Consider the following 66,449-nt stretch of genomic DNA (forward strand, 5'->3'; position numbering starts at 1 on the left):
ACAAATAATTATCCAGTAGACCCCAGGGTTATGACATATTAATTTACTCCGAGGTAGGGGGTGTTAATTGAAATGGCGGGGGTGTAGAAACCTATTGCCAACCAGCTAATGCGTTCCAAACTCCTGGTAGCCCAGATAAAAACATGAAAATACTGTTTACATTACATGTATGATGCCCTTACTGCCTGCTCATTTCTTTCATCAGCTATTTTTATATTCCACAATACACCCACCACTCCAGAAAATCCCTCGAATTCCAATTAAGCTCTTGTTGGAATGTTTACTTTATAGACTTGAGTTTGAATACATTTGGTAGTGTTTGCATAAATGTGTGTATTTTCGTTCCAAATAATAATGCATTGTCAAATCAATGAAATGGGAAGAAGTAATTGTGTAGCTCCTTCAAAATGATGAGACTTATCGTTATTTTATACCGTGGACATTTGGCGTCCTCTTCTGGTAATCTGAGACAAATTCAATCGGAACCCTATAATTTTATAACTATTTCTTTCCAAACACTTGATAAAAACGCTAAAGCATATAAGAAAATATATATGTCAATGAAATATTTACCTGTGATGCGACTAGAGCTGGTACAGTGGAGTTTGTGGGTGGATGCAGAGGGGGGAGGAGACGGTGGGTTGATAGGGAGATTTTAAAATTCCACTCGCAAAGCTTGATAAGACTGTTGCTTTAATCACTTCCTTATCCTTAACAATTGCCTAGATTGTTGATTGGTTATGAGCATATTACATACCAATGATAAAAATTTGTGTGCGTTCTTTCTATTCCTGTTATCTTAAGCTTCATTTCAATCGTTACCATTTTTCTTCTCCATTTAGCATCACTGTCAAGAATATTTTATTATTGCAGTCCAAATTATTAAAATAAGATTGAGTAAAAAAATTTCACTGAACAGCTGCTATTTAAGGTCAACAAAAACATAGTGCCAGAAAACATCCACTAGTTATTCATTCGGAAAGAGGGAAATTTTAACTTAAAGGGCTGTAGTAAATTCATAATCCCAAAGGTGAGAACCACCAGGAAAAGTATGCGTGTGTCTGTGTGTGGAGTCAAGCTCTGGAACGGTTTGCAAGACTATGTCCAACTATTCACTTGTTCAAATCTAAATACAAAAAAACATTCCTGTTGGAATACAGAGATGAAGAAAATGGGGTATGAGTGATACGAGAGATTGGGAATAGTGAGTGCTAGAGCTATGGTTAACCTTGTGTTATGGTTGCTATTGTTATATCATAACTGTTATTATTAATATTACAATTGTTATATCATTGGTGTATTCAATAGGGAAGATGAAAGGGTAGGGAATATAAGCATATTGCTTCTTACTACCCCTTTTCAAACATATTAACATTATCTTGTAAGTGAGTAATTTTTTTTGTTCCATTCTTTTTTTTAATGTTTGAATAAAGTTTTCATTCATTCCTTCATTCACTGTTAGCCCAGAGACTCATAACAAATAGGTACAGTACAAAAAAATCAAATTACGATTCAAAGTCTTTGAGAAGCACACCAGATTATAAAAAAAATTAAGTGAAAGAAAAGCAGGGAAGAAGTTAGCCCAATAGCATATCAGCATTTTCTTGATGCCATCACCCAAACAATAGCAAATAAGCATCTATATGACGAGTAGCAGATATATGAGATATGAGGTGAAAATAAAGTAACCAAGGGCCCAAAAAACTGAAGTAACTCTGTATGGGTTACTGTAATAAATATGATGAAATAAAATGTAAATACCACATCAAAATGATTTTGGGGAAAAAAACAAATGTCACCAGTAAACAAATCCTCTGTGACTTGATCTCAAAATAAAAAGCTATTTATTTATCACTTTCAACACAAACATCATTTACAATGAAAAGTGAAAAATGCATTTTAACGGATGTACATGTCAAACTGATACTCTTTTTGTTCGTTTGTATAGAAATCATCCCTACATGTTCCTATGACATTTATTTTAAATCCTTTATGCCCAATTTAGCAATAGGCAATTCATATTCCTATCTTTCCTTAGAAGGACTGCATTGTCAAAGTTATTTTCGTGGAGACAATTCTTACTTTTGTATTTAAGATGTTTGACGTCTAATGACGTCTCTAGAATTATTCTTTCTATGGGGCTCCATTTGATAAATGCTATCTGCATCACTATATTGCAAGCATGGCCAAAAAAAAAAAAAAACAGTGAAGGCTCCCCACAGTTGTAGAAACCGAGCAGTTTTCCCAGGATGCGAAGGGGTGCTGGCGTGAGGACAAGAATGTAACGGAATATTTGCATATTGTTTTAGCAGTTGTCAATAAAAATAATACAAAAAAAACAACAGAACTGTAAAAAAGTCTGGAAAAATATATATTTTCTAGCTAGGAATATAAAGCTATTATCACCTTAAACTCCCATCGACAGCGTCTGTCGTACCTGCCACTGAAAATATGCACATATTTATAAGATATCATTAATATATTGTTTTTCAATGTTTTTATCCTTTTGTATTTTAAACTTTTTAACTAGTTTTACTCAGTCCTCAAATTTTATTATACTTGCATAATGGTTCATACTGTTCATAATCAGTTCAAACTGAGAATTGATATTCCTTTAAATATGACCATGGCAAGATTGACTTGGAAAACGCAGCAGCAAATCCTTGGTATCCTGGTGTTGAATAAAAAAAATTCCGGTGGTCAAGTCACCAAAAAACAAAAATTACAATTAACCTCTGAAAATGATTGCCTTTGAATTAGTGTAAACCAAAATTAATAATGATTTAAAAAAACGTACCAGCTGTGTAAATAGCATGACACCTAAGAGTGAAAAGATTGAAATAATGTGGCCATTGAAATATATCCATAATCAGTTTCCCAAGTGAAAGGAACACGTAGTAGTTGTCGAAAAATAAATAGCAAAGACATTGCGGTCTGACGAGTCCTATTCTTCATGGTGACTGACGGTGATCCGGACCCGGTGCCAGGCGTTGCTCAGCACCCCTCTCAAGTTCCAGATGGGTGCCACCGAATCAGGTTGCATGTTATAACTGCTGTCCACAGCTTTGCAGACCACCTCCAGCTGCTGAGCCCCAGGCGGGATCGGGGCCGTGATTTCCCAAAGCTTCCAGGCCCAAGCCCTCCCCGGCGGGGACGGCGCTTCCCCCTCCTCTCTGCCCCTCAACCGGGCCACTCGCCACGTCTTCCCCCCGTCCAGGGACACGTCCACTCGCACCACTTCCCGTCCTCCGCCGCTCCACGCGTAACCCTTCAACGTCACCTCACCGACATCCATCGGGACGACGGCGCCCTCGGGTGGCCAGGTGATCGCCGACTGGACGGGCAGTTCTTGGATAGCCGGCGCCGATTTGAAATCCACTGTGTCCCAGTCGGTGGCGGGCGAGAAGCCTTTGTAGTCGTTTTGCTGCCAGTGACTGCCGCTTTCCTCGCCGCTCACCGTGATCTTAGACAACCACTTGACGTTACGGGCGCCAACCGTGCCGGGTACCACCACCCTCACCGGGTAGCCGTGATCCGCCGGGAGAGGTTCGCCGTTCATCTCGTACGCGAGTAGCACGTCGCCTTCCTCGCTCGTGGCTTTGTTCACGGGGATAGACGCACCGTACGTCGTCCCCGTCGCGTCTCTGTCCAGCCCTTCGAACTGTACGTGGCGTGCCCACTGCGCCGCTTCCGGACCGTAACCCGCCGCTAGCAGCACATCTCGAAGGCGGGCGCCGGCCCAGGTGGCGTTGCTGATGGCGGCGATGCCCCAGTTCAAGCCCTTCACCTGCAATCAGAGGTAAGATCTCAGACCATGGTTAACGAAAGAAAATGCAAAGAAAAATCTCGTCATTTAATTAGACTAAAAATAACTATTGTTGTTCCGACGCCTGCTATTTTAAGTTATCGTTTTGGTGAGTAAAAAGCCCAAATCAATGATACGAGTTTTAAATGTAATACTCATATTGGGAATTTGGCAAATGACAGTACAGTATTAAATATCAGTACCGTTGCTATCGTGATTGCTGCAATGACAGGACGCAGTTTCTTCCTTGGCTTACAGTAGAGGAGGGCGATACTGGGAGTTTTGGCATTGATCTGATCGAAGTAAATACATGGTATTTCGACAATTGTAATACCAGTCGAAACTTAAACAAACTGTCAAGATCATTGACATAATTGAACCCTTCCTCTTGAGTTCATGATAATATTTAAATAATTGGTGTTCAAAAAGTGGCAGATCACATTTACCATACAAATTTCCCCCGCGATTGTCATTTTCTGTATTTGAAAAGCTTCCCGTTTGCCTGTCCTTTTTAGCTTCTGGTAGGGGTGGGCACATAGATTTGGCCCTCTTTTCTGCCTGGAAGGCAGGATGCAGCAGCAGGGCAGGAAGGATTTTTAAAAGTAAGCCTGTCAGACATAGATTCAGGCACAAACCTAGAGAGTTGCCAACGGCACTGGTCGAGAGAGAGAAGGGGCCTGTGTACACCAAAGCGTTTTTTAGATTGCTGGCCACGTTTTTGCACTATGTTACAAACACCAGCAGGGCAGGACAAAGACTAGGAACCTTCCCGTATGTCCTGCGAGGGGCTCTCTCCCGGGGAACCTTACGAATCCAACTCAATCCACTCAGACTTGCTCTCTCTTTCTTTCTTGGTCCTCTCTCTTTCCTTGTCTCTCATTTTCTCCCTCTCTTTCCTACTCTCTCCCCACCTCTCTCACTCTCTTTCCCCCCTTTTGCGTTTTACTCTGTCTGTCTTTCTCTCTTTCTATCTGTCCCTCCCTTTCTCTTTCTTCTACTCTCCTCCCTCTGTTCTTCTTAGGGCGGGCGACTTCGAGAGCAACCCTGGCCCCCAGTCCAAATGCCAGTGGTGCTTTCGAGCCATTCGCTGCGACCACACCCCAATCACCTGTACTACCTGCACACGGGGCTTCCATAAATCATGCACCGGCCTGTCCGAATGTACTAAGGACTTCAGAGGCTTCGTCTGTTTGGTTTGCTTGGGTCACACCCAGTCAGGCATGGCGGCACAGGACAGTCACAGTCCCCTCTCCTTCGGAGAACTACGGAGCATCCCACGAGCGAGTCTAGCTAGCGCCACTAAGGATTACCTTAGATGCTTGAGTGACTCAACGACGACGAGTCACTACCACACTTAACCCAGCCGACAAACACCCGAGTATGTGCTCCAGCAAGGGGCGAGGGGTTGACTGACTGATATGTAGCACAAATACACACGGTGGCATTTGCGATCACAAAGTTATTTTTGATTAACTTCGAATTTATATATATTTAAAAATATTAAATTTGTCTGAATCTGGTTGGACCAATTGAACCCTGGCGGCCTTCCAAAATCTGACCTGCTTGACGGCATTCATCTCAGAGCGCCGGTTGCCGGCGCACTGCAGCGTGGCGGTGACCGTGTGCTTGGGAAAGCGAGTCTTCAGATCCTCCAAGGACAGTTTGAGACCCCCACCTGGCAGGCCATCCACCTGCAGCTCGTACGACGCCGGGTCCACCTGAGGCACGGGCAGATGGTTTCTTTTGAAGAAGATGGCGGAGGGCGTGATGTAGCTGTCTGAGAGGAGTTCAGGAAGGGGCTCGGCGTTGAAGGGCTTCTGGCTGTTGACCCGCAGGACAGGATGGCGCTCGGGGTCTGATGAGTATGGGTCTGATGCCGCCGCGCTCTGCTGCTTTTTCTGATCCTCTGCTCGCAACTCGCCAACCTGGTAAACAATCAAATTGGAGTTACATCTTCATCAAGGTTTAGCCACAGACGGCTCAGAATTATATTTTGTGGGCCCAGGCGACCAACAAAATACAGTAATTGCTTGCTATAGCACGGTTTACTTCTTGCTGTTTCGGTACCTTGTAGAATTCGATCCTGCATTGTGTTCTGCATTCTGATTGGCTAGTCAGTTACTCCAGTTTCATTGAATTTCTTCACTGACATTCAGAGCACTGGGCAGAAATCCCATCAGCAAGAATGTCGACTTTGTGCGCTCCAAAAAGGTTGCCCCAGCCTGTGCAAAGCTGGTGCCATGCGTAACTATTTAATTAAAACAAAGCATTGCGAGGGCCCCTGGCGGTTGATGACACAATGGAATTTCTGCCCTGAGCTCTGAATATTAAAGTGAAAAAAATGTGCGCAAGTAAACGAAGGGAGTAACCATGCACAGAAAATAATGATACATTGTGCTGCAAGTAAGACACTCATTTGCAGAAGTCAATCTTAATTTAATTAGCATTAACAAATACAACGGAGTGCAAAGAAAGCATTCTCAAAACAAAACTCGATGAACTGTACTGACTAAAATTAGAAAGCCTATACAATCACAACAGCTTTTACACATGCTGAACCGTGTGACTGATCTTAAACTTGCCCATCCCTGGCGTACATGACTAAGTGGTAGAGAGGAGCCCTACCTTATATTCCGAGAGGATATCCAGCACATGCTCCTGGTTGTGCACGGCGTAGAGAGCCCAGAAGGGTTCAAGGGCCCCACCCGCTGCCAGGAGGATTTTGTCCCCGCCCGGGTGCATTTTGACAAACTCGGTGATATCATAAACAATTCCTTTGTACGTGACCCAAACGCCGTCGCTCAGAGTTCGGTGCTTGGCAACTTCTTCCTGGCTGAAAATTGGAAGTGGGGAGGCCGGCCCTCGGACCTGAATGCTAACCATGTCCGTCTGTTCCGCCTGCAGAAACATGCAATCAACAGATGTAATTTTTATTAAGAGAGTCGGTAAAGGAATGCAGATTTTTAAAGTACATGACGTTGACTTTTGTGCTGAATCCTTTGTCATCAGTTTAGGAGTCAACCACACAGTAAAATGTTGGATTTTTTTCTATCTGACAGGGATGCTGAGTTCAGAATGTGAAAGCTGAGTCACTGAAAGTCAAAGAACAAATGTGCAGAGTCGGGTTTCTGACTCACTGTTTGAAAAAGCAGCACAAGGGTGTGGGGGCTAAGGGTCCAAATTTCAACTCAGCGTTTATGCCAACAAAAGGAATAGTAGAGCTAAATATAATATAGCAACGGCATAATATAGATAATTTTACATTTTAGAAAATATACAAGTCATGCTCATACCATTTATATATATATATATATATATATATATATATATATATATATATATATATAATTTATTTTTTTGTTGTAAAACAGGGGTCATCCAAAGTTTTTGAAGCTGAGAGATACTTTTAATACTGATTGGCATGAAGGGCTAATATTTCTAAAAATGTATTTCTAAAATGACAATTTATGTTATTACTATGTTATTACTGTCAAAATTATTAAAAGTTGACCTAAAATAGGCTCGTTCAACCACTATAAAATCATGACAGTTGGAAATCACAAGGACCCATCACTGGTGAGCTATTTTTAGAACCTGTTCGTGGTCTTCTCAGGGTCTTTGGGGGCTACCCGGTGCCCACAGGAATCATAATGGAGACCCCGGCTAAAAAAGTATTCTGAAATATATATATATTTTTCAGCAAGAACATTTATTGTAAAAACATATGAAATACGCTTAAAAATGTAAACATTAATATCTCAGGAAACTATACTGACAAAGGTACTTAAAACTTCAACTTGAAAATTTTGAACTTTTCTTCTACACTTTTGAGTCAAGTAACAAAAAAGAGAGGGAAAAAAATCTAATTAAATCAGAGAAATAATCATCTTATAAAACACAAATTTCTTGATATTATTCTTATACTTCTTTGTTGATTATCTTAAAATGAGCACCAGTAAAACACGACCTTGTTTTTTAACCTTAAAAATGCATTGTCATTAAATTGATTCTTCAAGATAATATCTAATTATTCACCTTAAATATTAATGATGTAATCCAAAAATTATAATTAAAATGAAAATGTTTTCTGGAAAAAATGTAAAAAAGAAAACATCATTACTGAACTCTTGGCAAATTACGATTTAAATGTTGAATAATACTAAGTTCAGATATAAGACTTAAAAGTACATACTGTAAAACACATTATAAAATAAAATTAATATGAATTAGAATTAATCAATTATGTGAAATTACATGTCTTATATGTTTTGCCAGCATCGACAGGGGCCTGGTGGTGAGTCAGCCCACCAATACGTTGCTGACCTCTGGGGCTTAGCTACCCTCTGCAGGTTCAGAGATTTGGAGGCCGAGATGATTAGAGACCAGCTAGCTGAGCACACGGCGGACATTAAACTGCGGGACAATCTGTTTTTAATTGCCGGACGAAAAGTCACTATTCAAAAAAACAACGAAGAAAAACAGAGCGAGAGAGAACCCTGGCCCGAGTTAATGATTGGCATTTAAGGCACACCCCCTACCCCAATTTCAGGTCATGTTCGGGCCTCTACTTAAATCTAACAGTCAAATATACACACCGTCCCCTAGAGGAGTTAATAAGGCAACTGTTTTTGTGTTTTCAGTGTCATGTGAAAAAAAAAGAGGAATAAAGAGGACACAAAGCTGGGCATCAGACATACCTTGTGCTGGTGAAGGCCATAAGCCAGAACAGCGCCAGTCCCAGCAAGGACACCCATAAAAACCTGTCTCATTTTCAGACCGTGTCCACTGCGCTCCCATTTCTGGTCTTCGTTGTTGCTAACACTCACGGGACGAGCTGCACACCAAGCTACTACAGCAGACGCTTGAGGTCTATTATCAAAAGATGTTTTAAATAATATCTGTAAATGAAGTAAAAGGCTGAATAATAATAGCATACCTTAGAGGAGTGAGGAGCCCAAATCGAGTTAGATGTCGACAGTGACCAAGAGGCAGCATTGCATTGATGTTCTGGAGCGCACAAAGCAGACTTTCCCGATGATTTGATTTCTGCACAGTGCTCTGAATGTCAGTGAAGAAATTCAATGAAAAAGCGAAGAAGGAAGAATGATGCCATCAGGGCCCATTTTCATTTTCATAGTAATTAATTACAATGTATTAGTACATTGAATGTACATTGATCCCTGACAGTTCGTACAGATATTTTTAGATAAATTTTTCAACGAGCACTAACCACACTCACTTCTTTTCATTCTGCCAAGGGAGAGTTTTCGAATATTTAAAATTCTTTTTCAGAATAGATACAAATAATTTTCAGATTTGGAAATGTTTTCCTGGTAACATCGAAGAGCAACATTTATAGGTCAAAAGATGTTTTGGACAGTTTTATCTCTTAACAGTGACGTACAATTAGGGGAGGCAGGTGAAGCTGTGCCTCACCTAACATCATGGAAATAAAAAATGAAAAATATATTAAAGGACTGCACTTATTCAATGTTAGGCTGAGTCCCATTCTTCGCACTTTCACTCGCTATGTGCCCTAGTCACTCGGTTTGCGCGTTCACGTGAAAATGGGGTGTGTCCCGATACTCTCAAGACCGAGGCAGAAGTGCCCTCAAACCATGTCGTAACCACTTCAAGACCGAGGGGGCTCCCTACCTCACTTGGCGGCGAAGTGACTACCCAGAAGTCTTTGCGAATTCTCAATATCAACAAACATGCCCGGAAAGGAACCGCACAAATGTAAGTAGTTTTCCACAACCACGCATGTATTTGCAACAAAATGTATTGAGATATCTTAGTTAGACGTAAATGCAATAGAAAATCGTATTTTCGCGTTAAAACATGAACATTGCAAAATCGCTACTTTACGAAGTGCACAAATCTACCAAGGGAGCTGCCAAAAAATAATCTTCACGCTACAAACTGTAAAGTAGGATAACTGTGCAGAAAATCACGGTTCAGCCCATCCCTGTTTGTATCTTAAACGAGTCGTGCTTTTACATTATTATCTACATGGCCAGTCGCTAAAGGAGCATAGTCAGAATAACGTTCTGGACATACGCGCTTGTTTACTGCACACAATTTCGGGTGTCGTGTTTTATTTACAATATGATTATTTCATGTGAGATCAGAATGCATTAGTTTTCATCATGCATTATGAGTAATGTTTCCGAATTTCACGTGGAAATACAGTTGAAACAAACTACTATCACATAGTCCACTGCCTTCTCTGTAAACACATATTAAGTAAACTAATTACCTTCTCAAAATGTTGTCCAAATGTGGAGTCAATTCTAAAGCATATGTGATGCTGGCCAATAGAAGGCTCTTACAGCCATAAGAATAACATGTCAATTTTGTGTATCTATTCACTATCAAATAATTATCCAGAACACATCCTATAATTTCTCACATCAACTTGTTGAGCATCCTATACACAGTTGTTTTTGTGCAATACACAAGCATTAAGTAATTCTTGTTTTTTCCACCCAACCTAAAGGCCAATGTAGAACGTCCCGTGGAAGAGCTGGCCACCATCACAGCTACCACGCCATCCACACCGACGGGCACGTCGTTGGCATCTTCTAATCCGGCGCCAAACCCCAAATCACCCAGAAAAAAAAGGAAGCACGATACACTCCTTGACTTTTTGAAAGCGGAGTCTGCCGGAGTGAGGAAAATGCTCGAGGAAACTGTGGCCAAAACTGAGCGGTTCCCGTCCTTTTTGGGAAGCTCGTGGACAAATTTCCAGAACAGTGACATCCCTGCAATGTTTCCCTTTGTTTTATAAAAGGAAAATATTTTATTTTATTAAGAACTCAATGAAGTTCCAGTTTGTGTTTTCCAGCTTTATGGAAGTATTGGTATATTTTTGTTACAATTTGTGACATATTATTTATTTACTATTATGTATTTCGGCCCAATGTGATTTTGTTTTTCTGAAAGTAAACTATTATTTAAACTGGAGTGATTTGTAGTTGTTTTCTGTCCAACAGTCACATAGTTCACACACAGTATCTCACATCATTACGAAATAAACCACCAAGGTGTTACTCAAAATAAAGATGTTTATTGAATAGTAATGCAGAAAAGCACGGAATGCAAATGTGGGTCTGACTTCCAAAGCCTAACACATGGCTTTTGGGCAATTTATTCCATATTAACTGTGGACAATTCTGTGTATTGTGGACCTGGGAACCCTGAAGACCCGTGACACCACACGGTAGGACAGACCGTGGGCCAGCCAGTATAGGCCCTCCAGCCATGGCCCTGTTCCCTCTTTAGCAGCTCCTGCAGGGCCCACATGACCTTCTTGCTCAACCTTAAGTCCTGAATGAGTTTTGACTTCACATCGAACCATAAGCACAGGATGGGAACATTCCTGTCCAACCTGTCCACGCTTATGGGACAGCCACTCTGGAACACAATAGATAACAAACAATTTAGACATAAATGTGGGCATAGATGATGTAAGCATCATGAAAAAATGTTGAAATGAGCTTTTTTATATCCAATGACAACTCTTTTGAATTAAATTCCTTATGAACTAAGGTTTTTGGGTCGTACAGGGAAGTTTGGTGACGATATTATGTCAGCTTAAGGGTCAGGTGGACTGTTCTTGTTTGTTTACTTTTCATCATGTCACACACTAAAGACCCCTACTATATCATAAAATGGCATTAAGATACTAAGTAGATTGCCATTTATGTCTACACAAACATAAGGTATTATGTGAACGTGCATTGTATGCTAACTTTTACTGTATTTGACCGAACGGGTCATTTTTTTTAATGAGTGTACGTACCTTGTAAAGATGAATCAGCACTACATAGCGCCGAAGCTGTCTTCAGTATAGCACATTTCTCCTCCGTTGATTGGAGACACGGAAAAGATGATGAGCTTTCAGGCAATCGGTAATAACACAGCTGTAGCGGGCATTTTTAACGTTGCACGAACTCTCCAACTGACACACCACAGGTTGAGACTCGAGTTGTTTACATGTGACGTAGACCAATACGTCACTGAGGTCTACAGCCAATTAATATTACCGCCATCTCCTGGACAGGGGTGGAACCTTGCAAGTCTTGTCCAAACCATCTCCACTTTGCACTCCACCGGCGGAGGGCACTCCTCTATCGAGGGACCTCACTGGAGGGTCCTCAGGGCCGAGTGAGAGAAATGGGATTGGGCCTTAATGTCTTACTCATTTAACCTCACTGAAATTGCTGAAATGTCACGTTATATTGTAATTTATATGAATACAAGAAGTATGTCAGGTATTACTGTGCTAAGCATCTGAAGTGAGGGCATGCAAGGATTCGGCACACATCTCAATCCCAAACATTTCAATTAGCACACTAATAGCAAGTCAAGCCATCCGGTTATTTATTTTTTCATTGCGTGGACTTTTTTCATAATGGAAATAATGGATCCTTTATTTTATCAAAAGGAACAGCCAATTTACTTCATTTATAAGTTAAGGCCATATAATAAATCATTCTTTTCCATGCTAAATTTTCTATTTTGCTTTCTTACTCTGCCAATCAAATGATAAAAAAGATATAGGTTGATTCATTTGCAAATCCGAGTGTGCCTAACCAGAACCTCACCGCACATCACTGATTAATAACCTTATCGTAAAAATTGGGTATGCATATAACCGTTTAATATTTGGAACAATCAACATATTTATTGCAAAAATAAACATTACTCGATTTTTCAGAATTGTTCGTAGTTAATCTAGAAAATACATATTTCAGGGTTTGTACACCTTTTTTCATGGCTTATTTTAAGCATTTTTAATGACTGTCAAAGCCAATTGTCCAACTTCTCCAGTAACATGAAAAAAAATCCTGATGTGAACCATGTATTTTGCAGAACCACAAATATATTTGTGATTTACATATCTCATCTCATCTCATCTCATCTCATTAGCTGCACCGCTTATCCTCAGTAGGGTCGCAGGGGTGCTGGAGCCCATCCCAGCAATCATCGGGCAGTGGGCAGGGGACACCCTGAACTGGTTGCCAGCCAATCGCAGGGCACACAGGGACAGACAACATGTGATTTTTAATCTTTATCAAGACATGTAATTTTTAGATCTTCAGCAAATCGCAAATATACTGTACTTGTTGTTAAGACAAATCTCTTCACATATAGGTGTTGGATAGATATGACTTGAATTTTCAGGTGCAGGAAGTTCTTCCCATTACAATTTGCCACTGGGAAAAGCTACGTTATTTTTTTCCTTGGCCCACAATAAATGTCCAAGTGTCCATAATTGGAACGTAATCCTTGTACTAATACATATTTTATAGTGCCCTGTTTAGGTGTAGCATGCACCTGTCCTCTTGAGTGCGAGCTTTAGGGGGCGATGATGCTTCATAGGTCAATGCCATACAAACTAATGCCAGTTGCAGTTAATCAGGAGGGAAGAATAAATGCAAAAGCAAACCGACGCCACCAGAGAGTGTCTGCGTCATTTTTGAGCAGACGTGTTGAGAAACATGGCAAGAATTTCAAGCATTTACAAGCACTTCACCCGAGATCCAAGCACGTTTTAATCCTTGAAATCACAACATTAAAATTCAAGCATTTTTAAGGATTCCAAGCCTCCGTATGAGACTTTGTATTTAGTAATTTGCTGAAAACTGACGTAATTAACTGCCAAAGATTCTTAGTATTTAGTATTAGTATTAAGTATTGCTGAAATAAATGCACTGCTGTACTTTTCTTTGCCTAGGAATGTGACTTCATACCGCCTTTAGTGTCACCATCGGTCGGTTTATGAGTAACAACAAAAACATAGATACACGAAACCTCAGTCCAAGGTTTAAGGCCTATACATCCTTGTCAAAAAGCCAAAGTGACCCTTTGAACACTTCACCTCCTACAGAACCGGCCAATCGGCAGAGACCTTAAAACAAGACCCTACTTACACAAAATGTACTTTTATTTCAGTTACCTATCAAAAAAATAGTATCAATTGATATATTGACTCAGGCAAGTCCATTTGTTACAGCAGAAAAATATTGCATTGAATATGATATTATATTTGGAACCGACTTGACATAAACTCAATTGTTTTGGTGAACGGCTGAGTAAAAAAAAAAAAAACTGTTGTTTACTTTTGGATAGTACTTATCATTCCAAGCATGTATCGCAGCATCAAGTTGTCCATAATTAGAACGTTAATCATTATCATTTAAAGGTTTTTATGTTACCTGTAATGTTTTCAGTCTTAACTGTACCGGTAGGAAATTCTAAGTTGGTGTTATCATTGCTCGGAGTCACGCCAGGACACGATCAAATGCATTCTTTGGAATATTTTCACCTCGAGTTCTTGTATTTAGGGTAGGGTCATTTCTAAAAGAGTACCCCAGTTTGTCAACAACTGACACCAAAATGGCCTGCAGCAGGCGTGTCAAACATACTGTAAAAGCCCACGGTCCGGATCAGTCTCGCCAGAAATTTCTAATTATGTCAAAATAAAAGAGAATGAAGCGATTCTCTAGGTTATTTCTATCAAAAGTTGATTTTTTTAAATGAATGCGAGCCAAATGTTCTCTCCAGCCACTAGAGGGCAGTGTTAGGTTTGTATAGTGTGGCAAGTTGGTTCAGGTGTAAAAACTGCATTCATTTAACTGTTAAAATAAACCAGTTAAAATATTCAAAACCAAAAATTAAAAAACGTTTCCCCCATTGTTTGTGAATAAATTTCTCGTCGATTATAACATGTACGGTAAATACTAATGTAGGTTGAATGTTAAAGCATAAAACTGGAAAGACCAAGACAAAGTTTGGAGTTGACATTATTTTACTGATCCAACCTGCCTATGAACAGAAAGGGTCCCTAAAGTCACCTTTCCCAAGGCACATGCCATCTAGTAGAGAACTGGGTTATTACAACCAAAACTACATAAATGTGACAGAGGGAAAAAAATTGCATATGAAAATCTTAGTAAACATTTTGAAATTCAGATGATGGGAAATAACTTGGGTTTTTTTCTTTCAGGATCATACTTTAGAAACAATAGTCCGCTTTGTTTCATTTTACGAATATAATAAAAAAAAACTGCTACAATACTGTTTTCTATTACATCAAAATACATCATTATCAAACAAATGAACATAGCATTCATATTTTAGATTAAATGCATGGGAACAGTATTGTACGGGAAAACGGATGCAAGATAAGATCAAAATACTCGAATGATTACAAAACGTTATCTTCTTTACAAAACGTTATCTTCTTTTGTCAATATAAACCACATGATGTCTTTAAGGGGATGAGTAACAATTCACTCAATTCCCGAGCACTGCATTTTAAAAATATTGTAGAGGGCACCAAGTTATGGCAAACAGTCAAAATAATGGATGGATGCATTTATAACTATTTTATTGCAGTGAGAATTGACTGATAGATCTAGGCCATAAACATATGGATTGCTTTCCAGTTGTCAGCGTTTATCTTTAATCACTTCAGCTCCTTATCACTTTTTCAGTAGCCTGTGAGATTACTACTAGGGTTGCAGTATTTCTCAGTTTCTTGACTCTATTCACCAACATGCCATGTACAGTAAGGAAAAAAAATACCCCTCCTAAAAGACTGGACTGATTAAAGACAGCAGGTACACACACACCTTGTGAGTTATATATATTTTTTTATTGTTGCTGCTGAAGATGATTGCACTTCCTTTTATTGCACTATTGTAACAATGCACTATTCTTTTTCATTGTATTATAAGGTCAGGCCAGTTTTTCTAGGCACTACGTTGTAATTGTTTTTTTGGGCCTATATAGTAAATCCTGGTAGTCTTATCTTTGTTCTCTTCAAAGTTTTTATATTGCATGTTTACCCTGGATAGCCATGTCTAATCCCGTTGCATATAATGTTTCCCAACGTTGATGTTAATGCCAATAAAGAAAATTCTATTCTATTCTAGTTTTGAATTAATGGATTCATTTTTACAGCCTTTGTTTTTTCTGCATTTTGGGCTAGTGTACTGCCTACATGTCAAACACTGGATGTTGAAGAAATATACATCAATATTATCGCACACCATCTTTATGCACAAAACAATTCCATCTCGAGGAATATTACAAAACAAACAGAACATTTTATAAAAACGGAAATCTAACACATTTGTTGGAGCTGTTTATTAACGCTTCAAAAAAAGCAGCTGTAGACTAAAATACTAGACTAGGGTCAAGACTTTTTGTTGTTGTTTAAGTGTGAAAAAGTGGTAACCTTTTTTTTTCTTTTTTTAAATCAGTAGGTTGTTTTTACTAGGAGATAAGTGGTAGTCTAACGCAGGAGTCAGGAAACTTTTTGACCAAATAAGCCATAAAAAAAAAAAAACATTTTTATTTTTGGGGGAGCAAGCCACACCATATATTTTAAGAGAAATTTCAACAAAATCACCAAACCTGCTCACTAGTTCTTCAGCACATTTTATTTCATTGTGTGATGTTTGATGATTTGGTAAAATCTATGAAATAATATGAATGCCAGAGCCTGTGTCTCATTTCAATATAAATATACCACCTAAAATTTGTCTACCTCCTGCAGTTACTTAGGAGTGTTGAGGCTTATTTTGACTTTCATTTTTGTCCTTAACAATGGTTTCAAAATATGGTGCAATCAAAGTTCTTTTGTCAAAATGTCACAAAATACGGCAAACCAAAATACGAACATATTAAGCTTCAGTGCAGATGGCCCTGAGCGAGGAGAAGGAATGTGTGCACCCTGTATATAGCGCTGCCCTTTCCTACCGTTCACCCAATCAAATTGCTTTAGGTTCTTTGCTTGTGCTTTTGGGGGTTTTAAGTTTTCCCGTTGGCTTTTCATCATAAGGTGTGTCTACAATTAACATAGATTGTTTAATGAGCTTCCATATAAAAGGATTATTTAGCGATGTACAGCCAAAACAGGGTCTGTTGGTATGTCACCTTTATTGTAAACTGTAGTTAATATTGTGTCCTATATATACACTGGACCGAACCCTGCAAGTAGTCAGTATTGTCTCAGCTTTAAATGACAATCGGCTCTGCATGTAACAATACATTTAAAAATTGCGAAAAATCTATTTTAGCTTTGGGGTTATACTCACAACAGAGCCATAGGTTCCCGACCCCTGGTCTAACACTAAAAGCGGTAGTGTGGTAGTGTTGGGAGGTATGGTACCTTATTTTTCCAGTCAATAAGTCATAGTTTTTACTAATAACTCGACTTTCGAGCATTTTTTTATTACGAAAATACCAGTGCCAACTGTTTTTACGTATCAGCGTTAATATATTTGTACTCCATGCAATGTTCCCTCTAAGCTGCGCGTGTATGCAACTGCGCACTGCCCAGACCAGCATACAAAAAAAATTCTATCCAGCGCATACAAACAGAGCTTGAAATTGCAAAATTATTCCCCAGAAAATACGGCCAAAATTACAGTGCATGCGGGTAAAAACTATGCAAGTACCCTCTGTGTGTTTTAAAAGCGGGATTTTGAAATTCAATTTCGACACGGGATTGAGTAAACAAAAGTAAGTGCACACGTGAGCTGGAGCAAAAGAAAGGAGGTTCTTGTTGATGGTTGTGGATAGGTGGGAGATCATCCTTGCTGTAAAATGGTGGATGAACCTTGTATGTAGTTTTTGCCTTTGTGCAGTGTGTTAAATGTTAGATGTTCCTTCCTGCTCGACTATTTTTATAAAACAACTTGACTTTTTTTTTTGCGTTGTCAAACATAACAGGAGCCTGACTGTTCGTATTTAAAGGAAAAATATTCTCTTTTTCTTGTGTTATAGGCTTAAATATTTGGTATTATATTAAAAATTATTTAAATGTAACAAGTCATTTTTTTGCCAACACAACTACCACTAAAAAGTTTGATTAAATACAATTCTGTATTGTGCAACCAACCAAATAAATCCACAAAATGTTAGTACTTTGGGAAAAAAAATCTCATGGAAAGGTTTTTGTAAAAACAACACGTTTGTGGGACGTGCAACCTTCCCAATAGTTGGTTGGTTAAATCCCTGAACCACTAGATGTAAGGGTACCATTTCCTATGGTGTGTTCTGAGCAAATACAGCCTGGTGGCACCCAGCTCTCTCAAGTCAAGTCATGTTTATTTGTATAGCCCTTAATCACAAAGAGTTTTAAAGGGCTGCAGAGACCACAGATTATAGCAAACAATTCCCTGATCTATAACCTACATGAGGGCAAGGAAAAACTCATTTTTGGATCAGTTTTACCAGGCCAACATATGTTTCCACCCGGTAGATAAGCCATATCATTGATGTGAAAAAATAATTTACCAAGTTTAACTCAGCAAAATTTTACTTGATTTGATCTGAGGTTTTGGACATTTTTGATAATAATCTGGTTGCCACACTTAGGAATTATGTTGCTAACCTTTGTTCCAAGCGATGCTCGTAGACTTATTGAGATTGCTCAGACCTGTGGAAGCTTAGAGAGAACATTATTTTGAAACTTATGACACGCAACGGCGAAAACCTCAAGGGGGCAGTTAAACACAATTGAGGCAGTAAACTGAATATTTTGTCCCAATCAAGGGTAAAGAGGGTCATTAGTCAATGTGTCTCCATTTAATCACAGTGGTTGAGTAATACAGATTGTTTTTTATACTGTGATTTGAACGTTCCATATGTGAAATACTAGAAGAGGTTGTTACACATTATGGTATTTTTCTGCTAATGTTTTAGCAAATGAACCTATATTGCCTTGTTTGCGTCACTATACAACCAGATTTCTATGCTCTCATTACGGCTAACTTGGCTAACAGTTAGCAAGCTTGGAAGGTGATGTTCAATTGGAGCATGAGATTAAGCAACAGTTGTTATTTGTTCTAAAAAAGGACTTGACATGATGGTTTTATCTTGTCATGGTGGTAAATAAAAACAAATAAACTCACGTTTGTGCTTTAAAACGCCCGCTTGAGTCTTGCTGCTTTTCTGTGTTACTGCCACGCGAATATACTCAACATGTGTGATGTCAACCAGCTGCAGCAGATGGAAGAAGGGGGCGTTTGGGATAACAGATATCTCGTAGGGTTAGAGAAAAATAACAAAGAATGTATTTATTATTTCTTTGTGTACATAGTTTCGAATCTTCTGCATTATCTTTAAGAAGAAAAATGCAATAACCACGCGTCATTTATACGATATATTTATTAAGACAAACTATGTTTTTTCGCACAACTATCGGGAAAAAAAGCTCTATTTATTTTAAATCGACAAAAAAAGGAGTTTTACTACAACGTTGTTATGTGCTATCAGTAGTCGCTAACGATTACGCATCCTCTGGGAAGAAAAAACTTTTTCTTACCGCTAGAGGTCCATCCATCATCCATTATCTGCACCGCTTATCCTCAGTAGGGTCGCGGGGTAATGGAGCCCATTCCAGCCATCTTCGGGCAGGGGACACCCTGAACCGATTGCCACCCATTCGCAGGGCACATAGGGACTGACAATTCGCTCACTCATTCACACCTAGGGACAATTTCGACCGTCCGATTAACCTGACATGCATGTTTTTGGAATGTGGGAGGAACCGGAGTGCCCGGAGAAAACCTACGCAAGCACGGGGAGAACATGCAAACTCCACACAGAAAGGTTGGTCGCTGGATTTGAACCCATGACCTCAGAACTGTGCGCTAACCACTGCGCCGCCGTGCTGCCCCCGCTAGAGGTCAATATGTGTCATTTAAATGGTAAATGGTCTGCATTTATATAGCGCTTTTCAAGTCAATGAAGACCTCCCAAAGCGTTTTACAATGTGCTTCACACTTACCCATTCACACACACACTCACACACCAATGGCTGATAAGCTTGACAATGATATCAAATTCTTATGGAGGGATATTTTGGTTTGGGATATAAGTCTCTGAAAAGTATTAATTAAAGTCAAATTAAACCTACTAAGATTCAAAGATGGATGTCACTTAATTTTTTGCGCCTTAACCCAGAAAAAACTGAAATGTTGATTATTGGTCCAGCTCATTGTCGTGAGTTGGTTTCAAACAATGCCCTGAACCTAGACAAATGTAATATCACCCATAGTGACTCGGTCAAAAATATAGGTGTTATATTTGATCCTAATCTGTTGTTTCAGTCACACGTGAAAAATATTACTAGAATAGCTTCTTCCATCTCTGTAATATTGCATAGATTCGTTTGATGCTGTCCCAATCAGATGCGGAGGTTTTAATTCATGCGTTTATTACTTCTCAGCTTGATCATTGCTTTCTGGTCTCCCGGTGTCTAGCTTTCAAAGTTTGCAGCTGGTTCAGAATGCGGCAGCTAGACTTTTGACTAAGACAAAAAAGTTTGAGCATATTACTCCTGTATTGGCCAACTTGCACTGGCTCCCAGTCTACTTAAGATGTGACTTTAAGGTTCTCTGATTAACATACAAATGTTTGCATGGACTTGCACCATATTATATCTCTGATTTGATTTCCCCCTATGTTCCTGCACGGAGCCTCCGCTCAGAAAATGCCAGTCTACTTGTGACTCAGAGAGCCAAGAAGTCTGCAGGCTCGAGAGCGTTCTCCATCTTGGCCCCGGTGCTATGGTATGCTCTGCCTCCGGAGATAAGATCTGCAACCTCAATGGAAGTTTTTAAATCTAGACTTAAAACACACTTCTATTCCAAAGCTTATGATTGATGCCCACCTCATGTTCTGTATTGTCCTGTCTTTTTCTGACTGCCTACCTGGTGGTGATACGAAGGAGAAGGACGATTTGAGATGAGTCAGCGGACCAGCGTTTGACCTGAAGCATGTCAACGCCTGCATGGACCAGCTGGCAGAGATGGGAGGCTGTGTGGTGGCCGTCATAGACTTTCTGGACTAGTTTACAAGCTGGGGGCGTCGTTGCTGTCATGCACTTTCCGGACAAATTTTCAACATGTTACCTAGTGTTAACTATGTTTGTGTACTGTAATGCTCAATCTATTTCATCCTGGTCATCCTGGAAGGGGGATTACCACTTGTGCCCCTTCTCAAGGTTTCTCTTTTTCCTCAAGCTGAGGTTTTGAGTTGTTCCTTGCCCGCATGTTGGTTTAAGATAAGGTGATTATGTAATTGTAATCCTGTGCAGTCCTTTGAGACATTTTTGTGATTAAGGGCTATATAAATAAATTTGACTTGACTTTTATCGTCGAGCTTATTTTTATTTTAACTAATTTTACATTCACATAGGCAAATTCACAGATAGATTTTTCATCCCCTTTAAATTGTCAGTAAAACGGTACATTGCGTCTCTAAAGTAATTCTGCAGTGTATAAGTTTGAAGTCAAATTGTGGCTAAATTTCAATGTTTTTTTTTGTAAATGTTGGACCTGTACTAGTTGCAAATATCCTTGAGTGGGGTAGTAGACGATCCGAGTCACTGATAAAAATACATTCAAAGACCATGTTTTTGTGTATATATACACGTATATATTGGAAATTGTTGATTTTGTACTTTCTTGTAACTGTCTCGAGTCAATTTGGTTTGCAATGATTCGACGTCTAATTTAAAAAATAAAACTTTTATTGGCTCACATACTATGTGGAAGACCAGGAGGGCTAAAACAAGTTTTTAAACACAATCTCTTTCAATTTAAAAAAATAAATATTTTGCACCCACACAAAAAAACAATATAGTCAAAATGCCTTAGTAATATTGATGTTTTGAAATAAAAACATACATTTTAGACATCCGATTTTCAAATAAACCATGAAAATTAAGGCATTATCCAAAATGTAGATTTTCTTACAAATTACGAAATATGCAATCATGCTAAATATAGAATAAAGAATAGTAAGTACACATTTCACAAAAATGATACACTATTTTTAAATGAATAGCCATTTTACATTGATACTAAAAAAAAATCTCACATTTTTTTTTTTATTTCAGAAGGTTGTTTTTATTTGTTGCATTTTGGCACTCATAAGACTTCCATAGACTTACATCAAACAATCAAATGAAAAAGTGCCAATTGAGGGTAGTTTAATTGAATGTATTATTTTCAATTTGGAAAATATCCTCCAGTATATTGTGTTCAATGTAAGCTGTATCACCTTTACACATGCTTGGTCAATTGGTGAAAAGTCGTTTAAAGTTGCACTTTGCAGTGATGCGAACAATATAATAATATAAAATAGGCAAAACAGTTGACACCTTTTTAATGTTTTCTTTCCATCTGGCAGGATAATAAAAATTGAAAAACATTCACTTTAGATCTTTTAACCTGAGTGATGCTAAAGTTCTTTTTAATGTCCTTTCGTTTTTAGATGATAATGTTATGATGTATTTATTTCTCTTATTCAATTTTGATCCATCTCTACTTGCAACTTTTGTTCTGAATCGTGTTCCTCTTTCTGACTAAATTGTGTGCTCATAATGCTATTTTTACTTTGTTTATCCATGTATAGCCTTAATTTCAGCTGTTTTAATTCTAAGGTGCCTTATTTGTGTTTTTATGTAATGCGACACAGCAGTATGACAAATGTGTGAAAAGGGATGATGACACTATGAGTTTTGTTTAGTTTTAGGTAGTCTTACTGTATCAGCATTACCAGAATTAGAATTGAGCTACTGAGTTGATTTTTGCGCAAAGTGTGACAAAAACTGAACAGATTCAACTTTCATGTGCACACCAGTTTATTATTGTGGAAAAATTTCACGGCACAATTTAAATAAAATAATCTGCAAACAGTAAAAAGAAGATTCCCATTTGTACAGTGCAACACGGGAAAACGTCCATGAACAGGCTTGTGAAATCCAAGTCAGAAGTACGGAGTGGAGCGATCACTGTTGGGTCATCTTGGCTGCTTCGGCTTTGATGAGGGAGATGAGTTCCAAGTTGATTAGAAACACAAAGCGAAGTCCGGCGATCTAGCAAAATGTGAGCAAAATGTGAAGAACTCTGCATTGGCATTTTTAACAGACATATACTGAATGGCTTATAAGAAAAACGGAAAAATACCCATTGAAATAGAATCGTTTAAATTTCAAGACGCACCTCCACTACCGAGTTGTTATTCAGCTTCCACTTGTTTCCCGAGAGGACCGGTCGGCCATCAATGTAGATGGGTCGTCTGCCCTCATTGGCGATGAAGAAATCCCCGTTATTCTTCAATTTTATAATTCCTGCAAACACCAGAGTTTATTTAACCCTAACGCGTTGCCTGATCCTGCTTCTACAGGCCATAGTGGAGAGCATCTTGGTGTAGAAAATAACTGCTTGGTATCCTGGGTGCATGGCAGCTGACAGGAAAAGCCTACAGAGTCATCAACACAGCTCAGAAAATTATTGGTATCTCTCTGCCCAACTTTGAGGACATTGACGGTTCTTGCTACCACAGTAAAGCATTCAACACTATTAAAGACTTGTTTAACCCCAGCCACAAACTTTTGATCTGTTGCCCTTGGGCAAATGCCACGGGTCCCTTAAAAACAAAGACTAACAGGCTCTGAATTGATTCACCTGGGACATCACCACCTTAACAAGCACACTAAACTGTTAAAAAAAACTGGAATCTGTATGGAAAAATGTATATTCGTATTTTATGTATTCATTCTTATTTTTGTAAGAATTTATTACTGAAGTAATTGCATCATTTTCTATCATGCAAGAGCCGCAAATTTTGTCACACAATTTGAACCCTGCTTATGTGGGATGAAGCTAATGTATGCATTTTACCAACAGCCGCTGGAGCAGAAAAGGTAGGCATTAGTCACAGCTACCAATAACGATCATAGAAGAAACTTAACAGATATTATTATGCATTGTACATGAATTAAATTAGTATATACTGACCCTCATCATTGAATTATCAAAAAGAAAAGCACATTACGCAGCTTTCAAGTTAAAAGCAATCGAGTTGGCCAAATAAGATGGAATCAGAGCTGCTGCACGTAAAGTTCACGTTGAAAAATCGATGGTGGGACGCTGGAAACAGCAGTGGGAAGAATTGGAGCAATGTAAAAAAGTAAAAAATTAATAATAACTTTCTGGGGTAACAAACACATTCTTGAAATTTGGTTGAACGCAAAGAAGAGAGATGGCCAAGATGTTTTGACTGTTGCACATGGGCACATGTGGCCTATAGACGAGTGCAAATGTATGTACAAATGTTTTGTTTGTTTTTTCCTTTGAAATTGTATAGTGTGCGTCTTATATTCCATGATGGTAATTATCTATTCTAATATTTTTTGGGGGCTTTTTTCCCCCTTTAATGTATTGTCAAGTCACATTTCTTAGGATAGCTCTTAATCACAAAATGTCTCAAAGACTGCACAGGTTACAATTACACCATCCCCTGATCTTAAATATGTTTATCCTGGAGTGCCACGACTTATCTCCTTGTAAACAATGTACACTACGTTGTTATCAATGACAAGACAATTCTATGCTTCCTTGTAAAGTATAATCACCTTGTTTTCTCGAAATTTTCCAGGCAGGCCCCTCGAGGGACAGATCCACATCTATTTGTTTATCTTTGGTGGCGCGTCCCAGTGTAATCTGAGTGGGGGAAGAAATGAAAAGAATTAAGAAAAATGCTGAGGTGCAACTTGTTCGGATCTTCAGGGTACAACAGTGTGTCTGACTTGCCTCTCGGGATCTCATGAGGTAGCGTACCATTCGTCCCCTCAGGGCAGCTAGTGTCTGGTTGTCAAAGTCGGGCATGCTCATCCCTGCCAAACACAATAAGACTTCATATTACACGTCAAAGGACAAATTAACTAGCAATAAAAAAACAGTTCTCCTCTGCTGACACCATAACAGCCTATAGACAGGCTTATCTTTGTTCTTGGCAAAACATGACCAAACTCATTCCAATCATTTAACATTGAATGTATTGAATACCCACTTCCGTGTTGACAGGCAATGTTGTTAATGCAAAAAGTGCACGTATACCACTGGTGACACACTTAAAATACTAAAGTAATCTTGTCAAACTAGATTTAAACTCATTAATTTAATCCGCTGTTGTTTATTCTAAGTTGTGGTACACACAACTGTTGAATAAACGAGGACATTTCTACCTGTGATACTGTCGACGAGGACCTGCCAGCGTGGTAACTCTTGCTCCAACTGCCTGATCTCCCTTTTTTGGTGGCGATCGGATATCATCAGTTCTGGAAAGGAAAGGTATATATTTTTAAATCATTCCAAACTATTACAATGATGTTAAGCAAAAACTTCACCTATCTTACCGTGTTCTAATACTTCATCTCTGCTCTCCCTGCAGGTGAGGACAAAATAATAAATGTATCAGAAATGGGAGTTTGACAGATCCTCATGTCTTTTACATAAAACATAATTATCAGGCTGAAAGTTTTTGGCCAGATAATGAATGAAAGAATGTCAGTGTTGTTGGACCTAAGTAAATAATTAGATATTATGCACAAAGCTGACACTACTATGAGAAGATGTGTTTACTGGAGTGGTAAATTACTGTAAAAGTAAACTAACAGACGCCTGTAAAATTCCCCTGAAATCCCAAGCCAAGACGTACCTAAAGCAAATGTAATGCTCTTCTTGAACCGGTTTTGGTCACTTTTAAAAGGTGACACTCTGAAGTTTGGTCCCAAACTGAAATGATCACTACAAGTGCTACTAACGTAGAGTAATCTGAGTTGGAACACACAGAAATAGAAGGTTTTTCATTCTTGCCTGAAGATTTTTTTTTTGCAATCAAATGTTTGCAGATGAGCGTAACATGGGCATCTTAGCTGGAAAATCGGTAAGACAATAGCTTGAAGCCTTACCTAGTACAGTGTGAAATTTGATAACAAAATGAAAAACTAAACATTGTATTTTACACATTTCTGGCCATTTGGAGACAACCAGTTTACAGCCCTAAAAACTTTGCATTTATGTATTTCACTTTGGAAATTTTTTAGTCATTGTGAAAGAGTTCTAAATGTTTGACTTCTCTTTCCAGAAGTCAATCAATGATCGTGCACACTTGCTTGTGAGAATGATGTGCAAAAAATGGATCTTTGTATTTGTGCACATTTTCCAGTCCTGTTTTTAATACGGTTTGTAAAATTGCATAAAATTGTGATTGGAATATAATTGGCTAACCAATGTGTCAATCCACATTTAAATCGGTTACTATTGGCTTAAGATTTCTGAAGCCGAATTGGTCATGACGTTTCTTTTCCAATATTAGGCCCCTCACATAGTTTTTCACAGGCTAAGGACCGTGAAAAAAGGCTTTTAATTGGCCAAGAGTGGTGTCAATCAAAATGTCGGAGGCTACCGGCTACACTCATCTTACAAGTCTGTTTGTTTTTAAAGGGAAGTTATGGAGCCAGACAAACAGATCACGACCAAGATCGTCCAAATATTCAGAAATACTTTTAGGCGTTTTTTTTTTATTTGTCAGCATTATGGTGTTTTTTGGAGTAAATATTTTACATTGGACTTTGGTGAAAGTAAACACACGATATTTGCGAGGAATCGTGTCATGAGTATAATTTCCAATCACTTTTAGTCGAGCTATCTGGTCTTTATAGTTCACGGGTGTCTTGTTTCTGACTAAAAGGGATGTTTCTGTGATGAGTATATTTTCAAATCCCGAGGGTTTAATCTTTCCAATAATATGTGGCATGACGTATTTCAGGGACTGGTGAAGACACAACTTTTTTTAATAACAGAAAATTAGCTTTATTACCTGAAATGGTAGATGATTATTCTCCTTTGAAGAATTCTTTTTTTTTCACTAAGATGAGAATATACGACTTATATTATCAAAATTATCTACTATTGGTTGATAGTGGACAATAAAGTATCAGTATTATTTTTAAAATTTTGCTATTATTTCCCATGTTTTTCTCCCAGCTGTTTTTCGGGGGCATTATCTTCCCTGATTTAAAATACTTAAAATTTGTTTATTAGTAAAATTAGAAATATATGACTATCCTTACATTATGATTCTATAAAAGTGTTGATATTGTTGATCTGTATTAGTTTGGATGTAAAGGACGGTATTGGTAGGGCTTCCCTAATTATAATTGACACGAATAAAATAAATACTTTTCAACTAGGATACTAGATTGGTTGGATCCCTAACCACTAGAGTCGTAGAGGCATTTACTGTGGTGTGTCTTGAGCAAGTACAGCCTGGTGACACCCATGTACTTAGAATAATTAGAGACAAATTGATCTATCTTCGGTGTTTTTCGTCCCGTTTGACAACTACACTTTGGTTTACTCTCCATCCTATTGTTATGGGTTTTAACGCACAAAAATGCTTTTACTTGAGGAATCAACTCCTTGCCCTGAATAATTCACGTGCCGGCGTGATGAGGGGGCCCTATCGTGGATGCAGAAGCCGGAGCTAAGGTTAAGCGGCCAGCGGCGTTATAAGCCTTCGGTACCGTCTGTAATCATGGTAAATGTGAACTCTCTACCAAATAAGACCGACGAATTGGCTGTGCTGGTGAAAAACATCAAAGCGTACAGGGAGTGCAGTTTGCTGTGTTTTACGGAAACGTGGCTGACATCTAGCATCCCGAACGCTAACGTGGAGCTATCCGGCTTCAGCGCTGTTAGGGCAGGGACACAAAAGCCTGCAGGAAGCGGAGAGGAGGTGGACTCGCTATCTACGTGAACACGAGGTGGTGTAACCCTGGGCACAAAGATTTCCATCTGCTGCAGGGACGTCAAACTTTTGGACTAGCGTGTGGCGTCATCCACTCTGCTGTTGATAAACTACAACACAGCATACGGGGCCATCCTGTTAATCTGTTAATAAACAACAAAAGGATACTGCTGGAAGTGTGAATTTCCCTACTGGGATGAATAAAGTATCTATCTACCTATCTACTAACAGAGGTATTTTGCGTGTGTATTAAAAAGGAATATTTCATCGTTTTGATTTTACAGACATATACATTTTTCCTCATTCTTTGCATGAATCCATCTTTACAACAGAAAAAGGTCAAAAATCTGAAACCAAAAAAGACCAAAACTTAAACATAGAGTGGAATGAAAAAGTATGTGAACCTTTGGGAATTCCTCATATTTCTGCATAAAATCCCCATCAAATGTGTTCTGCGCATTTTTAGAATCACAGATGAAAAAAGCTGTGTCTCTTTTAATTAAAACCACTCAAAACATTTATAGCTTTCCATTTTTTATTGAGGATGGCATGCAACCGATGACAGAAAGGGGAGGAGTAAGTAAATGAACCCTGTGCCTACGGAGACTCAAAAACACATTGAAACCAATTTTCACCAAACGGTTTAAGTCAGGTCCTTGCCCACTCATTAACATCATATCACATTGGATGATGATGATTTTATAAAGTGATGTGAGAATTTCAATAAGTTTCAGATACTTTTTCTGACAACTGTTTATTTCTTCCAAAATAGGAGTGACGATATGTTCTTTTGGTACAAAATTTGCAGCAGACTCATAACAAAGACATGGTTTGGAAATAAAAGCATTCCTTACTTTAACTTGACATCCTCAACAATCTGCTCAGCATCAGAGAAGTTCAGGACTTGGTCCCCCTTAGGGAGCGGCTGGACTGCAACAAAACACACAAAATTAGACCCTTAGGCCTATTGTACATTTACAGTACAATGTATTTTTTTCAATGAAAATGATGAAAATGATTTCCTCTAGTATGTCAGGCAATATATTTGCTTGAAAGACATTTTATACCTCGAATTTCTCATAATTAGAGTACCTCCTATATAGAGGTACGCCGATACAACTTTACACCACAATAAATATCAAATATTAAATATTTCAAATGCACTGAAAAAACAGTCTTGGTTTGCCTGGGTGACATGGACATGACGTTAAAATATTTGGATATCTAAGGTGACTCACCACTCTGGTCATCCAGAAGGTAGTACTGCTTTAGAAGCTGCCAGTGCACCAGTAGACTTTTAGGGGTTCGTGACGGATGAAAAATACTTGGGTGTTTACTCAGGAGATCCTGGAATGTGTCTAGTTTTGGCTGGGTTGTCTGTATGATGACATAAGAAGAAATTGTAGCTTATTCCATGATATTGTTAACAAAAAGTGAGAATTACAGGTACGGACCGAACCAATCTTGGCGAGTAGCACTTCCTCTGCCTGACTAAAGAGAGCTTTGCTTTGAATCGCCGCTACAGCTTCAGGATGAAGCTGCCTCATCGCCTGCCACGCAAGTCTGACACCAAGAAGGAAAGTGAAGGGTCGAAGTGTCATGTTAAGCACAAGATGTTGGCCTTACTTTGAGATGACGGGGTCGTAGAGCAGCGAGTACCATCGCTCTTTTATTTCCCGCAAAGTAAAACGACAGCTGAACTTGACCCCTAAATGAACTGATGTGAGGTCTGTTGTCTGCAAATTGAGAAAACCATAACTTACTGGATATTACCACTTCATTGCATCTGTACAATTTAAAATAATGTTTTGGGGAGAGGAGCTAATGAGATTAAAGTTATCTTCTATTCGCTGCACATAAAAATCCAATATAGAGTTAAATGAAAGCTGAATTCAAATAAAATTGAAAACAAACCTGCAACACAGCATTAATAAGCAGCAGATCATCTGTGGGCTTCCAGCGACCCAAATCTTTAGTCATGTGTAATGGCTGTTTACTTTTTTTCATTCTTTTTGTCAATGGCGTAGGATGCATCAACATTGTGAGGGGCGGAGTCAAAGCTGGTCCTGATTTTGCCATCTAACAGAGAGAGATAATAATTATAGTGTTTTTTTTAAGAATTTACTTTTTAATTGTGTTATTTACTTTACCTTCTTTTTTTCGTTGGAAGAGGGCTCACTACCTGAGCAGCGTAAAGGCTCCATTAATGGAGGACCTTTGATGCGACTTGATGATTTTACAAGGCTGCTTTCCACCAGCTCATCGTCAAACTTCTTCCTCTTAATAGATCTGTGGACAACATTTATTTTGTAATTCAGGACACAAATCACAAGGAAAAGCACATCTACATATGTAACCCCAAAAGACAATTGGGACAAAGCTAATATCACAAAACAAATTAGTGGAACCTGGAAGAACTTCTGCGTTTTGGAACCACACTGCCAAACGCTTGCGTCGTTGTCCTTTTCACATCTTTTATGATAAGTGACTCTTCGTCTTCTGAGCGGCTGTGCGAACCTGCTACTGCCATCGGCACGCCAGGCTCAACCGCTTGCATCTGAATGAATAAGACAAAAGATAAACAATGAAATATGATGGGGCTGACTTCTAAGGGAATGATTATTTCACAGAAATTTCTACGGGATGGGCTGTAAATCTAATAATGCAAGGGCAAAACTGGGATGCGTGTATTCAAAGGTCCAAGAAAATTTATTGAATGCTTGGATATACGGAGACATTCGAAATTTTGCAACGCACAGTTGGTTTAGGTTTCCTTCAAAATGTTAATAGTAAATGCTGAAATGTTTGGAGAAGAGTGCTTAAGCTATTATTTGTCTTTTTCTTGTATTTTGTGGTTTAAACTGAAATACAGTACGTTTGCACAAAAACTGTTGCTGCTAAATGTCAATAGGATATTTTCCCTGCACTATTTTTGTAATGCACTTAAAACCTTGTCCACTCTATAAGCACTACCTTGTTGAGAGTATCTATCTATATCTTGACAGTCTTATGATGTTATTGTTTTAAGTATTTCATTACATGTTTATCTTTGAGTGCCATATCTAATGACGTTTTCATCACTGTACATTGGTTTCCAACAACGTCATTACAGACAATCCTATTTCTAAAAATCATACTTCTAAACTCACAACCTGAATAAAATTCGGTATTCCACATTAGAGAAAACCTCCCTTCCCCCCCAAAAAATGAGTTTGTACGCTGAATGGATCGCATGTATGAGCGCCATAAAACACGAAAAGACGCTTTAATTTATTCTATTATATTTAAAAACGTAAACTTCCTTAGCAGCTTGTGTTTTTGTTTACATGGGGGCGTTAGCCACAGGCCTTTACCAAATGTTAAAGCACATCACACTCCGTAAAGTTTACACTATAAAAAGATGTAATACAAGGATAAAATAAGTGCTGCGTAATACAATAAATATAAGTAAAGCAGTGTTATTTGTATCCGTTATTGCATGAGTGAAATCAATATTCGAGTGTATGCTAAATGTAGCTTCCGATAACTAGCACGCTACTAGTAGCGAAGTGCACGGTTCTCGTGACTTACGGTTTCTCCGTTGCTTTACAGATGTATTAAATCCAGTATTTGACAGGGTGTGTATTCTATACAAAGCTTAACTTTATAAAAACCGTGTGCGCAGGTGGCCTTTTTTCACTACATTAGATGGCAAAAATCGTGACAAAATTGTGTTAGCATTAAGCAGGCTAGTTATCATTTCTTCTTCAATAAAAAAACCGGCGGGGTCAGACGACCTAATTTTGATGAGTAGCGACACCTTGTGGATCGGAGAGTTAAAAGCGTAGTGCACCCTGCTCGCACGAGTCATGCGCAAAAACGGAGAAATACATAACAAAGTAAATATATTCTGAAAAATGAATAAATATATAATCTAACTAAATACACGGCATCCATGAACTTTAATTTAGTTTTCCACATTTTCCAATTGTAACAAGTAGGCTGTCTTAGCCTGCATACATTTTACCTGATCTTAAAGACGAATTGCAGACTTTATAATGTTGCCGTTGGAACTTGTCAACATTATATGTGATTCACAAAATTATCCTGACTTTTTGCTCCTGCAGTACCATAACGTATAAATACCTTTTCAGAAGCATTGTCCCTGAGTGCTAAAACGTAAAAATATATAAAATATATTATAAAGTGTTTGGTGCCGCTTATCAGTAAATTTCAAGCCTATGAGGATCATTTCCGTATGAAAACCCATTGGAAGGCAGAAGTGGCTTTGATCAGATCTCTGTCTACCCATCTACAAAGTCCCAACTCTCTGGTGTTGCTTACTGTATCAGGCAAATGACAGTTTGTGGGCTGCCAGACGTTGCGAGTAGGCCTATTGAAGCAGTGTGGTGAGAACAAACAAAGTCACATCGTCATCGACTGGTCAGGGAGGAATGACTTTAGGTGCATGCATGAGGGTCACAGGATAACCATGGTAACCGAAATCAAGTGATTGCTACACCAGAAAAATCAGATGCTGAAAAGTTCTTGCAAAGTTAATGCATCGCTCATGCACAAGTTGAGTGTTATTCCAGTAAAATGTTTTTTTGAAAGAAAAGTGTCTTTTTGTTCATGGAAAGCATGGTAAAGATATTGGAGGTATCAATTATATATATATATATATATATATATATATATATATATATATATATATATATATATATATATATATATATATATATATAGATAGATATTGGCTGGCAACCAGTTCAGGGTGTCCCCTGTCCACTGCCCGATGATTGCTGGGATGGGCTCCAGCACCCCCGCGACCCTACTGAGGATAAGCGGTGCAGCTAATGAGATGAGATGAGAGACATATATCCATCCATCCATTACCTGCACCGCTTATCCTCAGTAGGGTCGCGGGGGTAACTAGAGCCTATCCCAGCCTTCTTTTGGCAGTGGGCAGAGGACACCATGAATAGGTTGCCAGCCAATCGCAGGGCACACAGAGACAGACAACTCACTCGCTCATTCACACCTAGAGAAAATTCAGACCGGCAAATTAACCTGACATGCATGCTTTTGGAATGTGGGGGGAAACCGGTGTGCCCGGAGGAAACTTACACATGCACGGGGAGAGATAAAGAAGCCTGACGGGCCTTATGTGGCCCACAGTCCTTAGTTTGCCCACCCTTGTACTAGATTAACCACTAATGTGGTGGAATAGCCAAAAAACGATGCATTCGTAATCTCGTCTAGACAGCATATTTACAGTAGCCTTACGCATATTCATCGATTATTGGCGTTTTGACCCATTGTCCGTTGCAAAAGCAAACACCATGTTTGCAGTGAACGTTGACATCCAGTTCCAAATTTCGGAGAAACAACGTGCCAAAAAGTGTGGCTCGTGGGCTTGCCACTTCCGAGAAAGTCTTATCATTTCATTTGACACAAACACACGTACAATACTGTTCTCATGTACCCTTTTATTGTCATTTTGTTTCAAAATTTCAAGTTAAAATACAAAAAAATCAGACATGAATGTTTATTTTATATTCAAAGTGTAAAAAAAGGAAGGATTGTTTTTTTTCAACGATTCATCAGATTTACATAATAAATTGGAAATATTTTGCACCGACATTGCTTATGCAAAAAAATATTTTCTAAAGCTGCCATCAGGGTGATTTTTTTTAAATAAATAACCCACATTTGTTTCTCAACCACAAGCGCTACATGATGACAATAATGCTCTTTGTACCTTTACTAAACACGTCCAAAGTGGAACGTCCCTAACCTTGAGGAAATTCGGAGTTTCACCCCCCCAAAAAAAAAATTCTCAAAAGTCAAACACAACCAGGGGTTCAATCATCGCACGCGATATTGCAAAAAACATTAACATTCGTATTTTTCTCTATAAGGAAAAAAGTAGACATACAACTGGAAACGGAACCTTGGTATGAAATTGAAAAAACAAACCAAAAAACTAGCGAATACTTACAAAAAGTAATAGGTAATAGTCAATAGTGTGCATTACCTAACAATATCCTCTGCTGTATTATGTAGTGCAAGCAAAAATGAGAGCGAAAAAGCACAAGGAAGAATACAAACTATGGAGATTCAAAGTGACCATAAAGCACCATTTTTAAAAAACTAATTTAAAGAGACAGTGTGTATTATTTGACCAATAGACGTCGCTGTATTTTGTCGTACCACCGAGTTCTAAAAGTACAGGGAAAAATACAAACCACAGTGTCCGTATAGCACATTTTTTCTTCAAAATTTTGGGAAAACCTATAGCAAAGATTTGGGTTTTTATGTACCAGTAGCATCAAGATGTCAGACAATTATTTCAGTTCCCTCTAGGTGAGCCTAATGTTATATAAAATACATGTATGATCTACGAGTATTTTAAAACATGCATATTTAATTAATAGTTCATGTATTTTTGTTTATTTTTAAACCTATACTCTTTTTTTATAAATACATTTTTGCACTTGCAAAATAAAACACTTTTTGGATAGAATATAGATGGGTGACAAAACTCTAGCACCACCTTGTGGCTCTCTGTTTACGCAACCGCTGCTGAATATGGTTGCTATTGTTTAGAGCAGGGGTCTTCAACGTGGACCCCACAAGCACCAGGGTGCCCGCTGAGGGCAGCTGAGGTGCCCACGGACATGTTCTGGAAATAGCTCACCAGTCCTAGGTCATTGTGGTTTTAGTGGTTGACTAAACCGATGTAACCCTACTTTCAATAACTAACCTGGTAATAACATAGTAATAACATGATAAGTTATTTTAGGAATGTATGTAAAACCGGGTTCCCTTCGCGTTAATTAGTAACAAAGAGTTCTTCAAAAAGGTTGGAGCCCCCTGGTTTAGAGCACATGTGTCAAAATCACACCTCACGCAAAAAGGCTTTTAAATCATTAAATTAATCATTAAAATTTGTTCTTGTATGCTATTTATGCCACTCTTGAGTCTGCATGAGCTTCTCCCAGTTAAATAAACTGCAGTGGAAATTAATTCAATTGGTGTTTTGCGTTTTTTACAACGGCAACATTGATACGTCACAAAAGATTTCATCTTAGTGAAGGAAAATACTGAGGAAAAAACAACAACGCAATAATCGTTTTATAATGAAATATTAAATCTTTGAATCATAATTTAAAGGCGAGCCTTTGAAAAGGCCTCCAGTCCTCCGGCTAGCACACATTTTATGCTATCAATTTACGACTCCAGGCCCCGTGAGAGTGATTTTTCTACAATGTGGCTCTCGTGCTAAAATGAGTTTGACACCCTTAGTTTAGACTAGAGGGAGCCCTGCCCTCAATATGACCCATTTGGGTTTTTTATGTCCAAATAATAAACAATGTGTTTAAAGCCCAAGGGTGTAATATTTGGCCACTAGAGGGCACCGTTGCCATTCGATCACTGCGTAGCAGCTAGACGCCACACAAACAAAACAGCGACTACAAGGTTCGTATTCCACTATGTGAGAAAAAAAAGATTCTCCACCTATTATGTTCATTATGAAAAATAACAATTTCGCCTAGTATTCTAACCAATGTTTTCTTTAATGAATGTAAGTTTTTTGTACCACTAGGAGGCATTGAATACTACACACTGTCCCTTTAACGTGTTTAAAGTGTAAAATATATTTTTTTTAACAATATAAATTATCACCGGATGACAGTATTGCTCTGCGAACATATTTTTGTTTCGCACAAATCAGTACAAAATTGGGTGCCTGAATTGAGAATAAAGTGCCATTGAAAAACACTACCTGCAACCATTTTGTGTGCACTAGAGATGAAGTGTTTGTCCCGGTTCACAATGCCAAAAAGAAAAATCTTTCCAGAAATCAGAACAGCTTCACCGTCCGTGTTCTGTTTACATTTGGCCTCGTCATACTGTCAAGACGCTTGGATTTACGAGCTCGCCGAAGTTCAACACGTTTATTAGCACCTCGGGTTATTCTAAGAAGTGAAAGGCAGTCCGAGGAGTATCTGTTGGGGCAGCACCCGGTGCAAACGCGACTTCTGGTAACCCCAAAAAGCTTGTTGAATCTCCTCTGGAGCGGCTGTAATCCCTCGTGGGCCCCTGGGGGCCCTTTTTGGACACGATTGCGGGGCAAGTCGCCGCCTGTCCGGCGTAATCGGTGCTTTCGAGGGCCTCGGTCCACTTTCACGTAACTCGGCCCGCTGGCCACAAGGGTCCGTGGGTCATCGTTCAACAAACTGCAGGTTGATGACACTGTCGGGGACCAGAAGCGTTCTCGTCATGGGCTTCACAGAAACGCCTTTCGGGTCTGGCCGCACCTCGAATTCGATCAGGATCTGGGGAAAGCGGAAAGGCAGATTCAGACGTGATGCTTTGACATTTTTACAATTTAATTCGGGAAAATTATTGATGCATTTACGCTGAAGAAGAGGCAAGTTTGGGTTCAGCGCCCTGAGCACCCAGAGAAGGGGTGGACAAAAGCCTGCAAGCCACATACACACAACATACAAGTTTTTTTATCCGGCCCAAATAAGAATGGTCAGAATATAATGACAATATATATCCATTCCATCCATCCATCATCTGCACCGCTTATCCTCAGTAGGGTCACGGGGGTGCTGGAGCCCATCCCAGCTATCTTCGGGCAGTGGGCAGGGGACACCCTGAACTGGTTGCCGGCCAGTCGCAGGGCACACCGGGACAGACAATTCGCTCGCTCATTCACACCTAGGGACAATTAACATGAAATGCAGGTTTTTGGAATGTGGGAGGTAACCGGAGTTCCCGGAGGAAACCCACGCAAGCACGGGGAGAACATGCAAACTCCACACAGGAGGTCCGATCTCACGACCTCAGAACTGTGCCGAACACGCGCTAACCACTGCGCCGCCGTGCTGCCCCGACAATATATATATATTAAAGTAAATATAGTTGGTTGGGCGGCATGCAGCCCAACGGTGCAGGGGTTCAGCGTTCAAGTCCAGCTTATCGTAACCTCCCTGTGCGGAGTTTGCATGTTCTCCCTGTGCTTGCGTGGGTTTTCCTCCCACATTCCAAAGACATACATGTTAGGTTATTGGCTGGTACAAATCATCTCTATGTGAGAATGAGCGAGTGAGTTGTATATGCCCTGGATCTGGCAGGCAACCAGTTCAGGGTCTCCCCTGTCCTCTATCTGAAGATGGCTGGGATGGGCTCCAGCACCTCCGCGGCCCTACTGAGGATACATGGTGCATATATTGGATGGATAGTTTGTTGGTTGGATCCCTTTAACCACTCAGGGTATAGGGGAACCATTTCCTTTGGCCTGGTGGCGACCATACGTGTTTTTTTTTTTGTGCCAACTTTTCCCCATTGTCCATTTGTGTGTCGGCAACAAAAACACTACAACAAAAATATGAAATTAAATGAAATGATCTGCATTTATATAGCGCTTTTCAAGTCAATGACTTCCCAAAGCACTTTACAACGAGCTCCACATTTCCCAATAGCGGCCTTGTATTGCAGCCATCTAAGACGCTATCCTGCTTATTGGGGGTATTAGGGGGTTCAGTGTCTTACCCAAGGACACTTCGACATGTAACACGGACGAGCCGGGATTCGAACTGGGATCCCTTGATCCCAAGACGAGCGCTCTACCTCCTGAGCTACTGGTCTGGTATTAGTAAGCTGCTGGTCTGGAAGTAGTAATTGATAAATGTAAATCACTTAGTGCTCTTCTTCAAGGCAGGTTTTTAGTGGTCAGCCGCGTCTATTACAACCCTACTTCCAATTCTTACAACTTAGTAATAACATATTAATAGCATAGTAATGACATAGTAGTTACATGATAACTTGAAGAAATACATATCAAACTTGCCCTTCGCGTTTATAAGTGACAAAAAAGTAGCTCAAATTTTGGTGGGCACCTTATATTCACCAAGGAAAATTTCATCGGATATCACGACTAGAAATTGCATGTTCTCTAAACATTTTAAATAAAATATCAAGGGAATGTTTAAAAACATTTTAAATTAAATGATCATAGAAATTTCAAAATTGGAAAGTGGGTTGCCATAAAATCGCAATGTATTTCGCGGGTGTTCACAGAGCTTGGCGGGGAGCTGTCGCCATCTGGTGGGTAAATGTTAAAGTGCCTTTCACATATATTTGATACTCGGTTCAAGAGGGTTTTGGGCTGGAGAGAATTTCTTATTTTATGACAAAGGATGCGCCCCAGGCTGAACAGGATATCACAACAGGCCGCTCTTGGTCTGCGGACCGTCGATTGGACACCCTTGATATTAGTGAATTTAACAATGTTTTGGGTGCGGGCATTTTTTACCAAGCATGAAATGGAAGTAAATTACAGACGGATTTTCTCTGTTTGCGGGATGCCTCAATTCTTATTTCCCGTAAACAGGAGATTACAGTATTAAAGACTTACCGTGGAATCCCATGACTAATACGACCTCATGTAATACACCGCCCATCCCGGAAACAAAATTGCTACTAATTGCCTTGAGCCTCACCTATTAATGATGTCTTATAAATATTTTTGAAACCTTGTTTGGGTTAATCCCGTTCTTGCAATGTACACCAATTAGTAAACTGTTTAATATTTCAAATAATTGCAATAAATCTTTATAACACACTATCAAGTGTTACTGATAGGAATAAATGAGAACTGATACCAGATATCGCACCAAGATTTTTCAAGCTGAGACCAACGTTTTGTTACTGTGTAAACGGTCACCAGTTTGATATGAATTTCTGCAATAACAGTTGTTATGCTGTTACTATGTTACTACTGTGTTATTATCATGTTATTACAAGTTTGTTATTTTTAAAAGTAGGGCTCAGGCAAAAAAAACACATCCTCCTTAAAAAGGGGCACAAGGTGATTAACGGTACATACTTATACTTGATAGTCTGATGCTAAAAAGATGTAGTCAGAGTTATTATTAAAGGGACACTGTGTATTATTTGACCGCTAGATGTTGTAGTACAACGAAAACAGGTGCTACCAAGCATGATGAAGAATACAAACTAGATAGAATTAAAGTAAACAAAGCACACAAAACTTCTTCTCATTTTTTGCTAGTTTCATTTGTTGCTTTTTTGATTACCTGTAGCAGCAAGATAGCAGACAATCATGCTCCCTCTAGTGGGGTAATCCTAAACCCTAAATCCCGTTCCACTAACCCTAATCCTAACCCTTTATCATAACCCTAACCCCCTAACCCTTTAACTTAACCGTAACCTATAACCAGCTGGGCTTCTTGCCGTTTTGTGTTGTTCTTTTTTCCCCTTCATAGAGGATCTGCACAGCATTAGCTTACTTTTATTCAAGTAATTATATAGATATGGATATAGATGAGAAAATGCTTACCAAATTATCAGTTTAATTTAAAATCACCAAATCCAAATGAATTCTCCTCGGTGTTGGGGTAAAACACGCGCGGCTTCCTCCTCCCACCTCCCTCATGTCAGACTTCAATTACGCTTCTTGCCAATAGCTCACAAGCTTTACAAACTTTATGCTTTTCAGCCAAATATTTCACTATTTTCTTTGGATTTGATTTGCTTTTTGGGCCATTTCGTTCAGTTTCACTTTCACTTTCGTTCGCTGCGTGTCGCCGAAATGCGCAGTTCGGCCCAAACCATTAATTTATTCACTCGGAGTGCACTTAGGCGCCGCACTTGCTGTGCACACTTGATTTGAGGTACTCGGCCACAAGTAAACCCCAAGCTGCTCAGTTCAGCCAAAAGGCATAGTTCGGTGCTGAAGAAAGCACAGCCGAAATGAAGCTTTGTATTTACTTTGGCGGCAACTTAAAGCTTCGGGTTTATTTTGGGCTTGGTTATCAAATCAAGTTAATCCTTGTTCGGGTTTATCTACCCGCGACTCAGGCTGGGTCAGGCTGATTTTTTTAGGCCCGATCCTACCGCTACCCCAGAGAGTCATGTCTTATCTTGTTGCATTCAATGTTAACGTTGTCGTCAATAAAAATAGACAATCCCATTCGATTAAAAAAAACTCTTCATACCCTGGCGAGAGCAAGGTAGAGCTCCAACTCGGCGATGCGTCTACCGATGCAGCTTCGCTTCCCCACCCCGAAAGGCACCGAAGCGTACGGGTGATGAGTTTGGTCCTTGGTCAACCATCTGCGTGGCAGGAACTGGTCCGGATTGGGAAACACAGATGGATCACGTGACGTGGCAAAGTGGCAGAGAGTAATAAGAGTCTGCAAAGGAATGATCTGAGTGTTAGCTTTTTGTGTTCATGATGATCAAGATGGTGCTGAAGCAGGACTCAAGAACCTTTGCGAACCAAAGAACCATAATAGCAAAAGAGAGAGCCATACCATATATTTTAAGAGAAGATTCAGCAAAAAAGCCTCTCTGCAGACAATAGCTAATTTTCTAGTAGCATTCACTGTTTGACGTTAGATGATTTGATAAAATTCATGACATTATGAGAACGCCAAAGCCTGTGTCCCATTTAAATTATTTTACCACTTTAACAGGTGTAAGCAGTTCTTTTGTAAAAATGTCACAAAATACTGCAAACGAAAAGTTAATGGATATATTTCCCTTCAGCGCAGTGGGTGTGTGTGAAACAGAGGGTAGTGTGCTGTGTGTGCGTGGGTACGCCCAACCCTACTGCTCACCCAATCAAATTTTTACGTGCATGGCTAGCGTTTATGGGTGATTAAACATTGTTCTGTGGGTTTTTAACATAAAGTGTCTCAACAGTGAACATACATTATTTAATGAGCTTCCATATAAAGGATTGTTTAGCGAAGTACAGCCAAAAATGGGTCTGTCAGTGTGACACCTTGACTGTAAACTGTTGGTAAGACTGAGCCTTCAATTTACAAGCCTGAACCAATGATTAGCTCAAATTGGTTCGGCTAAGCACTCACCTAACGTGAATTAGAGCTTTTCAAAATCAGACCGCTACAAAAAATATTTGCACAGATAGCATTTTATCTTCAACCCATGTTTACTCATAAAAAAGGCATATAATTCTCGCCAGCCATAGGTTCCCGACGAAAGTATGCTCTTACGTTTTTCGGAATGAGGTAACCTCCAACCTGGATCTCTCGTTCGTTGTTGACTCGAGCGTTGGCGGGAATGACCGGATACAACCTAGAAAACAGTCACGTTTAGTACTGTTCTCTCTGCAGTTTGTGGCGTCTTTTGAAGGAGTTTTACCTGAGCACTTCTTTGACCACGGCCTTCATGAGAGGCATGCGAGCCACATCTGCTGCCTGGGGCACCTTCCTGCCTTCAAGAACGTTCAGAACTTCTTGGCGTAGTGAGGTCTGCACCTCTGGGTGACGCGACAGCTCGTACAGAGACCACGACATTGTGCCGGATATCTAAAAATGTTTTTAAATTTTTTAAATCAGCAGACAAAAGACATCAGAGGCATTCATTCTAATGCTAGTGGCTAGAATTTTTTTATAATTTGTATTCAAGTCCCAAAAGTCTAGTTTATTTGCTTTGTAGCATTTCTTGTGGTTGCTGAGCTACCAGCAGTGTTGGGCACATTATAGTTACTCACTGCTTCTTTCAAAAGTAACTGAATTATTCTTTAGTAAAAGTAACTAGTTACCAAGGAAAGTAATTATATCCGATACTTTAAAAAGATGTTGTTTTGCGTCAAATAATTTAAAAATTTCTGAGCAACATTCCAGTTCATGTGATCGAACCTTGTAATATTTATTGCACTTCGCCAGAAAAAGATTTATCCTATACTTGAAGTGCAACGAAAATAAACAGTAAACAATACAACAAGATAACAATCAGCAGTAAAACAATACAAAGTGAATTTAAGAAATTAAATCTAACTCTCACAACCTGAGGCAACATGTCAGGTAGACATAGCCTAGTGTACTTCAAGTTTTTCGTTTACAACAAAAGTCATTTGTAAAACATTATAAGGTAAGTTGCACTCTATGGAGTAATCACAACCTCAAGTCGGACAACTGGTCAAGAAGACATATGCTACAGTACTTCAAGTATATTTCACACTACAAAATTGAACAGCTCCTCAATGTAAAGGGTATTTAACACATCAGTATAAAATAAATGATTCAAACTCTCACAACCTGAGACAACTGATCAAGTAGAACTAGGCAACTGCACTTCAAATATTTTTTTCACAGCAAAGTCAACAGTAAAACAATATAAAGTGACTATCCAATCTCTCTCTCTCTATCTCTCTTACTCCCCTTGTTGACCGAGGATGCACACTCTGACATAGCCTTAACATGAGACAACCTGCTGATTTGTACTAGACAAAGTAACACACCCCTTTTTGCAACAGAATTACTTTTAAAATCAACTAACTAGTACCCACAATTGATTACTTTTTTCAATAAAATGCCAAAACTGTAAACTGCATTAGAATGAATTCGTTTTCATCATCTGATTCATTTGTTTTCCAAAATGATGATGATTTCTATTTTTTTCTAACACTATCAGTTCATATCGATTACTTAAAAAAATTGAATAGTAATAATACTGGCAATAAATAGGGAAAGACGTTCTCACCGTGTCGACGCCGGCAAGCAGCAACTCGGTGATATTACTGTAGACGGTTTTCATCGGCAAATCGGTTTGAGACAGGAAGTAGGCGAGGTAGTGGCCCTTCACTTGTTCACAATTGTTTTTTTCTGCTTCTTTCAGGCGCTGGTCAATGTGGCCTTTAGCTGCAAAAGTAACAAAAAGGCAGAGGTCAAGTTGGGTATACTGTATGACAAAAAATAAGACCTCAATTTGAAAGTCATTTTTTGGACGACTACAGTTTTAATTGATTAGAAAGAAATAAACAATAAGCCCAACCCACAAAAGGCATCCTTTGGATGGCATTAAAAGAAAAATAAGTAATCATTTATGAAATTAAACCGTAAAATTCCGTTCCTTGATTTCGCTAATTCAGTATTCCAATTGTGGATTATATAATTAGAGATACTGCAAGATCTGGTAGAAAGATTTTGACATTTTTCCAATTGTTTCCATCTTTGTGGCAAGGCAACTTAAAGCGGTCACAAAATGTAGAAAAAATGTATACGTTTTAAAAGCAGATGGGTGAAAAAATATCCAATTTGGGTCAGAAATTGACCAAACCAATACTTCTGTGTTGTTTTGCAGAAAGAACACCCACAAAATTGTGCTATGTTTTAGTTTTTACACAAGACAATTCTATTAAAAAAGAGTATTTTTTTTCTTTATAATAATAGCCCCCAAAATTGGTTGATTTTATACAAAGAAATCTGGGTTAGTTTATTTAAACAGTTGGGTCGTTTTTCGTAAAATGACCCAGAAAAATGGGTCAAATCGACCCTATTGGATTAGTCCCATTTTTGACCTGCAATTTAGTGAGTAAATTCAGTTGGGTCAAAAATAACCTAATTTTGAGTCAAAATTGAAAAAACCCAATACTTAGATCTAGTTGATTCTTTGTCCTGTGTTCTTTTACAGAAAAAAATGTGTGATCTTTCAGTTTTTTGTACAGGACAATTCTATGAAAAGCAGGTTTTTTAGGGGGATAAAAACACTCCCAAAGTTAGGTTCACACAGTCTAGGTTATTTTGTTAGAATCCACCCAAAAAAATACGGTCATCTTTTGTAAAACAACTACAAAAAGTGGGCCAACTCAAAGTCTAGGGTTGGTGCCATTTGTGACCCAAGTTTTTTAGAACTAAATTCAGTTAGGTCAAAACAATAACAAGCTTGGGTCAAAAATTGACCAACCCAATATTTGGCTTGATTTGACTCATCGTCCTCTGTTGTTTTGCAGAAACAATCGCCACAAAACTGTGTAATTTTCAGTTTTTCTGTGAAAGACAATTCTGTAAAGAGTATTATGTTTGTATGAAATAACACCCCCAAAATTGGTTCATCCTATACTAGAGTCTGGATCATTTTGGTGAAAACAACCTAAAATTTGGTGTCATTGTGTGTAAAACAACCAGGAAAAATATGTCAAATCGATCTAATTAATTGATTGGTTCATTTTTGACCCATGTATTTATATATACGAGTGTATGTGTAAAAAATTACCCAGAAAAATGGGTCCAATCGACCTTTTTGGAGTAGTCCCATTTTTGGCCCATATTTTAGTGAGTTAAATTCAGTTTGGTCAAAAATAACCCATGTTTGAGTCAAATATTGACCAATCTAATACTTAACTTCGTTTGACCCATTGTCCTGTGTTGTTTTACAAAAACAATCCCTAAAAAAAATGTGTAATGTTTCAATTTTTTTTCAATTTTTTTTGTTTAAAAAATCCCCCCAAATTGGTTCACCATAACTGGGGCATTTTGTTGAGAGCAACCAAAACCTTTGGGTCATCTTGTGTAAAATAACCTGAAAAGTGGGTCAAATCGACACAAGTATTGGGTTGGTCCCGTTTTTGACCTCAGTGTTATTAGTTTTAAATTCAGTTAGGTTAACAGAACCCAAATTTGGGTCAAAAATTGTTAATCGTTCTTTCTTACTGTACAGTAATTCTTGAAAAAAATTAGTTAAAAAAAGTATTAACACCCCCCCGAAATTAGTTTATTTTATAAACAATTTGGGTCAAGAACAACCTCAAAAATGAGTCGTATGTGAAAAACTACACGAATAAATGAGTGAAATTTACTCAAGTGTTGCAATAGTATCACTTTCGAAGTGTTTTTACAGCGTAGGCAGGTTGATATTTTTGCAATATTGACGTAGATCGTAGGACAACATGACATCATCGACAATAATCCGTCCTTTACATTCCCGTATTTCGTAGTGTGTGCAGATTAAGGACGATAATCTCTGGTTTGCTGATGTACTTAGGATCAGCGTAATTAATTTATACATGTTTTTTTATGTTCTGTACTCCTCTGAGCTACAGTGGACCTCACCACAGCTTTAAGTGGAAGCTGAGGAGACCGCCGAGAAAAAATAATGACAGGAAATACAGATGTTGATTTTATTTTTTCGAGTTTGGTTTGAGCCATTTTATCAGAAACTTCACGCATCCCACCATAAATCCTGATTTACCCTATTAGATTAAATTATTCAGGCAAATGTTTTGCAACCAGTGTGCCAGGACGCACTAGTGTGCCGCAGGAAATAGCCACGTTTTGGCTTTGCAATAGTAAGTTTTATTTAATAACTTCTATATTTAATAAAGCTCTTGAAAATTGCACCGCCAAAAGTAATGAAAATAATAAAATAAATTGAATATCCTCTTTGTAATTCTGCTTGATGAATTATTATGAATTTCTATTCTTATTTTATCTTCCTAAAAACTTATTTTTTCCATTAGCAGATTGATTTTATTGTTGCTCATTTTAAATATTTTCTTATTTTGTAAATAAAAATATGTATTTTTGTTTTAGTAGGAGTTTATTTTTGCTCATTATAAATATAAGTTTTCAAAAAAAGAAAATAATAATCTTTTTTTTTTCATGGCAGATGTTTTCTGCTATTTTTCTGCTATTATTATTTTCTTCCATGACGCAGTTTTGTTCCTGTTGTAAATGTTTTTTTTTTTCTTATTGTGTTTTTCAAACAAAAAATGTTGCCAAATTTGGTCGTGTTTTTCAGAAAAAAAAAAATACTAAGATATATCATTGACCTGTTTTTTTTGTAAGCTAAGATCATAATAATGAAAATGAACATAGCCATCTTCCAGAAAAACACAAAAATGTTTGGTATTTTCTTTCTTTTTTTGCAAAATAAGAACATAATTTTTAAAATTTTCGCTAGGCACTCTACATAAAATCCCAATTGAACATACCAAATTCAAACATGTTGTCCCAGCACTGGCAGAACGTGTTCCACGGTTTGGGGAAAAGCGAATGCATCCATTTGGGCATGACCATGGTAAGAAGCGTCTTGACAAACATTGTATTGATGGACTCGATAAAGATCTCGGTTTCTTTCGGAACCACCGGCTCCAGGCAGCCGATTCTGGACTCGAACAACACGGAGGAGATTCCTGTCCAAAATAAATGAAGGGGGAAAAAAACTCGGCATGAGTTGAAAGGCAATTGGCAGAAAAAAGACGGCAGCTGACGGATAAATTGATGGCCACTCAAGTATAATGAAACGCTTATCATCAATCATCACTTGGCCAGAGAGTGTCCGGTGACAGATTTATTTGTAAATCTTTAGGATTTATCGCCTGATGTGACGAGATATACGATTTCCTCCAGTTTGCTTATGGCGCTTTAACGTCTTAACATGCCTTTTTACAGGCATTCAGTTTCAACCAAGTTTAATGTATTGAAACGGAGCAATAGGTTATAAAAGAGTGTATTAAAAAGTATAAACAGAAATGTTCATTCTGGGATTGCAGTAAGAAAAATGAACCAGAAAACGGGGGCTTTTATTTTAAACATAAATACTGTTTTTACACAATTGTCTTGTAAACAGGGTTGGGTAGGGTTATTTTAACTTGATTACTTTGAATTACTTTTGGATTACTCCAATACCAAATATGCTAATAAAAGACAAAAGAATCTAAATATGAATACAATTATGGCTCACAACACGTGGTAAGCTTTCTCTCCTGGCTTTGATCTCTTTGATCTCCGGCAAAACTAACATAAGATGTGACAGAAACAAAATGAAAATAAATCAGCTTGCCAACATCATTTTTGCCGTTCCATGTATTCCGTTACTCCCCAAGCCTGCACAAAATTTAGTAATTTTATTCATATTTAGTTTCTTTTGTCTTTTATTAGCATATTTGGTGTTGGAGTCATCCAAAAATAATTGAAAGTAATCCAGTTAAGGTAACCCTACCCAACCCTGCTTGTAAAAAACTGAAACATAACACAATTTTTGTGGTTGTTGTTTCTGCCGATGGGGTCAAATCAACCCAAGTATTGGATTAGTCAATTTTAACCCAGGACTGGGTTATCTGACTCAACTGAATTTAATACTCTAAAAATGTTCAGTAAAAAATTGGACCAACCCCATATTTTAGTCGATTTGACTCACTTTTGAGGGTCGTTTTACTAAAAACCACCTAATTGTTTGGTTGTTATTAACTAAATTGCCCAGATTGTTTAAGATCAAATAAACCCATTTCGGGGGGTGTTATTCTAAACAAAAATCCTTTTTTTTTACAGAATTGTCTTTCAAAAAAACTAACAAATGTTGTTATTTGTTTAACAAATATAAAAGAATTAAAAGATGTATTTTTTTAAAGGAAGATTTTACATACTGTAATGTCGGCAACTCTTGTTGCTGTTGTTTGTGTTCACGCATGGACCTTTTAAGATAGAGAGATGGGGGAGGTAACGGATGCGTAAGTTTTGTGGTTTGGAGTTTCGTGCTTTAAAGTTAGTCTGTGTGTGCATGTGAACGGTGTGAGTTACGACCAATAGTAGCTCTTGTGTGAATGTTTATACCGCTTGTTATTTTGTTATTAAATTGTTGACGAGATTTAATCAGGACTGAGTGCATCATTGATCACTTTGAGGGGTATTACAATTCAATATAATGTGACGCAAATGTCTCATCTCATCTCATTAGCCGTACCGCTTATCCTCATTAGGGTCGCGGGGGGCTGGAGCCCATCCCAGCCATCTCCAGGCAGTGGGCAGGGGACACCCTGAACTGGTTGCCAGCCAATTGCAGGGCACACGGGTACAGACAACTCACTCGCTCATTCACACCTAGGGACAATTTGGACCGGCCAATGTGACGCAAATGTGATATTTCTAAGTATTTCTTGAAAATGCTTATGTTAGTATTCATTAATTATGTTTTTGATTTGACAAAAATAAATAAAAATCTCAGATTGATTTAATGTTCCAAATACATACACAGGCTCTATTTCTGAGGAATGGAATAAACAAAAAATGTGTTTCTTAGATCCTTGTGTGTGCACGTGCGTGTGTGTGAGTGTGTGCGTGTATGTGTAAAATAATAAATTCGTATAGTTATTTTATGCTTGTCTTTATTTTTTAATGTTCTTGTTCTTAAATTTAAAAATGTTTATTGTTAGTTCTACGTTTTTTGTAAACTAATTGATAAATAAAAGTGAAAGAAAAGGACAATTTATTATTTACTTCTTCTTTTACACTAACATTGCCTCAAACTAAATGAGTAGTAGTGGTCAAAAGTGGGATCACCCCTGGTTTTTAGAGGTTAATGTAAAATATGAAAGCCACAAGTGATGCAGTGCGTATAATACGATGTGAATATGAGCAAAACGGGCCTTACCAAAAATTTCGGAAATGGAATCAAGCTTTTCTTCAATGTGATCGTCGCCCCCAAAATCTATCACTACTGTTATACGCGTGCCAGAAAGCTCTAGGGGCAAAGTGCGCTGGAAGGTCTAGCTCATCTTTAAAGAGTGGGAGGGACATGTTACACCGTAAATAACGACGACCAGATAATGAAGGTGCTATATCTGAGTCAGACCAGGAGGCTTCTCCTTCTACTGGTAACCACGAAAACGAGTACTATCTATTTCATATAGGGGATGAAACCCCCTACCCCAAAAAAGGGCCTGGATAGGGATGGGTGCCACCAGGCTGTACTTGCCGTGAACCGTTCAAAATGATGCAACACAATTAAAACGTTAATTTAAAAACGGAACAAGTCAGGCTTTAAGTCATACACATTTCCAAATCCTACGCTTCGACTCACCCTCAAGGCCGAAGTAATAGAACTCCTTGGCGATGTCGGTGACGAGGCCTTCAGGGCCCCTCCGAAGACGTAGTTTTGCCACGAGGTCGCCAACAACACCGTTTAACGTCTGGTCGTACGCTTCAACCGCTTTAGGCCGCAGCATGTGCTTCGCTAGGAGGCTTCGTACCTCCTGCCACTCTTCGCCTTCCCTGAGAACAACCCAAATCTTCATTATCGACTTAGCCTTGCTCCCTATATTCTTGTTTCCTGAAGAAACGGAAACAGCCTTTTCTCAAAGGAGCTTTGGGAATTTGGATCTTGGTTAATCTCTGCCGCCATCTCCTGGCTTGTGTCATTATTGCAGCCCCAGTCAGCTCAATTATGATGCATATGCAATTACGAATTTTTTTTAGATGCGTTCACATAAGCTCTTCCTCTTTCATCTTTCTTTAAGTTCGGGTTGGTGTTTGGACACTACTTGACGCAAGCTTTTTCTTACTTTCACCATTTTCATGCTCTAAATTTACAATTAGAAATTTAAAAAACTTGCAAGGACGAGCATGATCTCACTCTCTAGCACACCCCCGGGCCCACATTCCTCAAACCTAATATGTTCCACCCAGACAGGGTTGGGTAGGGATACTTTAACTTGATTGCTTTCATTTACTTTTGGATTACTCCAATACCAAATATGCTAATAAAAGACAAAAGAAACTAATTATGAATAAAACTATGACTCACAACACATGGTAAGCTTTCTCTTCTGGCTTTGATCTCCGGCAAAACTAACATAAAATGCGACAGAAACAAAACGAAAATAAATCCAAACAGCTTGCCAACATCATTTTTGCCATTCCGTGTATTCCGTTACTCCCCAAGCCTGCACAAAATTTAGTAATTTTGTTCATATTTGGTATTTGGTATTGGAGTAATCCAAAAGTAATTGAAAGTAATCAAGTTAAAGTAACCCTACCCAACCCTGCACCCAGAACAGCTCTGTTGAAAAGTATGCTGAAAGCAGATAGGTGCAGAGAAAAAAAGCATAAAGGCTCTTTGAACTCAGTTGTGTATTGTAAACACATACCGTACTTCAAAAATAAAATAGTTAACTTTTTGAGAACACCACAAATGACGGCCTCACATGACCATTTTCTAGCTGTTAGTTTATTTCGGGTTCCCATTAATAATGCAGTGCAGTTTGAGGCGGAACTAAACGTTGCCTCAAATGCCCGTGTGGTCACGCAAGGTAAATGCGTGTCTAGTCTTGCACTTTCTGTTTTATTTATTTATCTTCATCTGTATTCATTCTCGAGCTGGGCATATTTCATACTGTTTGCTACGATTATGTAACACATTGAAAGCAGTGTAGCACACCATAATGTAATGCTTTTTTGAAAATGCTGCGCAATTTTGCCCTTAAAGGGGCAGTGTGTAATGTCTAGCACATCCTAGTGGTACAAAATATTTAATTCAAAGAAACAATATTGGTTTAAATGATAAGAAACAAATACACAAACTCTCATACCTGTATAGCGCACACTTTTTAAGACAATCATAGGTCAAGAAATTTGTATTCATTTTATAACACGAGCCTAGAGCCTAGTTTAGGTTGAGGGTTAGGGGTTAAGGCTTAAGCGTTAAGGAACAGGGTGTTAAGGGGGCTAGGTTTAAAGTCCGAGGGGTACAGTTACAGTTAGGGTTTAGGGGGTGAGGGTAATGGGTCAGGGGTTAGTATTAGGGGGTATGGCCTAGGTTTAGGGTTGGTCGGTTTTAAAAAGCACTCTAATATTTTTTTATTAACCACCCACCATTTACATAACACCAGTGAAGAAAATTTACTTTTGGAATACCCTTCCCCCCCACGGAAGTAGATGTCGTTCATAATCGTTTATCTCCGAAAAAGAAAAGACTTACGAAGTCAAGAGTCCGTAGTGCTGTCCTCGGAGCTTCCTGTAGTCCTTCCAGGAGGAAAGGTCGGATCGCATTGGGCGCTGGCCTTCCTGCCTCAGGACCTGCTCGATGAGTGCCGGGTGGGCTACGTGGACCGTCGTGACGGGACCGAAGCTGGCCTTCCACATGGGGCCGTACTTTTGCACCCCTTCCAGCTGCCACGTAAAGCCAAAAGGAAGGTATTGTGAATTATTTGTTGCTTTTTACTTGTGATGACTCAGCAGTTGCACCCGATGATACAAAAAACAGAAACTCCAGACAAAATGTCCCTTATATTAACAATGTTGATTAAGGAAACACAATTTAAAACAAATAAAAAATGGTCAGCTGATTCTGTGCAAGAGCTTGTATCGCTGAACATTTGGTGTTCCACAGGGCTCAATTCTAAGACCATTGCCATTTCTTACAACTTCAGAGGTCCATATTAAAAGAACATTTGTTTTTAAAGAACACTGTGTAATATATGACCACCAGAGGGGTCACTCTACGGTCACTGACACTGTAAGTGTAGTGCAACTCAAAATAAGTGCTACAAAGCACAAGGAAGATTACACACCACGGAGACTCTAAGAGGTTAAACTGCACCATTTTTTCCCCAGCCTTTCACAAGGTGTTTGTTTTTATTTCATTAGCAGCCAAACACAGACAGTTATGTTAGCTCCCTACAGGTGAGGCTCATGTTATGTAAAATAAATTTTAAAAAATGCACATTTAAATGATAGTTCATGCAGTTTTGCTTATTATTCGACTCAAGTTTTTTTAGTGAACGGCGTTTTTACTACTGGGAGGGCTAAATAATACACAATGTCCCTTTAAAGTGCTCTATAAATGTAACTAAGTCAAGTCGAAATTTTTGATCAACAAAATTCAGGAAAGACGTCTTTCCAGTCTCTTTTAAAGATTCATTTCTCAAGGTTGCATTTTCTGATTTTATTGAGTAAGGTGTTTTACTGATTCCAGCAATGTCGTTTATCTGAGTAGGTCGGTTTAAACCCGTATATATTTGCTATAAAATACACACGCAAAAACAAAAAAGTTAGTATCCAACTTATTTTCTCATCTCTTGGTTACATCGCTAGGCCTTACTATCCATGAATGAAACAGAAACGTAAGGAGGACCACATAGATGCCTGTCAGTCCATTGAATTATTTTGCACCTTTTTTCCCCTCCAGAATGCTGAGTTTGGTATCACACCACTATATCTGCATTTCGAAACTTCTAATTTAAAAAAGTTCACCTCTGCTAGTTTCCTGACTACTTGAGTCAGCTAGGAGTCTAAAATACATGGGAATGGACAAAGTTCTATAAAGATTTATACTGAGGAACAAGAATACACACACATATGCACACGCACACACAAAAAAGGATCAATGACGCTAGAAGAAATGATCTCGGATTGAATACACTGAGCTCCTGGACGAAAATCAAAAAATGAAAATAAAGGTAAGTTTTGTGTTCGTTCCAGAAAGTGCTAAGTTTTGCAACGAGTGGATTTTTAAACTTTATGAGCTGATACTTTGATTTATTTTTAGAGTATTACACGCAGTTCTTGGAGGAAAATACAAAACTACAAAACTCAGTAAGAGGATTTGAAATGATTTATTTCATTAAGAGGGTTTCGAGCAGGCACAAGCGAGCCAAGTGGCCTCTTAGCGCCCTGCAACCACTAGGAGGCCCCTAAGAGTGGTTAACTTTTTGGTGCCGACATTGTCCCAATTGTCACTTTGTGTGTCCACTCAAAAATACTTCTACAGAAATCAATCAAAAATGCTACCCTATAACTACAAAACTAATTATAGTAAATATATAGTGCTTGAAAACAGGGACCTCATATATTATTTTGCTTTCATTCTGAAAATAAAAGTATAGCATAGAATTACTACAAAAATAATACTACATTAATACTATATTACAAAACACTACTGCAGAATTATTTACTCCAAAATAAAGCCCCCAAAAGATACCAGAGAAAAATGAAAAAAATACTACTATGGAAATACTACAAAAATACTGATTTGGAAATACATTAATTATACTTCTACTGAAATACTAAACCATTACCAATACATAATACTGTAATATAAAAAACTACCAGCGAAATATTACTACGAAATACTTCCACAAGAGGTTAACATAAGAAACACTGCAAATTACATCAATAACGATACTACAAAAGTTCTCCTATGAAAATATCACAAAAATACTAAAAAAATAAAACTACAGTAGCACTGTGCTACAAAAATACTACAGAAATACTAAAGATATACAGCAAACATTCTTATTTGTAAATAATACAAAATACAACAGAGATAGAACAAAAATATTAAAAAAAATACTACAGTAGTACTACAAAATACTAGACTATACTCATAGAACTACTGAAATAATACAAATATACTAAAAAAATACTACAGATATACAACAACAAAAAATCTATTTTCGAAATACAACGAAAGTACTACAGAAATGCTGAATAAAATAATACTACGGAGATACTGCATAAAAATTACTTCGGAAATACAACAATAATAGTACAAAAATGAAACTACAGTAACACTTCAAAAAAAACTACAGAACTTCAATAAAAATCCGACTTCAGAAATACTCAAAAAAAACCAAAACCTTCGAAACTAAATAACAAATGAAGTGCTTAAAACACGGACCTAATATACTATTTTGGTGTAATTGTGGTCATTCCAAAACCAATTTGATGAAACTAATCTATTTAAAAAGAAGTATAACATGTCACATGTGGCCCCCAACTCCAAATAGTTGCCCAACCTTGGAGTAGAACATGGAATGAGTTCTAGTAGGTATAAACATTATCAAGTAAAAGGGGGCCCCAAATCTCATTTTGCTTAGGGCCCCATAAAGGCTTGGGCCGGTCCTCCTAAATCTGAGCATTGTTTTTTTGAATACCAGACATTTATCAAAAGTAAGATCGACTTTAGCTGTTGAATATTGCTCCGTCTTCACAATGGTTTGCAATTGATAAGCTCCAAACTTGATTTAATTTGCATTTAGCTTGTGATGGGTTGTTCGCTAACGATGCGGCTTTATGAGCCAACTCTTTGAAATGAAAGAGAGAGCCGCATCCCCATCAGTAAGTAGACGGGTCCCTTCGAAACAGGCTCTCTCTCTCTTTATCTGTATATTTTAATTTTCTTTTGCTCCCTCTCTTTCTCTTACTTTCTCCCTTTCACTCTCCATCACTATTTTTCTCTCTCTTTCTTTGTCTCAATTTCTCCTTCTCCATCTATTATTCTCTCCCTTTCTCATTTTCACTCTTAAATTTGGATTTCTCTCCCCACGCTCTCTTTTTCTTATTATCTTTATCACTTTTCCTCTCACCCACTCTATTTCTTTCACTTTCTCTTACTCTTTCTCCCTTTCCCTCTTTCTTTCTCTCTATCTCAATCTGCAAAGCAGCAGCAGCTCAGGAGATAGAGCGGTTGTCTGTCCTGGCTGCACCGAGTTAAATGTCAAAGTGTCTTTAGGCAAGACACTGAAGCTCCAATGCCTTGCTGTCTCTCTCTCTCTCTGTGTGTGTGTGTGTGTGTGTGTGTGTGTGTGTGAATGGGTAAGTGTTAAGCACATTGGAAGGTCTTCAGTGACTTGTAAAGTGCTACCAGATCATTTATCTTACCCTCGTTTGCTCTTTCTTACTTTCTCTTTCTTTCTTTCTTTCTTTCTTTCTCTTTATTCCTCTCTCCCCTGGCCCTTTTTTCTAGCTTTCGTGCTTGATGGCTCTGTGTATTTGGCTTAGTATAAACAAATCGAAAGTTTAAATAACATAAAAGTTCACTTTATATCGAGACAATAAAGGCTAATCTAACATATTAGCACTTTCAAAATCAATCTGAAGAACCGTTGAGGAGCCAAAAGAGTCTTCAGCGAGCCAGAAAAAAAGCCGGAATTTCCCATCACTCCTACCTGCAACTGGTGGAGCTTGGCCAGCCCCCGACGGGCGAATAAGTCCCAGGCGAAGCCGAGAACCGTCGGACCGGGCATGTCATCCAAGCCCCTCACCGTGGTTGCGTCGGAACCGGCCGCGGGGTTTTCAACCCACCTTTCCAGCCACTTGAGGACGGGGAAGGCGCCCCGTCCGGATACTCGTAGAGCTTGCTGCAGCATCCTCCTCACCGAGATCATGGAGCACTCGCCGGACACCGGTGCTCATTTTCTCTCCTTCCACCGTGGGCTCTATTTATAACCCCTGCGACGTGCTCCCCGGACCTCGCCGAGATAAAGCGGTAGGTTTTTTTTCTAATTCGGGGCCAATCGTGGGTGTGTGCGCGGTTCAAGTCCCGCCCACGCAACTCGCGCCGGGATGAGACGATGGAGCGTGGAGGTGTGTCCAATCACAAGGCCGGACAAGGACCATCCCCAAGAGGCTGCACACGTGGAGCTCCAGGATAAATAATACACCATTTACTTGCTGCGAGGGGGAGAGAAACAGAGAGAGTAGGAGCTAAAGACACCGGCTTATCTCGAGCACTTTGCTCTCCCACGGGTGCACAGGTTGACACATTTAGTTATCACGCATTTGTGCATTTGAAGCCATTCAAGGCCAACTGGAACAAATCTGCAACATCAGGGGTCTCAACGTTCAGGACAAAATATGTAAAACTAAATAAATAAATAAATAATGCCGTGACTTGTTCTCCAAAACTACTATGAACATTGACAAATGTCATATCACCCAGAGTGACTCAGTAAAAAACTTATGAGTCATATTTGAGCCCGATCTGTCCTTTCAAACACGCGTGAAGAATATTACTAGAGCAGCTTCCTTCCATAGTCGCAACGTTGCTAAAATTCTTCCTATGCAGTCCCCGTCGGATGCGGAGATTATAATTCACGAGTTTGTTACTTCCGTCTCGATTACTGTAATGCACTACTCTCCGGTCTCCCGAAGTCCAAGATCAAGAGCCTTCAGCTGGTACAAAATCTGCAGCGAGGCTTTTAACTAAGACAAGAAAGTAAGTTTCACAGACCAGAACGGACACAGGACTCAATAGCGTACGTTTCTCAGTTTTTATTCAAAAGAGAGGGAGAGTAAGGCTTGCTTGCTTGATCCGTGGACTCACGGAAAACAGGAGCGAGCGAGGCGGGAGTGATACTTCCGTGTCGGACGAAGACAGGCGGAAATAGTAAGTCGTTTGGCCGGAGCTGGAGATCTGAGGCGATGTCGAGTTCGTAATCAGGTCTTAGGCAGGAGGCAGGCAGGTAACGAGGCAAAACCGGTCAGGTAACGGGGGCAGGCAGAACAGGCGTAATCAGATCCAGAAACGGGTCAAAAACGAAGACCCGGCAGGAGAAAGGCTTAGCAGAAAGGGAGTTGGACAGGATTGCTCGCTGAGTTGAATACAACAGTTGCAACGATCTGACAATGACTGAGAGGAAGCCGGGGGTTTAAAAAGGGAGTGTCCACGAATCAGCTGTCCGGGCTGTTGACGCCAATCAAGCCACCGCAGGTGCTCCAGATTGGCAATCATGACAGTTTGATCACATTACCCCGATTTTAGCTAACCTGCATTGGCTCCCTGTTAGCATAAGATGAGATTTTAAGGTTCTCTTGGTATTATACAAAATCATGCATGGACTTGCTCCCTCATATCTTTCAGATTTAATTTTCCCTTGTGCTCCGGTCCGGAGCCTTCGTTCTGAAAGCGCTGGTCTACTAGAGATCCCAAGGGCCAAGAAGAGTTCCGTGGATTCGAGAGCGTTCTCCATCCGGGCACCAGTGCTCATGTTGAGGGTTTTGAGTTTTTCCTTGCCCTCATGTAGGTTTTAGATGAGGGGATGGTGTAATAATAGTCTGTAATAATAGTCTGTGGTTTGCAATAACCTGAGACTCTTTGTGATTAAGGCCTTTGAGACTCTTTGTGATTAAGGGATATGCAAATAAAAATGACTTGACTTGACAAAAAAAAAGACAGGAAAGTACCACTACAAGCAGGCGATCTAGGCAGTGACGGCATCATATTCTCGAAACACGATAGTCTTGGGGTTGATCATATTGATCTGATCAAAGTCTATAGGATGGTAGGACCAAATAAATATTAAGCTACAATCTGAGGTTTGGTGTTCTGCCGAAATGTCCTACACTGTCAAAACGTCTTACTGTAGGCTAACCTGGCAATTTTGTTTTCTTTATAACAGAGAATCAGAGAATGCTGTAATAAGATGATTGAGATAATATTCATGATTCAATAAAATGTGAGTTTATTATGAACACTTACCATGAAGGGAGTTGGTGTAACTTAGCTGTATGCGCTATGCGGGAGAAGCATGAGAACCTGATGATCCGTGAGCACTTAAAATTGAAGTTACTGTAACTTTAAATGAACGTAAACACATTTTTTAGAGCTAATAGTTTTTATTTCCTTCATTTCATTTTGATAAAGCGAAGCGCTCCAAAAACTCTTTTGCAGCTTTGTAACCTGCACTCACTGCGTTCCTATCTTTACCAGAGTGTACGCCAGTCCTCTTCTTAAATTTCTCAAACCAGACATCGCTGGCATTGAAATCCATTCCTTTGTTGACGCTTGCATGAAGTTGAGGTCATTGTAAATAAAAAAGCAACTTCTGCTCTCTGGGACGATATCTCCTGATAGCTCCTTGTCACGTATCCACAATAACAAACGTCTCTCTATCTCGTCATGGATAGTGGTTCGTAATTTTTAAAGAACCGTCACACCCCTGGTCGGTTTTATAGCATTGATGACATCTTTCAGTTCCAATAACGTACAAATGGGAGTTTTTGACCAGTTATACTCTAGCTAGGTCACAGACACAACCAACATTTTTGTCTTTTATTCCCTGCTTTGTTTCAAATGACATAATTCTCCTTTTCTTTCTCAGAAATCACCTTACCATTTCCTTTTCTGGAACTTCTAGGGCAGGGGTGGCCAACCCGGTCCTCAAGAGCCGCATGTCCTGCATGTTTTTGGAGTTTCTCTGTTCAAATACAGGTGATCACAATCACCTGGGTCATTATTAAGCTCCTGCACAGCTTGCAAACAATCTTGAAATTTGCATCACCTGAGAAACCTCCAAAACATGCAGGACATGCGGCTCTTGAGGACCGGGTTGGCCACCCCTGTTCTAGGGTCACAAAAGCCACCAAAAAAGGAGATGCAAGACACTAAAAAGAAATTTGAGTGGCATCAGGCGTCTAATGGCGGGAAGTGCATGCGCTAACTGGAACGAGCTGATGCAGGACGTGAGCGGTCTCAGGGGGTAGCCTCTGATAATGCTCTTAACTTGGATTTCTACTCGTATGTCTAGCAAGATTGTTCCAAATAAATCTCGTATATCCAAATGATCCTGTCTAGCAGTACTTGTATATAGAGCAAGGGTCTCCAACCTTTTTTTTTAACTGAGGGCTACTTTTTGTTACAAAAATGCACAAAGGGCACCCAGTTTGATAAATTTAAAATAATATATCATTTAGCTAGATGGCTTGTTAAAAAGCCAAAAAGATAACTTGATAGTTAGGTAGAAAGGTCAACAGGTAAATGCTAAAAAGAAGCTACATATCTAGCTTAATGGGTAAAAAATAGCCAGATAGAAAGCTCAAATAAAAAGCTAGCTACCTAACTGGAAAATAGACCAAAATTTGGCTTAATAACCAGGAAAAATGATAAAATGTTACCCAGCATGCAAAAAAGTGTAAAAAGCTATCTAGAAAGCTAAATAATTAAAAAGGTAGAAAGCTAGCTAGCTACAAAGCTAAAAAGGTAGCTGGATAGCTAACTAAAAAAACTGCACATTTTTTTGCTCATCCATTTTATAAAACCCAAAATAAATTAATGAAAAGATACTCTCATTCTATTCTAACTAATTCCTTAAAAATATTTGTCAGTACTTGAATAGATTTTTTTTGTTCATGGACTGGAATTTATTCATTTGAATTTCTAAAATAAGAACTTATCATGTTATCACTATGTTATTGCCAGTTTAATTATTAAACATAGCGTTAAATAGACTCAGTCAACCAATAAAAACATTTAACCAGAAATTCACAATAAACCAGGACTGGTGAGCTATTTTCAGAACAGGTCTGCAGGCACCTCAACTTTCCTTAGGGGGCACCCTGGTACCTGTGGCTACCACGTTGAAGACCCCTGATATAGAGGTATGATTGTATTTTAAACCCCTGCCATACTTGGATGTTCAATTCACTACATTTTGCTAATATGCTTCTTAGAATTTGGTGCATATGACCTTAGATGTGCAACTAGCTGCCGCTTCCCCATCTTTGCTGTAGATAGTTGCCTCAGGGCAACAATGGATGTCGATCCATCCATCCATTCATCTATTATCTATAACCCGTGTCCTCAAACGGGGTCACCGGCAAGCCGCTGCCAATTCGAGCCGAGTCCGTGCAAAACTGGGGGTTCCGACGGCGAACAAACTACAATTCCATCTAAGGTCAATTTGGGAGTCTTCAGTTAATCTGGATGGAACGTGGAGGTGTGATTATGTAAACTCCACATGGAAAGGCCTGGACATCCAAATTCACGTTGATCCCATCTTATGCTCCAGAAGCATGAGTCAGAAAAAGCTCATTGAGAGGAAAAACTTTGGCGCGACTTCAAAGATATACTGGAATAGTTGGCCGGTCTGGTGGCGGTTGACTTTTTCAAGTAATTATTTTAGCTGACTTGCAGGGTTTTCAGTGCCCGGGAGGAAAACCTGACCTGATTTAATTTGAATTGGAATTTGTGTTAAGGGCCATGTGTGTGCGCAGCGTCGAGTAACAAGCCAACGGCTGTACAGGACTCCCAATCGGCCCCGGGGCCTTGGCTGACCCTTATAGGACGTGCGAACCACAAGTCTTAAATCAACTATGTTTTGGGGAAATCTTGAGGGAAATTAGAATTAGAGTTCAACATATGTAAGTATTTCGTACCCGATCTGTACATACTTTGACTGTATGTTGTCTCACCCCCGTCCAGTTTGTTTTGGCCATTGAGCCCAATGTACTCCCGCTGGTTTATGCAAAAGGATATTACTACGTGTGTATAACTCAGTCCTGTCATCAACAGCTGCGTAAGTTAGACAACCGCTAGCAAAAAGAATGGAATCGCCAGTCTTGGGCAAGCATTTTTTTCTGTAGAAAAAACTCAGATCACAAACACCTTGGAGGGCTCCTGGACCTAGTGAATTGGCAAGAATCATGCCTCCAAAACAGAGATGTCTCTTGGGACAAAAGACAGGATCTTCAAACTTCTTGAAGGAGGTAACTCATATGGGTGCCAAAAATGTGGGCTGTTCACAATCAGCTGTGTCGAAGATTTGGACCAAGTACAAACAGCATGGGAAGGTTGTTAAAGTCAAGCGTACTGGTAGGCCAAGGAAGACATGTAGGCGTCAAGACAAGCAACTAAAGGCCATATGTCTTGAAAACAGAAAATGCACAAGACAAATGAAGAAGGTATGGGAGGAAGTTGGAATCAATGTATGTGACAAAACTGTCAAATCGACTAAAGGAAATGGGATTTTCATACAGGAAAGCGAAAATGGAAACCATCTTTGACGCTTAAACACAAAAGAACAAGACTGCAATGAGCTAAGGAGATAAGCTAAGGTAATATTTATTGATGAGTCATGAATCTGCATTGGACAAGGTGGTGATGCTAGAACTTTTGTTTGGTGCCGTTCCGGTGAGATTTACAAAGAGGACTGTCCAAAGAAAACATCAAAATTCCCATAGTCCTTAATAATATGGGGCTGCATGTCAGGCAAAGGCACTGGGGGAGATGGCTGTGGTCAAATCTGCAATAAATGCAAATGTTTACATTGACATTTTGGACAGCTTTTTCATTCCTTCAATTGAAAAATGGGGATGATAAACTCATTTTCCAAGATGACAATGCGTCATGCCACAGAGCAAAAACTGTGAAAGCATTCCATGCAGAAAGACGCATCCAGTCAATGCCATGGCCTGCAGATAGCCCAGATCTCAACTCAAGTGAAAACCTGTGGTGGAAATTGAAAAAGATTGTCCACGGCTAGGCTCCAACCTGCAAAGATGATCTGGCAACTGCAATCAAAGAAACTTGGAACCGGATTGATGAAGAATACTGTTTGTCACTCATCAAGTTCATGCGTCAGAGACTGCAAGCTGTCATAGAAGCCAAAGGTGGTGCAACTAAATACTAGTGATGTGTTTTGATTGTTATTTCTTGGTCTGTTTTTATGATTCCATATTTTTCCCTGTGCTTGGTCTATAAAAGTAGCATTTACTGGCCACCACCGTTTTTTTTTATTCATTTCTTTTAGTGTTTCTGAAAGCCAAGGAGTTGCACTTTTGAAAAACTTTATTTTTTTCATGCTGTTTATCTGAGTGTCATGATTACTGATGTGACTCAGGTGTGCCCGCTCATTTGGCGCCAACTGCCGCAGGTTCTGATTGGCTCCCTGTCACTATTTGAACCCGTCCTGTCAATCCCCTGTTGTCGGTCCGTCTGCGAATCTCCGTGTATACTAGGCTGGCCTTTTTCGACCCTGACTCTCGCCTATCCCGTTTTTGCTCCTGTTTTGTCTCCAGCTACGACCTGTTTGGATCCTGACCACGTCTGCTCTCCCGTCCCGGCTTAGGACCCCTTTTTGTTCCCGACTACGTCTACTCTTCCGTTCTGGCTTACGACTCGTTTCCTCCCCTGACACCGCAATTGCTCGCTACGGAAGATCCACTTCCGCGTTCGGATCACAATCCGAGTATGAGAGCGACTTGTTTCCCGTGCCCAGCGAACACCGGATCGTGGGCGCAGCCCTTTCTCTCTCTTTCAATAAAACTTGTGGTAAATGTCACGCAAGTGGGTCCTGTTTCAGTTCTGGTCTTGACACTGAGTTCATTCTACTGAATAAAATGTCGGAGTGAGTACTTGAGCAAGACTGATGATTCCATACTTTTTACTAGGAGTTGTATTTTCATATTAAAGGGACATTGCCCTTAGTGGTATTTTTTTTTATTTTTATGAAAAACAATATTGAGTTGAACAATTAGTAAACATGCATGCAATATCACATGAACATGCATTTTTTAAAATACTCATAGGTCAAGAGTTTTGTATTCAATTTACCTGACATGAGATTGTCTAGAGCGGTGTTTCTCAACTGATGGGATGGGACCTAAATGTGGGTCACAAGCCTGTTTTCAGTGGGCCCCAGGCTTTGGCAATATAATACTAAGATGATTAATAGGAGAGTCAATTACACTACTTAACAGTAGATGGCAGTAATACCCTGCTCCATCTCTTCGTCCTGTTCAGTCAATCGGCACGTTTGACAGAGATAACATCTCATTTTCTTGTGCTTTTGCTGGGTTTCTTTCCTTTTTATGCCCATAACAATGGGTCCCAAGAAAAATAGTGATGAGCCGAAGGAAAAGTCAAAAACAGTGACAACAACGATTCAGTCAAAAAAGCAGTTGCAAAATACGAAAATGGTGTATGAGTCTATTTAGTCACTGCTGGAAGGTTAAATACATGTTGCATTTTTAGCTTTTTACCAGTGTAATAATCTTTATAAACTCCATAAGTAAATAAGTATTGGTGTTAAGTTACACACTTTATTAATATTAAGAAATTATTTTAGTATGTGGCTATTCTATAGCAGCTTTAGACAACGTAGGCCTGTATGCGAGTATACACCTTACTTGAACATACAGTACTTGGAGTCGTTTTGATTTTTCTGGTCATTTTGTTTTTTAAAGAAAAAGATGTATATATTCTATCTCTGCTTTAGACAACACAATCCTTTCATTTAAGAGGTGGAATATTATTCTTAATTTGGGTCGCAGCAGTCATTGGGGTGGATTGGTGGGTCCTGAAGTCTGAGCAGTTGAGATAGATAGATAGATAGATAGATAGATACTTTATTCATCCCCGAAGGGAAATTCACATTTCCAGCAGCATCCCTGAGCTGAGAACAGTACAATAATAAAGCCAAAAGAATACAATATACAAATACCCAGTGTGACGTGCAAATGCCCACTGTAGCGTGTTATATAGAGTAACTAAATAGTGCTACACAGAATACATATTGCAGTAAGATTCGGTAATATCCAATGTAGGTGGTGTGGTTTAATGTGGGCCTTTACTCTGCCGGGTGGAGTTAAAGAGCCTCATGGCATGAGGAAGAAAAGATCTCTTCAGTCTGTCCGTAGTACAAGACAGTGACAGCAGTCTGTCGCTGAAACTGCTCTTCTGTCTGGAGATAATGCTGTGTAGTGGATGCGATGGATTGTCCATGATTGACCTCAGCTTTTTCAGTGCTCGTCTCTCAGCTACTGTTGTTAGGCTGTCCAGCTCTTTGCCCACAACAGAGCTCGCTTTCCTAGCCAGTTTATTGAGACGAGAGGCATCCTTCTTCTTGACGCTGCCTCCCCAACACGCTGCCGCATAGAAGAGGGCGCTTGCCACTACTGTCTCATAGAATATTTTCAGGAGCTTTTTGCAGATGTTGAAGGAGGCCAGCCTTCTGAGGAAGTAAAGTCGGCTTTGCCCTTTCCTACATAGAGCTTCTGTGTTGGCAGTCCAGTCCAGTTTGTTGTCCAGCTGCACACCCAGGTATTTGTAGGTCTGGACAAATTCTACACATTCTCCCTTGATGGTTACAGGAACCGGGTGAGTTCTGGTTCTCCTGAAGTCCACCACCATCTCTCTGGTCTTGGTGGTGTTTAGGTGCAGGTGGTTTGCGTCGCTCCATCGGACAAAGTCCTGAATCAATTTCCTGTACTCCTCCTCCTGCCCGTTTCTGATACATCCCACGATCGCAGAGAACCAGTGGTCTAGAAGCAACTGACACGATTGTCCATCTTCCCCACCTAGGAAAAGTAATTTGAAGTCTATGTAGTTTTCCCACATCAGACGTTATATCACAGTGGGAGCCATATTGGTTCTGTATTTAACTGACATCATTGACACCTGGCATCCTCACTATCAACAGCCATCTGCTTCTGTTTTTTTGTTGGGCTTTGGACACCATTGTCCAAGTTTTTTCAAACATTCTTTTGTAGATATATATTTTTGATAAATTCCACAGAATTCGGAAGTTAAGTCATGGTTTTCGTCAATCTTTAGGGGTGTGGTGTCAGATTCACTGTATTTTGTATGTATGTTCCAGTTTTACTCTGTTTTGGAATAAAGTGGAGCTTGGACGCTATTCTTGACTCTGCATGTTTTCTAAGAGGAATTAAGCTGTTGCTAAAACTGTGCCACACTCACACAAGGAGAACAGAAGAGTCTGCCATCTTGCTGCTAAGGGTACTCCCAAAAAAACAGAATTCTTGCGAAAGGCTGAGCAAAGAAAATAGAAGAAAAATGTTGCGTTACAGTCCTGATAAATCTCTGTAGTTCGCATTCTTCCTTGTACTTTGTAGCACTCATTTTTAAATGTACGACACAATACAGCGACATCCAGTGGTCAAATATTACACTGTGTCCCATTAACACTTTGGACATTGTTCTTTCAATATTCCTCCACAATGGTTGTTGTGATGCCAGTTCATTACAAATAAAAACAAAAAACAAAATTTTAGCATAGAGATGGCAAATAAACATCCTTTATTATAACGACATTCTATCTATTTATAATCTAAAAAAAAACATTAAAGGAATCTGACACAGGGTATTTCACTTTGATATCAAAGTATTGTAAGTTCCCATTACTAGTTTTCGGCATTCCTTTTCCAAACTGCTAATACAAAAAAACTTACACCTCGGCTGGTTTCCTGACTACTTGAATCTGCTAGGAGTTGAAAATCTGCGTAAAAACAAAAATGAGGTGCTCTATAACAGAAACTGTCCCTTTAAGTTACTGTTTGCCTGCTGGTTCAGTTTCCCCGAGTTTAATAAATTATACCGGGAATGAATGAAATTGTTGTTTTGCTTTGGGAATGTACAGTTAATAAACACTACAAGAGGATATATCTCAGAGGAGATACACAAAAAGCATCAACAATTATTTTAAAACCCAACCATACCCCCCTGAATCATAATCATAATTTCTGAAAGATCCCCAGCTCTACAGATAATGCAATCAATTTCCTAGTACGGCCCCGTGAGAGTGTTATTTCTTCTATGTGGCCCCTGAGCTAAAATGTGTTCGACACCCCAATCCTTAATGTTGACCCGCAAATTGTTCTCATTTTCCAACGGCAAAAGATTTGTGTTAATCCAAGAGACATTAATTACACACAACTAGGTTAAGGGGCTGCTCCAAAGACCCTTGTCTTGGGTGTGCTCATGTGTGTGACAAGAAAGATCAATAGCGGCACAAATACGACAAACAAAAGTCAACAAACGGGCATCATTGACAATTGCATTGAAAGGAGGACCGAGCAACAGGGATAAAAAACTAGGGCGATGTTGAAATATAAGAAAGAAAGTCAAAGTGTATGGAGCAAAGATCAAAACGTGGAAAAGTCTAGACATGGGGCTCGCACACGAAGAGTCACGGGTGGAAGACGATTCCTTATCTGGAAAGTGAAAGATAAGCATTGACACAAACTATTTTTTTACAAGGTCACCGGAATGTCTGCTGGTTACAAAATCGCAACGCAAACACAGCAAATGCCAATGCTGTCTCGTTGACGGCACCTGTTCGGGAGTTTAGTATATTACTGTGGAATGATTTTGTGGGTGCGTTCTCTATTCCCTGCGAAACATTTCGGACAAATTCACCCAGCACTATAAATGTAAATCCTGCATAGGTAACATTTGCATTCTTCTACTGTATCAGTTTAACACAGGGGTCGGAAACCTATGTCTCGCGAGCCATACATGGCTCCTTTCATGAGTGCAAATGGCTCGCAGATAAGAATCTCATCTGAAGTGTTCCGATTCCGCTAAGCACATAGTCGAGTCCAGTGCGGCCATAGCTGATGTAGCGCTATTAAGAAGGACAGTTTGGTCCAGTATATAAAGAGAATATTCCCTCTAACGTATTGAGCTGCACCTTATCTTCTGACTACACACGCCATTATTATCACCTCTAACTTTTCTCCAATGTAAATATAAGTGTTTGTTGTAACCATCCAACGTAGAATTGTGAGAAAATGTACAAAATGAAGGCATGAAAAAATGGGTTTAAATCATGTTTTTGTAAACTAACAATTGTTTTATATCACCAAAGGATAAACAGGAAGCCTTGCTGTTCAGTTAAAGGAACAGAGTGTAATATTTGACCACTAGAAGTCGCTGTGTTGTATATTGCAGCCAAAAGCGAATGCTACAAAGCACAAGGAAGAATACATACTACAGAGACTAAAAGCTACCAAACCGCAACATTTTTTTGTTTCTGGGTGTACCCGTAGTAGCAAGATGGCGGACAACCAAGTCAGCTTCCTCTAGGTGAGACGGTGAGCCCTATTTCATGTAGAATAAATATTGAATTGTTTTCATATTTTTAAAAAATGTTAACATTCCCACAAGAAAACTTCGATTGATAAAACATAAATACACAAATTCAGTTATTGATCGCATATGACAAACAGAACCATATTTAACTCTAAACTGAAATGTCTGAAAAAGTGTTGCCATTTGCTTAATTAAACAGAAAAAGTCAAGTCAAATCATGTTTATTTGCATAGCCCTTAATCACAAGGAGTCTAAAGGGGCTGCACAGACCACAGACTATTGCAAACTACAGACTATTTTTACACCATCCGCTGATCTAAAACCTACATGAGGGCAAGGAAAAACTCAAAACCTCAACTTGAGGTAAATGAAGAAACCTTGAAAAGGGACCGCACAAGAGGTCATTCCCCTTCCAGGATGACCAGGCTGCAATGCATGCTGCAGTGACAAATAATAAACAGATATTGTCAACATAAAATATAGGTTATACATATGCTATAGAATATAAGTGTGTTTTAAGCCTGGATTTAAACCGTTCCACAGAGGTCGCAGATCGAATCTCAGAGGGCAGAGCATTCCACAGCACCGGAGCCCGAAAGGAGAACGCTCTCAAACCTGCTGATATCTTCTTGGCTCTTGGGATCACTAGTAGACCAGCATTTTCAGAGCAAAGGCTCCAGACCGGAACACAGGGGAAAATTACAGCTTAAAGATATAAGAGAGCAGGTAAAGTTGACTTGTCCAAATAGTCGAAATAAGAATGATTCAACACCTCATATGCTAAAATTATTTTCAGAGGATTGTAAACCAAAATCTTTTTCAGTTGGTCCAGACCATTTGTATCCATGTTTTTCACAGTTGTTGAAATGTGGCCAGACTTCCATTTGGGGAAGACTGATTTTGTGTCGGGTAAGCTCTCCACATCTGGCCAAACATTATCATGCGGCGTTGCTAAAGTCTTAAAAATTCTTAACATCTGATCCATTTCAGAGTCTCCTTGGTGGCAAGTTCAGCAAAGATTGTCAGGGAAGACCAGAACAGAGCAGGAGACCCCAGAGCGTTCGTACAGTTCTTTATTTGGGGA

At 39.1% G+C, this 66,449-nt stretch overlaps 3 protein-coding genes across 4 annotated transcripts; all 3 read right to left on the reverse strand.

The window, feature by feature from the left end:
- Positions 1-2,897: 2,897 nt before the first annotated feature.
- On the reverse strand, positions 2,898-18,826 carry suox (sulfite oxidase). 2 transcript variants are annotated; one of them, XM_088338604.1, is made up of 6 exons: positions 18,739-18,826; positions 8,742-8,812; positions 8,503-8,674; positions 6,431-6,703; positions 5,365-5,730; positions 2,898-3,787 (listed from the first exon to the last, which is right to left on the reverse strand). In XM_088338604.1, exons 2-6 carry the CDS (start codon positions 8,798-8,800, stop codon positions 2,945-2,947), a joined length of 1,713 nt encoding a protein of 570 aa, XP_088194730.1. In that variant the 5' UTR covers positions 8,801-8,812; positions 18,739-18,826; the 3' UTR covers positions 2,898-2,944. The 2 variants fall into 2 exon arrangements, with proteins under 2 accessions (XP_088194730.1, XP_088194729.1); XM_088338603.1 differs by having other exon boundaries at positions 8,742-8,863.
- A 3,634-nt stretch (positions 18,827-22,460) lies between these two features.
- Positions 22,461-31,204, reverse strand: mcrs1 (microspherule protein 1). The gene is made up of 14 exons (XM_088337211.1): positions 31,004-31,204; positions 29,842-29,990; positions 29,584-29,722; positions 29,348-29,512; positions 29,060-29,169; positions 28,888-28,996; positions 28,672-28,810; positions 28,288-28,363; positions 25,038-25,066; positions 24,867-24,959; positions 24,433-24,515; positions 24,255-24,342; positions 22,840-22,967; positions 22,461-22,712 (listed from the first exon to the last, which is right to left on the reverse strand). Exons 2-14 carry the CDS (start codon positions 29,988-29,990, stop codon positions 22,626-22,628), a joined length of 1,395 nt encoding a protein of 464 aa, XP_088193337.1. The 5' UTR covers positions 31,004-31,204; the 3' UTR covers positions 22,461-22,625.
- A 3,767-nt stretch (positions 31,205-34,971) lies between these two features.
- Positions 34,972-54,234, reverse strand: cyp27b1 (cytochrome P450, family 27, subfamily B, polypeptide 1). Its single transcript, XM_088338605.1, has 9 exons — positions 53,925-54,234; positions 49,955-50,145; positions 48,059-48,249; positions 45,192-45,392; positions 41,963-42,120; positions 40,619-40,785; positions 40,471-40,552; positions 39,448-39,645; positions 34,972-35,754 (listed from the first exon to the last, which is right to left on the reverse strand). The coding sequence occupies exons 1-9, from the start codon at positions 54,141-54,143 to the stop codon at positions 35,641-35,643; spliced, it is 1,521 nt and encodes a 506-aa protein (XP_088194731.1). The 5' UTR covers positions 54,144-54,234; the 3' UTR covers positions 34,972-35,640.
- Between the last annotated feature and the right edge of the window lie 12,215 nt (positions 54,235-66,449).

This window comes from Urocampus carinirostris, chromosome 6, assembly GCF_059441175.1.
Source record: "Urocampus carinirostris isolate Australia breed hairy pipefish chromosome 6, RoL_Ucar_1.0, whole genome shotgun sequence".
Classification (NCBI taxonomy): Eukaryota; Metazoa; Chordata; class Actinopteri; order Syngnathiformes; family Syngnathidae; genus Urocampus; species Urocampus carinirostris.

Bases quoted from the DNA above. Each gene is read 5' to 3' on its own strand.
- suox (XM_088338604.1), bottom strand. From the start codon at position 8,800: ATGCTGCCTCTTGGTCACTGTCGACATCTAACTCGATTTGGGCTCCTC. The intron at 8,675-8,741 runs GTATGCTATTAT...TTTTGATAATAG, and splicing joins GGGCTCCTCACTCCTCTAAG to ACCTCAAGCGTCTGCTGTAG. The intron at 3,788-5,364 runs GTCAGATTTTGG...CTCTGATTGCAG, and splicing joins AGATGAATGCCGTCAAGCAG to GTGAAGGGCTTGAACTGGGG.
- mcrs1 (XM_088337211.1), bottom strand. From the start codon at position 29,990: ATGCAAGCGGTTGAGCCTGGCGTGCCGATGGCAGTAGCAGGTTCGCAC. The intron at 28,811-28,887 runs GTCCGTACCTGT...GTCATCATACAG, and splicing joins TACTCGCCAAGATTGGTTCG to ACAACCCAGCCAAAACTAGA. The intron at 22,968-24,254 runs GTGATTATACTT...TGGTGTTTGCAG, and splicing joins GAAAATTTCGAGAAAACAAG to GAATTATAAAATTGAAGAAT.
- cyp27b1 (XM_088338605.1), bottom strand. From the start codon at position 54,143: ATGATCTCGGTGAGGAGGATGCTGCAGCAAGCTCTACGAGTATCCGGA. The intron at 48,250-49,954 runs GTAAGTCTTTTC...GGTTGTTCTCAG, and splicing joins CACTACGGACTCTTGACTTC to GGAAGGCGAAGAGTGGCAGG. The intron at 39,646-40,470 runs GTAAGAGCATAC...ATTCCTTTGCAG, and splicing joins GTTACCTCATTCCGAAAAAC to ACTCTTATTACTCTCTGCCA.